This window comes from Lycium barbarum, chromosome 2, assembly GCF_019175385.1.
Source record: "Lycium barbarum isolate Lr01 chromosome 2, ASM1917538v2, whole genome shotgun sequence".
Classification (NCBI taxonomy): Eukaryota; Viridiplantae; Streptophyta; class Magnoliopsida; order Solanales; family Solanaceae; genus Lycium; species Lycium barbarum.
In genome coordinates, this window is record NC_083338.1 from 151,614,606 (window position 1) to 151,686,694 (window position 72,089).

At 35.4% G+C, this 72,089-nt stretch overlaps 5 protein-coding genes and 1 pseudogene across 5 annotated transcripts; 2 read left to right on the top strand and 4 right to left on the bottom strand.

Annotated features, from left to right (window-relative positions):
- The first annotated feature begins 10,069 nt into the window (after positions 1-10,069).
- On the top strand, positions 10,070-14,980 carry LOC132628162 (mechanosensitive ion channel protein 6-like). Its single transcript, XM_060343902.1, has 5 exons — positions 10,070-12,110; positions 12,455-12,578; positions 13,212-13,505; positions 13,593-13,795; positions 14,365-14,980. The coding sequence occupies exons 1-5, from the start codon at positions 10,435-10,437 to the stop codon at positions 14,648-14,650; spliced, it is 2,583 nt and encodes an 860-aa protein (XP_060199885.1). The 5' UTR covers positions 10,070-10,434; the 3' UTR covers positions 14,651-14,980.
- A 9,779-nt stretch (positions 14,981-24,759) lies between these two features.
- Positions 24,760-28,778, top strand: LOC132628163 (uncharacterized). Its single transcript, XM_060343903.1, has 3 exons — positions 24,760-25,060; positions 25,357-25,621; positions 28,329-28,778. The coding sequence occupies exons 1-3, from the start codon at positions 24,922-24,924 to the stop codon at positions 28,549-28,551; spliced, it is 627 nt and encodes a 208-aa protein (XP_060199886.1). The 5' UTR covers positions 24,760-24,921; the 3' UTR covers positions 28,552-28,778.
- A 1,005-nt stretch (positions 28,779-29,783) lies between these two features.
- Positions 29,784-35,821, bottom strand: LOC132628165 (F-box protein SKIP23-like). The gene is made up of 3 exons (XM_060343904.1): positions 35,173-35,821; positions 34,089-34,715; positions 29,784-30,081 (listed from the first exon to the last, which is right to left on the bottom strand). The coding sequence occupies exons 1-2, from the start codon at positions 35,741-35,743 to the stop codon at positions 34,093-34,095; spliced, it is 1,194 nt and encodes a 397-aa protein (XP_060199887.1). The 5' UTR covers positions 35,744-35,821; the 3' UTR covers positions 29,784-30,081; positions 34,089-34,092.
- A 2,934-nt stretch (positions 35,822-38,755) lies between these two features.
- On the bottom strand, positions 38,756-41,220 carry LOC132628166 (uncharacterized). Its single transcript, XM_060343905.1, has 2 exons — positions 39,929-41,220; positions 38,756-39,623 (listed from the first exon to the last, which is right to left on the bottom strand). Exons 1-2 carry the CDS (start codon positions 41,017-41,019, stop codon positions 39,047-39,049), a joined length of 1,668 nt encoding a protein of 555 aa, XP_060199888.1. The 5' UTR covers positions 41,020-41,220; the 3' UTR covers positions 38,756-39,046.
- A 4,544-nt stretch (positions 41,221-45,764) lies between these two features.
- On the bottom strand, positions 45,765-47,210 carry LOC132629165 (uncharacterized). The gene is made up of 2 exons (XM_060344893.1): positions 46,647-47,210; positions 45,765-46,496 (listed from the first exon to the last, which is right to left on the bottom strand). The coding sequence occupies exons 1-2, from the start codon at positions 47,208-47,210 to the stop codon at positions 45,765-45,767; spliced, it is 1,296 nt and encodes a 431-aa protein (XP_060200876.1).
- A 256-nt stretch (positions 47,211-47,466) lies between these two features.
- Positions 47,467-49,083, bottom strand: LOC132623970 (L10-interacting MYB domain-containing protein-like; annotated as a pseudogene).
- Positions 49,084-72,089: the final 23,006 nt, after the last annotated feature.

Sequence of the window (72,089 nt, forward strand, 5' to 3'; positions counted from 1 at the left end):
AATTACTTATGAATTACCACTAAAATAGGATCTTAATTAATAATTGACACCCCATCCCATTAAACTTGGCTTCCTTTCTACCATCACATATTTACTATTCAATTTTTTTTCTCTCGTCCATGAAATCGGAAAATTAACTCAATTAAATTTATATTTGTATATATTTAATATAATAAACAATATATTCCTAATATATACAATAATGTATGTGGTAATATATATATATATATATATATATATATATAAATACTTTTTGTTAATATACGTAAGAAATTATTTTATATATAGTATATACTAGTTAATATACATAAAGAATAATATTATATATAGTATATAATAGTGAAATATACGTATATATAAGTACAAGTATACTTGTTCAAGGAATTGTATAATATATATCATATAAACAGTAGTATACTATTTTATGGATTAATGCTAGCTGAGTATATTGGGATGTTTAGAAAAGTAATTAATGTGTTTTGATATGTATTTAATTTGGTTATCACTAACCTAGAAAACTCCTTATTATAGCCTTTTATTCATAGCAACATTTTTTTTATTTATGGTATAAAATTATACATATACCCTAAATATAGAGTATATATTGTAGATTATGTAATTTAGTTAATAGTTGTAGATTATGAAATATTTTACTTATTTACTTGTATTTATGTAACTTTCCCACTGAAATTTAGCTTGTCAAAGTCTAACTTCAGGCAATTTGGAGCAAGCAAAATGTTAGGCTTCAAACTTCCAGTATTTTTATATGAAGGTTGACCTGACAATTCAATTTTTTTGACATTTTGTAAATTCGCCGAGTAATTGACGTGGAGTTCAAAAAAGGGAGGAAAGAAGATGGGTGTCAAAAGCTTCGGTGCCAAAAATTATATTGCTATAACTAGTACGAAGAAAAATAAACATGATTGTAGTTAAAAAAATATATAGTTTTTTTGAGGAACAAAAACAAAACAAACCCTAAATTCTCTCAAACAAAATCCAAAAATATTTCTCTTCAAAACTGTATTTAACATTCATATCTAATACCTACTCTTTTACCACAAAGCAAGAACACCGCCAAACCCCTTAATTCCCCTAAAATAAAAGGTAAAACTAAAATAATACCAAATCACATTTAGTCCATACGCCTTCTAAAGATAGTTACACATCAATAATCCGATGCATCATTAATTTCTAAAAAGACAATATAGTGCACATGGCAGAAAATATCATGGCGCTCTGACGTCGTGTATTATTGCCTCACCAGAGATTTCCCAACTAAAATAGGTCATATTTATTATACGGAGGCGTATTTAGAATTTAAGATATACGGATTCAATTTTTAAAGTTTTTAGCATTGTATTTATTATATTTTTAAAGTTTTGAGCTCAAATATATTATTTCTTACTATACAATTTTAATGAATTTTTACACGTATAGAAAGTATTGAATTTAGATAAACTCGGTGCTTTAATCCTACATCCCCTTGTGATTTTATGCCATCTCTCCAATTAAAATAGTCCGAACAGGTAGGTTCTTGACAAATATTTGGAAGTACACGTAGGTCCCTTGTCCTTTTCCTAATTGGTGCACAATAATTCAACACTTTTGCCATGCTTTGTTAGTTAGTTAGTGTTCCTTGTACGAAATAGGTATCTTCACATTTTTTTTTTAATAATTAAATCCCAATTTGGATTAGTTTAAGCAGTGGCATGGTCCATAGTTATTCTGGTTATCATAATTTAGTCTAGGGCCGTTCAAAACCGAACCGTTACCGATAACTCAACCGTGAAATTGGCTTGTCTTTGTTATGTTTTGGTACTTCAGAAAGTTTGTGCTTAAACATATCAAATGGTTCTCCTGCTTTCAAGCCTGATTTGAAGTTATAATAATTTCCTTTCGATGAAGTTTTTGTTAATCACTGGAGAGTTTATACACTAAAATTTATATATATATATTTTCTTTTTTTTTGGTAAATAAAATTTATATTTTTTTTATGTGTAGCTAACTCCTCATAATGCTTTTGTATTACCAAGAACAAGAACTTTGATTTGGCCTGATCTGTCTTTGTTTTGAACCGACTTGATTAGCTTTAAGAGTCGTTGGAACTTATGAATTGTAAAATGATAGTTGTTACATAATTTAACCGATACACGCCCGATAACCATCAGATAATTGCTAGCCCAATACCGAACCAACCAATATCTTATCGGTTGGCTAGCAGATTTATATATTTAAAAACCGATAACCGATAAGTCAAACCGTTAAGTGTCATAATCCGCCCGATCCACCCGATAAGCAACCCTAATTTAGTCTATTAATCACTACTCTCATTTACTACGTTTCTTCCACCAAGTGTTGGAGTAACCTTTAAATTAAATCACTTAAAACGTACAACTTGTTAATCTAGTTAAACATGTTAGTATCATTTTCAAAATGGTTTAATGTGTATACAAAGACACTAAGAAACTCTTTGCAAAATTGTTTGATGATTTAAGTTAACTACACGTTCTCATTTATATAACTTATAGTAGTAAATTCTTCCATAAAATACACTAATTAGAAAAAGAAAAAAAAAACAGATGTAGTAATGCTCAACTATTTCGTGACGGATCTTAATCTCATCGAGTGATCAGTGATCACATAAACTGGATCTGGTTTGCCAATCAGGCAATTAGATGGAATCAGAGTTCACAAGAAAATTGTCATTTGCATTATTTTCAGGGTAATTTATTTGATAAGATTCGACACAATGTCGCCCTTATTTTCCATTAGAGGTGAATTATAAATCAATTTAAGTTCAAACAGAGGGAGTAATGTATTGCGAAGATGTGCTAATTAATACGCGCTGAATATCAAATGCAATATCAACTACTTGAATGATTGATAATCCAATAAGATCTCTAGTTTTAATTGCAAAGGACCCTCAGCCAAGTTAAGATTACGACATGCATAATATCTGTGCTTCTACCAATAACTGAAATAGAAGGTAAACACTAAAATTAAAATTACAAAAAGAATGTATATTTATCAAAATTTTAGGCTTCGAAAACCATGTTACTATAAATTATATTCTTATGTAGGATATCAATCTATTAGTTGATGAAAAATTAAACCATACGAAATACTTTACCAATGCTTGTAGACTGTAGTTAAGCTGTTTTTCCCTAAGAAATAAGTGTACATGGTTCCGATTGAGATGTAGGTGAGCCTATCAATTCTCAAATATTTAAGGAAAAAGAATCAAATTTGATATGTTACTATTTTAACCTGACAATTTATTCTCATTTAACCTTTTCATCTTGTAATACAATTCTTTTCGTCCCAAAGTAGTCTTGTTCCTTTGACCTATGACGGGACTCCAATATAGGAGTATTGTAAAGCTGTAGTTAATAGTTAAAGTGAATTTGATTATTTTTTCCTCGAAGAGTTTGGACACGTGTCCATCCTTTTTACGTTTGGAGTAGCGTTAATAACAAGCACAAACACTAGAGGTTTGCAAACAAAAAATATGAATGAACCAAAAATTTAACAAAATGATCAAGTTACTCAATTTCAAATTTAAAATCGATAAATTTAAACCTTTTCCGAGAAGCTACAAGGAAGAAAAAAAAAACAGCTATTAACACAGGCATTTCAAAAAATAATTAAATAGAAGAAATTGATATTCGATATGATCTATATTAGTCTTAAATATACCACCTACAGTGTAATGAAATACTTCGTAAAGGTCGTTCGCTTAAAATTTAGGACCTGCTTGGCCATGAATAACTTTCGCTTTTTTTTTTTTTTGGAAAATTGTTTGATCATAGAATTGTTATGATTTTCAGAATTCAAATTAAAAAAAAAAAAAGCAAAAGCTATTTTTAACAATTTTTACTTGAAATCATTCACAAAAATACTAAAACAACTCCAATTTATGTTAGGTCCAAACACAATTTAAATTTTCAAATATCATTTTTCAACTTGAAAATAAATTGTACTCCCTCCGTCTCAATATTGTCTTACTTTCTTTTGATCTGTCTAAAAAAAAATGTCTTTTATATTACAAGTTTAAAATCACAAGATTCAAATGATTTTTTAGTATATTACACGCATCTTTAATTTAAAATCATAAAATTTAAAAATTTCCTTTTACTTTTTAGACTTTGTATGTAGTTGACACTTAAATTGGGACGAAGTGAATACGGAGTACCGTTTATTTTTCTTTTCAAATTTCACAATTCTTATGACGGAACCAAACAAGGAATAATATTAAAAAAAGGTGTTATAGCTTTAATACAGCAGTAGCGAAGGAACACGGCCGAGTCTCCGAGTAAAAGGATTAGTGTCGCATTCGGTAACAACTAACAACTCATGGACCATCCACACGAATCCCAAATGCATGCAGATGTACGGTCCTGATTCCTCCATACTGCAACACATGTCCGCTTCGTTCAAATTTCAAACACCAACTTTTGCTCTCTTGTCTCTGCCAGAAAAAAAAAAAGAAAAAAAAAAACCTCACCTTTTTTTCACGCACACAAAAAAAAATTCAACATTCACTGCACTGCTATCCAGCAAGAACTCTTTCTCACCAAAAAAAAAAAAAGGAAAAAAAAAAGGAAAAAGGAATCCATTAAAATATTCATTTGTTTCTGACTTAAAAAAACCCATTTAAAAGATATATACAGTCAAATCTCTTTATAAGGGCGTATTTGTTTAGATGTTTTTTTACTATTATAATGAAATATTGTTATAGAAAACATATAATAAACATAAAATGAAAATCGATTTCAAAAGAAATTTGACCATTATATGAAATGTTGTTATGGAGGATCTCTCGTTACATAGAGGTCCGGTACAACTATTCATCTTCAGTTGATACAATTTAGCTGTTTCCTTTCCGGATCTCAAGTTATAGTGGTTGACTCTCTGTTTTATGATGCTTATAGTGGTTGACTCTCTGTTTTATGATGCTCAGCATCAGAATACACTTACACGAAAAAATTTACAATTGGTGAGGCACAATTAGGTGTGTTCATGAGTCGGTTTTGGATTAAAATCAAAACCCAACTAATCTAGTCGATTTTTAAAATTATCAAAATCAAACCAAACCAAATATAATACATATCCATCGGTTTGGCTGTAGTCGGATTGGTTCAGTTTTTCGATTTTTAAGAAAATTAACGATATTTCTCTCTTACATGTTTTTTTCCTACAGTTAGGAGAGAATTTTCTATCCCTTTTCAACCCATTTATTGTGGTAGCTATAGTGTGTTGCATTATGGAGAAAATATTTTAGGATTTATAATTTTAATTAAGTGAATAAAGTTAATTAAAAATACAAAAAATAAATCTAGGTAAATCTCATATAGTTGTATCTTTAAATAAATGAATTTGAACTAATGGATTTCTTTTTTAAAATCGGTTTTAGGTATAAAGTTCATTAGCCTATTAGAGATAAATAAAATTTTGCTTGAAAAGTATATAGATTATTAAAAAGTATTTGTAAAAATTATAGATAAATTTATCGGTTCGGTTCGGTTCGGTTCGGTTTGCTTTTAGTAAAACCAAAATCAAACTAAATATTATCGTTTTTTAAAATTTCAAAATCAAACCAAACCTAACTCAAATAAATATCGATTTATTTAATCGATTTAATATTAATTTTCAATTTAAATCAATTTTTAATCAAATCGTAAACACTCGCGTAACCAACAAAAGGTTGTGTGAGGCTGGACCCTTTTCTTGACAGGTGGAATAGCAGGTCCCACCAGTGAATTTCCAAGACATGGGAGAGAGATGGTCAAGGAGAGCTCTTTTAGTTGAGGAAATGGTAAAGATATTTAGAGAGATGGATATCGAATATCGTATGCTGCCTGTCGATGTCAACGTTCGTAATATGCCACCATTGTCGTGGAGCAGAGTCCCCTCTAACTGGTCCATTTGTGCTAATGGTGAGTTTGTTAATGAAGCATTGTATTGGCCTGTTTTCATCCTGATGGCCAATATTTAGAGAGTTTGTGGTCTCTTGAAAATTGGGTAATTTGATACTGACATTCCATATTTAGAGACAAAATTTAAATGGTAGCCTAAAAGAAATATAGTGCACATGGGCTGAAAAAAAAAAATTATGGAGCCGTGACGTTGTGTTATTGCCTTAGGAGATTTTCCCAACTAAAATTAGGTCATATTTTATTTGGGGTAGATTCAAGATTCAAACTCTATAGGTTTCATTTTAAGGTTTTCAACATTAGTAGGGATCTTAGTAGCTCAATTGGTTGACTACTTGAACTTCATCTTGTTGGTGAGGGTTCGAATTTCCACATTATAATTTCCTTCCTCATTTTCCTCCCTATTCCTTGTGTAATAAAAAAAGTTAATTTAAAAAAAAATGATTTTCAACATTGAATTCATTATATTTTTAAGATTATGAGTTCAAATATACTACTTTGTTACAGTTTTAACGAAATTTTATACAAAAAATTATACTCTACAATTCTACATCAATAATATTGAGTAGAGGTGAACTCGATACTGCACCGTTGCATCCGCCTCTGATTTTATGTCATTTCCCTCGAATTAAAATAGCCGAAGCAGGTAGGTTCTTGACAAATATTCGTAAGAACATGTAGGTCCTTTGTCCTTTTCTAATTGGTAACAATAATTCAACACTTCTCCCATACTTAATACTTTGTTAGTTAGTTAATGTTCCTTGTACGAAATAGGTATCATCACATTTTTTTTAATTAATAAAATCCCAATTTGGATTAGTTTAATGAAGCTATGCCATGAGCATAGGCTTATTCTGTTGTATTCATAATAAAACCCAGTCTATTAATCACTAATCTCATTTTACTACGTCTCTTCCACCAAGAATTATGAGTCCCCTTTAAATCACTTAAAACGTACAACTCGTCAATCTAGTTAATTGAACATGTTATCATTTTCACAAAGGTCTACTGTGTATACACGCACACAAAGAAACTTTTTTGCATTATTAGATAATTTAAGTTAATTCTACATAACTCATACTATATATAACACGGTTATGACTTAAAAAAGAAATAAGGTGTAACCTATTATAACAAGTTAAATTATATCTATAACTTAATTTTTTCCAACTATTTTTATATGTAAATTAGATATATTTTCCATAAAATACAGAATAAAAGTTTGTGGTAATGGTTAACTATCTTGTGATATCTTGATCTCATCGAGTGAGCACATAAACTTGATCTGATTTGAAAAACCAGCAATTAGATGGAATCAAAATTCACAAGAGAATTGCCATTTGCATTATTTGCTGGGTATTTTTTTGGTTTTTTTTTTGTTTGCTAAGATTCAACACAGTGTCGTGATTCTTTTCCATTAATAGGTGAATCATGATATTTTTTAATATATATAATTCAAAGTTGACAGTTGATTTGAATTGATTTATATTTCAAGTAGAAATTTAGGATACCGACCTTAATACGATATATTGTTTGGTTTGTGCATTATTTCCCTCCTATTAATTTTCACCTTTAGATTTGAATCTTTCCGAAAATAAGTAAATGCTAAAGGTGTGTTTGGTGTGCAGAAAAATATTTTTCATAAAATGTTTGTCAAATTTTTCATGTTTTGTTGGTTAAAATATTTTGAAAAATATGGTCTATGTGAAAACAAGTTTCTTACGATTGGAAAATTACTTTCCTGGTGATAGTTGGAATTAGGAAAAACATGTTCCACAAATGACATTCTACTCTGATTGTTTTCTCTCCACCCCCACTCTGGACCGACAACCCTCCACGGTTACATCCCCATAGTATTTAAATAGATTATATGTAAATGATCCGGAGATAATATTTTCTGCTTATTTATCAAATACTTAAAAATAAGTTCGTAAGATATAACTTATTTCTTGAAAAGTATCTTTCCTGAAAAACATTATTTTTTGGTACCAAAAACACCTCAATTAATGGTATTATCATTTGAGTGCATATATAGTAGATAGTAGATTGACAATCTTTGAAGTAAATGAACATAAATTATGAGAAGGTGCTAATACACGCTTGAGTTGTCAAGCGCAACATCAAAGATTGAATGATTGATCCAGTTTGATTCTAGTTTTAATTGCAAAGGGACCCTAAGCTAAGTTGAACTATTTAATAAGGAAACATAAGGTAAATGGCGTTTTTGCTGGTTTAAGGAAGGTAGCTGAGGAAAGATTTTAGAGCCCGTTTGGATGGACTTATGTCTATAAGCTGTTTACAGTTTATAAGCTAAAAAAAATAAGTTGGGGTAGTCTAACTTATTTTTTTTGGCTTATAAGTTGTTTTCAGCTTATAAGCTGCTTTAGATAAGTTAAGTCAAATGGACCCAATTATTTTTTTGAGCTTATTTTAAGCACAAAATGACTTTAAGCTGGCCAGTCAAACACTCAAAAAAGCTGAAAACAGCTTATAAGCAACTTATAAGTCAATCCAAACGGGCTCTTAGTATTTTTTTGGGGGTTTTTTTTTTTTCAAAAGAAAGAAAGAAGAAGGTAGAAGTAATCCAAAGTGAAAAAATTCTATAATTAAAAAAATAATTAGGCTTCGCGAACCATGTTGTAAACTATTATGTATGATATCAATGTATTAATTAGTTGGTCAAAAATAAACCACGGGAAAAGCTTTGCCTTTGCTTGCAACCCGTCGTTTAGCTGTTTTTCACCCTAAGAAAGAGTAGCCAAATGGGTAGATGATACCAGCTGTAATATAGAGCCTGTTTGGATGGGCTTATGCCTATAAGCTGCAAACAGCTTATAAGTTAAAAAAAATAAGATGGGGTAGTTTAATTTATTTTTTTTGGCTTATAAGCTGTTTTAGATAAGCTAAGTCAAATGGGCTCAATTATTTTTTTGAGCTTATTTTAAGCACAAAATGACTTTAAGCTGGCCAGCCAAACACTCAAAAAAGCTGAAAACAGCTTATAAGCAACTTATAAGCAACTTATAAGCCAATCCAAACGGGCTCATAGGCGAATCTATCAATTAACAAATGTTAACGGAAAAATAATAAAATTTGCTCCTTCATTATTTTAACTTGAGCAATTTTATTAGTAGGCGTTTGGCCATCAATTTTCAAACCAACATTTGGTCATCAATTTTCAGTCATAGTTTAAAACCTGACTTGAAATCATGATTTGAACTCAAATCATCCAAAAAGCATGGTTTGGGATTTGAAATCATGGTTTTAACTTTTTTAAATACAAAATTTAACCCATAAGTTAAAGTTTTATAAAAAAAGACCCATAAATTGGTAAATATTTTAACAATTACCTCATCAATCATTTACCAATCTCATTAACTTCCACCAACATTTATTTATGTCTACCAACCTTTAATTTATGTGGGAAAATTATATTAAATAGTAGTTACATTACTATTGATGTTAAATTTTCGATTTTATTGAAGTAAAGTTTGATTAATTGATGTTGCATTTTTTAGAAAAACCTTCTAGTAGTGTACTAATTTTGTTATAAACTATGATTTGCTCATTTGGTAAGATTGTATAGGAATTGAGAATGTTTTGATAGTTTTTATAATTTGTGAAGTTTTTATGTCTATAAGAGAAAATACAACTTAAAATATCCAAATTGTATGTCCAAACATGATTTGAAACCAAATTTCAAACCATAATTTCAAACCATGTCCAAACGGGACCTTATTTGTCATACTTTTTATCTAATATTATTCTTACGGTTAGAATACAGTCTTATTTAGAGCCAACAAATACGATTGTTTTCTAACAGTAAGAAAAAAATTCAAATAAAGTGAATGGCCAAATGCCTACAAAATGCATGAATTTTCTTTTTACAAACTTACAAAATCTTTGGTCAAAGTTATAAAGTTAAATCCTTATATTTCAAAAAGATTCATACAAATTAAAAAGAGAGAAGTATATCCTATTTTAGATCATAATTTTTCTTTCAATCTAATCAGATAAATTATGACTAAAAGAAATAGTAACAAAAGACGACGGATGAGTCTCCGAGTAAAAGAATTAGCGTCCAATCAGTCACAACTCAACATTGAACATCCACACATACCTTTTTCTCCACTCACGCAACTTGTAAGGTCTCGATTCACCTGTCTGATTCCTCCTTTACTGTAACCCATGTACAGCTCCGTTTCATTCGACTATAACACAGACCAACTTTTACTTGTCTCCACCAAAAAGAAAAAAAAAAACAAAAAGCCTCACCCTTATTTCACGCACATAAAAAATATTCAACATTCACTGCACTGCTATCCAGCAACAACTCTCTCTCTCTCTCTCTCTCTGCTAATATCACCACCACAAAAAAAAAAAAAAAAATTAAAAAAAAATTTAAAAAAACTTTCTCTACGTAGTAAAATATTAATTTGTTTCTGACTTTCTTACTGTAAAAATACTACTCTATTTTCTTTTCCTTTTTTTCAGTTCTTCAATGGAAAAGTTAAAGTCTTTTAAATCTCTATCTCCTGTTCATCATCTTCATCGTGCTAACTCACCTTCACACCCAGTTGAAGAACGTCAAAATCTCTTAAAAGAAAACCAAATGGATACAACTGATGCCAAAGAAGCAGTCATCAAAGAAACCTCAAAAACATCAAAAGAAACTGAACTCTCTTCTTCTGCTTCAACTTCAAAAAACAATGCCAGTACAGATAACAAAATATACAGAGATTCAAGTTACGATTTCTCTAACGATGCAGCTATGAAACGAATGAGAGACAACCATAACAACAAAGATTTCGATTTTGCAACGGAATCTCCATTTTCACAGCCATCACCGTTATCTAGGGTTGAAGAAAGTCCACCAAACAGCCATGGTGTTCTTACACCAAGAGATGTTCGTGTTTCTTTTAACGACAACCTTAACGGTAACGGACCAGTAAGACGCCGGTCTAATTTGAGTACTACTGGACAAGGTTTACAAGATGAGGTCTTGTTATGCAGTTCAAGTTCTTCATTTAGGAGAAAGTCAAATTTGTTGACTAAAACTTATACTAAGTCAAGATTAATGGACCCACCTGAACAAGATCAAAGGTCACAAAAAATTACAATGAAATCTGGGTTTTTAGGTAAAAGTGGTGAATTTGATGATGATGATCCTTTTTCAGATGAGGATTTACCTGAAGAGTATAAAAAAATGAAGTTTAATTTGTTTTCTTTTCTTCAAATGGTGAGTTTGATCTTGATTATTGCAGTTTTTGTTTGTACCCTTACTATTAAAATTTTTAAGGGAAGGAGGATTTTTGGGCTACAATTATGGAAATGGGAGTTAATGGTGTTGGTGTTAATTTGTGGGAGGTTAGTTTCTGGGTGGGGGATTAGGTTGGGGGTGTTTTTTATTGAGAGGAATTTTGTTTTGAGGAAAAGGGTGTTGTATTTTGTGTATGGATTGAGGAATTCAGTTCAGAATTGTATTTGGTTGAGTTTAGTTTTGATTGCTTGGCAATGTATCTTTGATAAGAAAGTTGAGAGTATTGCGAATACGAAGGTGTTAAGGTATGTGTCGAGAATTTGGGTGTGTTTATTGGTGGGAACGTTTATTTGGTTGCTGAAGACGTTGTTGGTGAAAGTTTTGGCTATGTCGTTTCACGTTACTGCGTTCTTTGATCGGATTCAAGAAGCTTTGTTTACTCAGTATGTGATCGAGACGTTGTCGGGCCCGCCATTGGTTGAGATTAGGATGGAGCAAGAAGAGGAGGAAAAGGTTATGGCTGAAGTGCAAAAACTTGAGGGTGCGGGGGCCACATTGCCTCCCGATCTCAAGGCGAGTATATTTCCAAAAAGACCGATTGGGACCCCACGTAAGTCTACGGCGGCCGCTACTCCTAGGAGTCCTGGATTTTCGAGAAGCACGTCTACTAGGAAGGAGAAACCAGAAGAGGGAGGGATAACTATAGATCATTTACATAGGCTGAATCAGAAGAATGTTTCTGCTTGGAATATGAAAAGGTTGATAAATATCGTTCGTAAAGGTGTACTGACAACTTTGGATGAGCAGCTTCAGCAGTCGGGTGATGATGATGAAGCTTCAGTGGAAATCACAAGTGAAAAACAGGCAAAAATTGCTGCCAAGAAGGTTTTTAACAATGTGGCAAAGCCTAACTCGAAGTAAGTATCCTGTTAAGATTTATGAGTAAAGTTCCTTGTTGCAAGTTATTTAGCAATTTGTTTGCTGATTTAATGAGGTAAATCATAGCTTATTTGCTTTGTTGTTAGTCTTCAAGTAGCCTAAAGTAGATGTGGAAGTGTTGAGTAGGTGTTGGCCAGATGCTTCTTTCTAATATTGTTGGGTGGTTGCATCAACTTGCTGCCCTTTAAGAGTTTACTTTTATAAGAGTTCATGCTTATTTCGTACAATTCCCTTGTACTTTTAGCTTTTATGTCCTTTCCGTGGCATCTAATTTTCAGAATCTCATTGATTTACTTATTTTGTTGTTTATGATTGCCATCAGGTTCATCTATCTGGAGGATATAATGCGTTTTATGAGAGAAGATGAAGCTTTGAAAACAATGCAGCTCTTTGAAGGTGGATCTGAAGCCAAAGGAATTAGCAAACGCACGTTGAAAAATTGGATGGTGGGTATATTGCGGATTTGCCTCAATATTCTCTTCCCCCATTTACCATAACCCCCCCTTTCTTTCTTTCTTTTTTTGGCTACTTCTGGTGCATAATATTTGCTCAGACATGCAAATTATCTATGAAGTTTTGAGAAGCTTATTTTCTTTTGTCTCCAAATTGCAACAATAAGAATGCAACTCCAAAATGTAGTCAAAAGATGGTTTTGGCATTCATTTAACTAATAGCCTATAGGTTGTTTGCTTTTACAGATTAGCGATTAGCCTGTTTGGCCTAGCTTCTACAGTCAACTTATTTGAGAAACGCTCTTCAAAAAAATACTTTTACTGAGAAGCAGTTTGTGTTTGACTAATCAATTTGAAAAATACCTTTTTAGCAGCAATTAGCATTTTACCGAGCTTATAAAAAGTGCATTTTCTCAAAAGTGCTTTTCAAAATGTACTTTTTGGGATAAACTACTTTTTTCAGCTTCTCAAAAATAACTTCTGCTTTTACTTGAAAACACTTTTTTCTAAAAGCTTGGCAAACGCCTCAACTTTGAAAAAAAAAAGTGATTGTGAAATGAGGATCTAAGCATGAAAATTTCTATTTCTAGGAGATTCCTGTCTTTGATCTTTATTTACTCCTTTCAGGTGAATGCATTTAGAGAGCGGAGAGCTCTTGCTTTGTCTTTGAATGACACAAAGACTGCTGTGAACAAACTGCATCACATGTTGAACGTCTTAGTGGGGGTTATCATAGTGGTAGTCTGGCTGCTTATACTCAAAGTTGCCACTACACATTTCTTGGTTTTTTTGAGTTCTCAGGTTCTTCTGGTCGTATTCATGTTTGGAAACACGGCCAAGACGACGTTCGAGGCAATCATCTTTTTATTTGTGATGCACCCATTTGATGTAGGTGATCGTGTTGAAATTGACGGAACTCATGTGAGAAATTCTTCCACTCTAAGTTAGATCTTCAGATAGTATTCTGATTTGTATATTAAAGCACCTCTTCTGATGTTTTGGTTTCAGATGGTAGTTGAAGAGATGAACATATTGACTACAGTTTTCCTGAGATATGATAACCTGAAGATTGCATATCCTAACAGTGTCTTATCTACAAAGCCCATTAGTAACTACTATCGCAGTCCAGATATGGGAGATGCAATTGAATTCTGCATTCATATCTCAACTCCTATGGAAAAAATTGCGTCAATGAAAGAGAAAATAACAAGGTATATACAGTCAGATCTCTTTATAACAGCGTATTTGTCTGGATGTTTTTTGGCTACTATAGTGAAATGTTGTTGTAGAGAACATATAATAAACATAAAATGAAAATCGGTTCCAAAAGAAATTTGGCCATTGTATGAAATGTTGTTATAGAGGATCTCTGTTATAGAGGGGTCAGATACAACTATTCATCTTCAGTTGATACATTTTAGCTGTTTCCTCTCCGGATCTCGAGTTATACTGGTTGACTCTCTCTTTTATGATGCTCAACATAAGAATACACTCATCTTATTAGTATACACACGAATCAGATATCCTTTCTCTTTCACGTAAATATTACTGTTGGTAAAATTGCTAGAACAGAACGCCTCGAAGACTTTTGAAACTTGTGGTCTAAAATAAGCCGTAGATACTTGCCTGACTATAAATCATCTCATTAAGGATAAAATGGGATGTGTAAAGTTAAATTATTTGGGACTGAGTAGAAAGAAAGAGTGTCCCATAAAGTGGGACGGAGGGAGTAATATTCTTCCCTTTATAATAATTTATGTTATGGATGCTGTACTGGCAGGTATATTGAGAACAAAAGTGATCATTGGTATCCAGCTCCAATGATTGTGATGAGGGATGTTGAAGACTTGAACAGGATAAAGTGGTCAGTTTGGATTTCACACACAATGAATTTCCAAGACATGGGAGAGAGATATTCAAGGAGAGCTGTTTTAGTTGAGGAAATGGTAAAGATATTCAGAGAGCTAGATATCGAATATCGTATGCTACCTGTCGATGTCAACGTTCGTAATATGCCACCATTGTCGTCGAGCAGAGTCCCCTCTAACTGGTCCATTTGTGCTTAATTGATTTTCACCAGAGACCATGAAACAAAGGTGAGTTTGTTAATGAAGCATTGTATTGGCCTGTTTTCATCCTAGTGGCCAATATTTAGAGAGTTTGTGTACATAATAAACTGGTCTCTTTTTTTGGTAGTTGAAAATTGGGTAATTTGATACTGACATTCCATAGAAACGCGACAGTAATATAGTAGTTATGAATATCTTAATGACTTTTTAGTATCTAATGTTATATTTTATATTTGTCCTGAGGGCTGAGAAGTGCGATCTTTCTATAGTTGGTGACAAAATGATAAAGCATTTGTCTACTGTTATCTCAAATAAGTTTGGCCTGAATGATTTCTTCTGTTTTTTTTTTTCTTTTGAGATGTCACAAAAGGAATACATATGATTCGTATAACCAGTTTTAACTAGCTTGGGATTGCAAGTGTAGCTGATTTCATTCGGGCAATTCGCAGGAATACCCTTATTTTGGGGTGATATTTAATTTTTGTCCCTCAAATTGGTGGTTTAATTTTTGTCCTTCGCCTAATACCATGAGGTTTGGGGTTTGAATCCCGGCTCAGTTAAAAATAAAATAAAAAATTGCAAGGCAGAATTTTATAGAATCCTTAAGCCTATTCGGGTCAAAGTTAGGCCTGCAGGCAGAATTTTGCTTGTTACAGGCAGAGTTTCAAACTCTTACCTTAAGGCAGAATTTTAATTTTGAATTCTGCCTTGCGAATTTAAGTTCTAGCCGGCGATCTTTTTTTTCAAAATTTTTGACTGAGCGGGGGTTCGAATCCGGAACCTAAGTTTTAGGTGAAGGACAAAAAATGAAAGATTTGAAGGGCACTCCGCACAAAAAAATGATTTCATTTGATTTTTAGTTGTCAAATGTGTCCAAAGAAACTTGGGATATGTGACTTATCAGAAGAAGATTGGAACGTCAAGGAGGCCCAATCTTTTGCAAATTAAGCCCACTTAGTTGTATCCCCTTGATGGGCCCATAAGCCCACCTAATGGATTTGGGCTAGCTGGAAAAAGTGTTCATGCATTAGGGGCCCCTAAAATGTTAACGTGAACGAGGAAGAAAAGTAGTTTTTCTTTACAGAACACTCTAAAATTTGTCAAATGTAGTAGTGCGTCACTTATCAAATGGCTATACTAAATAATTATTTTCATAGATAAACTATATTTTCTTGACCATGACGCTATCCTTTTACAATAAAATAGGTGTTGGAATTTTATTCGAGTCACTTTTCACTTTTGCTAGAAAATAAGAATGTATTAAACCCATATCTTTATTTTTAAGAACAAGATAAGATGAGATACAAGGTCGGTGGACCCACTTAGTCGATCAAACCAAAAGCCTTGTGCCTTGTTTTTTATCTATTTAATTCTCTTTACTTTCCCTTTTCTTGTGCTCCTTTTAGACACTTTCGTTCTTTTTTTTCTTCTTAAATTCAAATTACGTGAGTTTTAATTAGTTGTGTTAAAATGTAGCGTTTAACTTGACTCAAAATTTAGTCAACAGTCAACTCTGGATAATTGCCAAATAAGAAACAAATTTGGTATGAATAGGCATTTTCGACAATCGACCCTCTTCTTCCTAAATAAGATATTAATATGTTAGGTATTACTGAGGCTTCAAGGTTACATCATCCCTCACCCGTCTTCTGGATCAATTTAACTATTTTGTATTTCTGCAACAACAATAATACTAGTATACTATGGCCCACGTTTATCTTCAAAGATCATGATTCATGACATCCGGCCCATCCAACAATAAAGGTCTCAAATTTGAGTCCTGAAAATGGGGATTGAAAATGAAGCTGCTTTTAATAAGAAGCGCAAATGCCCAAATAGAACTTTTCGACAGAATCTGAATTAGTCAAATCCCAAAATGAATACCAGATATTGCTTAGAAGACCCCAAAAAAAAAAAAAAAAACCATTAAGTAAAGATACCACCATAGTATGGAGCAGTACTTTTAAGAAATGGTCTTAAGACCACCACAAGTCAAGTTGTGATAAGCCATACCCAATGAATATGAAATTCGAGTACAGTTAATCTTCCCCTAATAGTAAGAATTCCCCAAGATTACAAGACAAAACAGAAAAAAAGAAAAAGGAAAAAAGATAGTTACTTTAGTGATTAGTTCATGGTTTAAGAAAGAACTTATGAGTTATGTAGACTTAAAATATGAACACGTTCAATGTAGTTTGATTATTTATTTATTCTAGTAAAATACTACTACCTTTTTTGAGGTTACAATTTATACGTATACCTATGTTTCTCTCACTAGAAAAGTTTATATAAGTTATAATTATTGCTCGAGGGTCCTTAGTCTCAATAAAATAAAAATAAACTGGCCATGGCCGTTTCATTATCTTTTTCCCCCTCTTTCTAGTTTCTATCATCATTTAGTGATATGAAAATAACTAAGGATAATCGATAAGCATTATGTCTCTCTCAAACTTATTATCAAAGGGCCCAGACAATCAAACCCCGTGGGCCTTTCTTTGCTTTTCTCTTCATTTTTAATCTGACGCCTTGGATTTGAGTATCGGAATGGAGAAATTTCTTGTGGAAACAGGCGTTACACGACGAAAAATTTGAATTAGTCAAGCTATTACGTATTGAATATCTGAATATAAGATAGTTATAAAAAAGGGGATAGTAATCATAGTATCACTACTTTGAATTTTAATGTCGACCAACAGTCGTTAGGTATCAAAGACTGGCCGGTGCCAAAACACAGGTAATTCAAACTTTTACGTACATGCACAAGGTCCAGGAGCTTGGCTCCACATGTCAATTCTGACGTTACCTATTAATAACATTCATTAAGATGAGTCCACATAGAACACAATCGAGTGCCCCTAGTGCCAGTGTCAATACCCTTAATATATGTCCAGAGGCGGATCTGGAATTTGAATGTTCGGAATGTCACATTTTTTTGAATCCAAATAAAGAAAATTCTTGATCGGTTTAATCGACGTTGAGCTTCGAATCAGATTATTCACCTTTCAATTTATATTAGACAAATCGATTGAACGGAAAAATATATAACTATGACAATTCGGCATAAGAGAGATTTTGTTCCGATGGGAGAGAGAAGATTTTTGAACACTTATGATAATTTAACTTTATATATTTTACCGAATATTAATTAAAAGCATTTTTATCAAGCGTGTGTATTTAGTTAGGCGCAGCAAGCTAAAAAGTAACAAAAGTGCCTTGAATGAGGCTTGAACCCTCACCTCCTGGGAGGCAACTCCCGCTCCTTGCCACCGGCACTTTCTCATCACTTATTATTCAGGGTGTCAATATAATTATTGATATAATTTCATATGGATATATACATATACACATAGCGGTTTCACCGAAGCTTGCGGGTGGCGTGGCACTCTCCTGGCCCCCTTAGTAGATCCGCTCGTGTATATGTCGATTTATTATCATAATTCGACTTGTGAGTGTCACGACCCTAATTATCGATCGTGCGGGCACCTACCTTATTATCACTAGTAGGCGAATCCTTACCCGTTAACCCATTAATCATTAGCCAATTTCAACTTCTTTAATCATTTATACTTTAACAATCAATGATCATGTGAATGAATAAATAAATAAACAATTCATAATTAATAGTTAATATAAGTGCGGAAGTCTTAACTATTACACCCCCAAGATCTGAAAGTCATCGTACAAGGACCCTAACCAACAATGTCTAAAGAATGAAGTATATCTCAAATATAATAACAATAATGTCTGGAATAAAAGTAGACATCTAGAAAGAGAGATCTTCAGGTGGCATAGATTGGATAGGAGCTTACCCTCGGATCTGTTCAAGCTAACTAGCTTCAAGCTAGAGATGTGGTCTGGATGAAATCTCTTAAACACAAACTGCACTTAAAAAGGGTGCAGCAAGGTAGTATCAGTACAAACACCATGTACCGGTAAACATCATAGACCGACTAAGATTAGTTCATGCGTATAAGTATAAAATCAACAAGATAAACAGATAGGCACTTAATACTCAAATCCAAGTCACAGAATATCCCATAACGGTGTCACAGCCTAAGATGAAGCTTCTAAAACCACAAGTCTGTCAAGTCTCAATAATCTCACTTGATAATCACAAGTCCAAGTTCCGTCCCTAGGTTTAGTCACTAATCCACCATTTAACTCAGCCATTGGTCATATTGATATCACAATAGACATTCAACATCCGTATCAAAATCAGAACCAAACGAGCATATAATAATGCAGAATAAAATGTAATGATGTGCAATGCAAAATATGATAATGTGCAATGCAATGCAGTGGCCAATCACTCGAACTGTACACACATGTTAACTGATGTCATTTCTCAGTAGTCATGACCTGCAGGGGACCCATGGTGTCCATGTACCACTCGTTCCGGATTCACTACTCGGACCCGAGCATAAACCTCCGCTCTGAAAAGAACCTCGGACGCGGGCCACATCAATGTATCCCTCTGTAACACCCGTATCTTAGAACTCATGTTAGACTCATATCGTTAGAGTTTTAGCAAAAAATTTGAAAGTTTGTACGTATTATGAAAGTGGTTGCCCAGCCTACTTCGGGCACTCGTAACTCCTTGATTAGTTAATAATTTGAGAAAGCTTAAAACATGAAAGTTGTAGCCCTTTGGAATAGATTTCTAATGGTATCTTGTGGAGCTCAAACAGAGCTTTGTGCTAAGAGTTATTCCTATTTTACTAACGCTGGTTAGAGCAGAGTTTTTAGATTTTGGGTTACGTTTTTTAGTTTTTTCCTACTTGAATCGGGACTCCTTATTTTATTATTTTATGAAGCAAAAACTTCCATAACAATATTATGAACCCTATGAGACTATTCTTTTTCTCTCTACCTCCATCCCTAAAGAACCTAGACACTTCAATCTTTTAAGAAACTCATTCTTGCAATAAAAAAACCTTCAAGAATTTGGTTTGACAATCTAGTTTTCTAAGGTTTTCTCCAAGGTAAATATTTTAATCAAGAACCTTTGTATTCTACAAGATTTATCATTTATAAAGACCATAATAAATCCATCCACCCCGTTACCCTATAAAAATCAAGAGTTGTAAAAAGTTGGAGAAAACTCTAGTATTTTTCTGTTGAGTTTCATTCTGACCATCCATATTAATTTGGTGTTTTCCGATAATCTAACCGTTGGATCGAACCCAAATTATAACTGAGTGTTCATAACACATAATTCTAAAATATGAACGGTGAAGATTGGATTTGGAGGTCGGGAGAAGTATCCGTTGAGCCACGAACAGTAGCTACGGAAATCAGTGAAAACTCTTCTCAAGGTTTCAAATTCAAAGCTTTTGGAATTCTTCTTCAAAGATTCAGACTTTTCTTCAAGTTTTGGAGCGATTAAGGTATGTAGAGTTATTATCTACATGTGGGAACATCATTGTTCTTCCCCATGCCTCATAATCCATAAATTATGATTCTCTACGAAAACTAGGGTTTCTATACCATGCTCATGATAACCTTAGGTCTATATTCATGATTATATTATGTATGAATTGTTATAGTTCCATCATTGAGTTCTTAATATTTCTTTATGATTATTAAGAATCCGTCCGTAATCTATGAAAAACCCATATATCTCATTCCATGGGTTCATGCATGCTAGTTTATGATATATTATGCTATTTTCAAGAAAATACTATACATGTTTTACAAGTTCATGCAAGCAAGATATAATTCATGATATCCATGTTCAAGAAAGTTATATTCATGAAAACCATGGGCAGCAAGTGCCACTTATTTTACATGTACATGTTTTTTTGGGATTTGCTTAGTTAACCGAGAAAGCTCAGATAGCCTGAAACTACGTAGCCATCGTAGGATAAGGGTTGTCAGCAAGGAGGCAACACCTTCATTATGCAGTTTGGATCCTTACATGCTTATTATTACTTAAATCTCATATTCCTGGCAAGATATGAGTGTTCTGCTGGTAGGACGCAAGTACCAGATCATGTTGTCGGTTATACTATAGCACTCCCCATGTTACAATCAGTTATATATACATGTATTTCCATTGATTTATTGTTTTCAGACTTTACTTATATGTATTCATGCTCATGTTCATGTTCAGGTTTTCAGCTTCACATCTTATCATGTTATTTCATGTCCCGTGTTATTTCTTTCAGTTGGTTTACATACCAGTACATTCAATGTGCTGACGTCCCCTTTCTATTGCCCGGGGGCTGCATTTCACGATGCAGGTATTGATTGACAGGACAACAGATTTGCTCGTTAGGACATTGCTCGTATCAGATTTTGGTGGGCCCCATCTCATTTGGGGTTGTGTCTTTACTTCTATTTATGTCAGTTATGCATTTAAGGTATGCCGAAGGCCTTGTCCCGGTGAACAGTTTAGTAGACAGATTCGTGTCAGAGGTTTCATAGACTAGTCAGTGTCATGTTCAGTTGAGTTGGCCTTAATGGCTACATTACCATAATTCCGCACTCATGATATAATAATAATAATATTTTCAGACTTATGATTATTGAACTCCATATTTTCACAATTCATGCATGTTTACTTTATATTCCGCATCAGTTCATGTCCCATGTAGACTCAGCAAGTCATGTGGTTCGCTCGGTCACATGCAGCAGGGCACCGAATGCCGTGTTACACCCAGGCCATGGTTCGGGGCGTGACACCCTCTTTTTCGGAACGAACCTCGGACCACGAGCCATAATCTAGGTCACATATGTGCCTTTCCATATATCTATACATAATGGTATTTCCTGTCCTCTTATTATCCATGCTCAAATCATCAAGTACCATGTATCAAATAGTATCACAAGTTCAACAAGAAGATTATATTGACTTCTTCACCAATTTTACATCACAATGTATGTCTCAACGTATTCCAATTCATTAGTATGTATGGACTATGAACAAATAGCAATATTAATGTCAAACACAAGGCATCATGCCACAAGTCTTCCAAAACATTTCCATCATACATTAGTGTATGAATGCATAAATGAATGTAAACATGGTAAATCAATGCAAACCAATAAAGCAACAGTGAAGGTACAAGTGACAAAGCCACAAGTCATATCAAGACTTAGATCAACTCAACCATGAAATGAATCATACAAACCATCTCCACCAACATAAGAGTCTATGTCCCTCTGTACTTCATTAATCAATCTTAGTCTAAATTAGAGATTCAAGCTTATGATTTACTACTTCATGAAATCCCATCTTACTATAGGAAGGACTCACCAATTAAACTAATATTCAAAGCCTATTATTCAATTCTCAATGCTAAGGTAGAAACTCATCTTCTCCAACTAGTCCCCATACATTTTCACCATTAATTCAAGCCTAAGATAATAGATAATCATAAGATAAGGCAAGGGAATTCACCCCCAGAAGAAACAAATTCAAATTAAAAACACGGCCTACTTTTTCCCGTCGAACCCTGCGGCGGTCAATTTATCACTGCAGTGGTCTCGCTATAGCGGTCAAGTGCCCGCTATAGCGGACCAAAGGATTCTCGACCATCGCTATAGCGACCCATGTTCCGCTATAGCGATACTGCCATAGCGGGACATAGCTCGCCACGACGAACACATGGACCATGATTGATTGCTGGCGGCAAGGGACTCACCCCTATAGCGGTACCGCCGCAGCGGTACACCCTCCGCCACAACGGTACTACTGAGGTAGTAGCTCGCAATTTTTCACAGTTTTTCACTCTACCACCCATCACTTCATCCGAGGCCTCACACATACAAACAAAACATGCTTACTAATGTAAAAACACCATACAGACTCACCCGTAGCCTCGGAATCCCCAACGGAGGTCTAATTTCCTACGTCACCCCCCAAATGGACTCAATACTACCAAACTTCAAGTCACAACTGATAACTGTTACTTGGCTTGAATGGTTGATAGGTAAAAGGTTGACATAGTAGTATTAAACAAAGTATGTTGAGATATGAAATCTTAGTTACTGATCTAAGAAAGATTTGTTGTTTGAGTTCGTGATCATAAAGGTCTAGAGAAGTTGTAAGCATTAGAGGTATAAATTGGGATTAGTATGATCAACTTCGGTATATTAGATGATGCATATGTGTTATAGCAATTCCTGTGTTAGGTTCGAGTACAGGAATATGGAAATTGGGTCTTTGAGCTAAACTTAGAAATAAGCTTTGATTGATAAGATGAATGGATAGTGGTTAGGGCGCACTTAGTGCCGTGGAGGCTTCCGTGTGGTTATGATGCATGTCCTTGGGTTATCGTCAACCTTCGTACTCCCTTTCTTCGTTCGAGGATGAAGGATGGGTAAATTGGCATCTAATATAACGACCCGTTTAGTCGTTATAGTGTCTTGACCCATTTAACCTTGTTGACCCTTCCCCAAGTCCCGTTAGTATGATCTATGACTTAATGAAGTCATTGGGTTGGTTTCCGCAAGGTTCGAGTGTAAATCGAGTCATTGATGGAGAAATTAGTTAAGTTAGCGAGTTAGAGTTGACCACGGTCAACGTCGGGTTAGGATGACCCTGTGTTGATGTTTTGAAAGTTCCAACATGTTAATATGATGATTTTTAACTTGTCCACAACTTTTGGTGAGGTTCCAAAGAGTTTTAGATGGGTTTGGGTTTTGTGGCGCTCGTATTCCATGTTTTCGCCGGAGGTCTGTGGATAGAAACAACTCCAGATTGATCATCCGACCTTTGTTTTGGGTGAGGTTTGAACCATTAGAGTCCTTGTACGATGACTTTCAGATTTTGAGGGTGTAATAGTTAAGACTTCCGCACTTGTAGTATTTATTATTTATGATTTGGTAGACTTTGTCTTCATTCACGTATTCATTGATTGTTTAAGTATAAATGATTTAAGAAGTTAAAATTAGCTAGTGATTAAAGGGTTAACGGATAAGGGTTCGCCTACTAGTGATAATAAAGTAGGTGCCCGTACGATCGGTAACTTGGATCGTGACAGTGAGTGAGTTACTTTAAAACTAAGAATATGTGCATAACAATATGCTGTTACACCAAATCACTAAATACAAGATACATATCACTTAATATCATTTTTACTTATTTAACTATAGTTAAATTATTTATACTCACTTTAATTTGTAACTCTCTTACAAAGCTGTGGAGGAATAGGCAAAGGAGACAGGATACAGATGCAGAGGATCTTTTCAGCTTTGTATGATTTCCAGATTAAACTTAAAAGGAAAGATCCCAAGTGATCTCTTCATACATCATCCAAAATCTAGAGAGAAACGTGGCAGATATAGTAAGCCATTTCAGGGAGAGTCATCTGCATCACTCCCAAAAAAAAGAAGATGCCTTAGAATATACCCTTTAAGCTATCTTATCATCAATCGGTTTGGCTCTAACCCAAAACAGATAAGGCCCCACGCACTCATTCAAATTATTAGACCAACCACGCCCCTAATTCCTTGTCCCCGTTTCTAGCACGGGCGAAGCTAGAAAACGGACTTGCGAGTTCAACCGAATATCGTAAGTTTCTTGTATTTATATCATAAAATTTACTAAATACGTAAATATTTTAAATTTTGAACCCAGATTTAAAGTCATCATTAGTAAAATTCAAAACTCATAAAATTCAAGAGAAATGCAGGCTAAAGCTGCGTACAATAGACTCTTGTGCTCTGATCCTTTCCTGAACCCCGCGGATGCTTAGTGCATCGAACTGTCCTTTTTTATTTTAGCAATTCGTCTAATTCATTTAAATTTAATAGGTTGAATTATGACTTGTTTATCGACTTGAACACATAGGTTAAAACTCAAAATGACTCGTTAAGCTATTGGGTCAAAACGAATCAAATAGTGTAACCCGACCGTCAAAATGCAACCCAACTCTAAACGTACAAAAGTCAAGTTTGGAGATCGAGAAATATGTAAATTTGGAAGAACTTAAACTAACACTTTTAAAAAATACAAATTCTCAAACAAAATAAAAAAGAAGGGAGACTAAGTCATGTTAGACGGATTAGATTATGACCCGTTATTATCACTTCTACAGTTCTACCTGCATATTTATCACTTCTACCTGTTCCTATATGGACTTGCAAGTTGCAAGAAACAAACCAACCCAGAATGGTATCTATTCTCAACTATAGAAAGTATTTATTCTTTAATAAACCACAATATACCCCATGGCCCCACTCTCTTTATAAACGGGAATCTGTAGTACAAAAACAACTACTCTCTTGCTCAAGTCAAGTCAGTGGTCTGCAAAAAGAATACCATGAATTCTCCAACTTCTTTGATGACCATCTCCTTGCCAGAACAAGAAAAACTCATACACAAACTCCAAATCTTCAAGATTCAAGGTAAAGATAAACGTGGCTCCACCATCCTTCGTATCATCGGCAAACTTTTCCCTGGTTAGTTAATTCTTTCTTCAATCTTAATCTTGCTTTAGAGTAGAATCACTGAATCAGATAGCTGTAATCTTGAACAACACATTAATTTTGACAGTTTCAAAGTTTAGGACTTTTTCTATATCAGCCTAACCATCCTCTTAACATGGTGTGATACTGTCCGCTGTCGGCAAACCCGTATGGTTTTCACCAAAACAGCTCACACCATTAAAGATTTAAGAGTATCCTTACTTTGTTTGCAATCCATCAATCTTTTTTATCCTAATTCTGATTTTTTATTGTATTGGTTGATTTATCAGCGAGGGTTGTAAGTGTGGAGGCAGTGAACAAGTATCTACAGGAGAAGATATATCCAAGTTTAGAGCAGAGACAATTCTCAATAGTGTACCTGCATACAGGGGTTAACAAAGCTGAAAACTTCCCCGGCATAGCTGCTCTCCGATCGATCTGTGATGCTATGCCGGAAAACGTGAAAGATCATCTGAATGCTGTTTATTTTCTTCATCCAAGCCTACAGTCTCGACTCTTCCTTGCACTTTTTGGCCGTCTCATCTTCACCGGAGGGTAATTAACCTTTCCTTATTCACTATTCATTTCACTCTTACATGCAACACCACCAAGTATAGATCATAAATTTACCATCAATGGTTATGATGGAATGAATAGATCTTTCCGCCCTTAACCAGAGAACTCAATTCGAATATTGAGAATGAAGAAAATCAAATTAGGAGCATTTTCCTATTTAATGAGCTTTACGGTATGAATTCAAATTAATCAGAACTAGGGGTGTACAAAGTAAACCGACTAACTGCACCAAATCGATAAATCGAGTCAAATTGAGAAAAAAACCGATTAGTGGTTTGGTTTGACTTGATTTAATGTTGGAAAAAAAAAACCCGACCATAGTTGGTTTGGTTTAGTTTTAGCTAAAAAAAATCAAATCGAACCAAACCAACCCGACATTATATTTATTCAATTTTTAAAATATTTTATACATAAAATTTTTTATTTGTAATGTAATTTATAAATATTTCTTAAAAATTTTCGTAGTTTTTTTTTGTCTATTATCATATTATTTCAACCTTGAACTTAGAATTTTGAATGTCAATAAGTTTTATATCGCAGGGATGTTAACGTTAGTAACTCAAAGAAAGTCCAAACCAAAATCAACTCAACACTAATGCTAACAAAGAAATTCAATTCTACGACGAGGATTGACAATAATGTTGGATATCTATTTCTTAGTTTTGCATAATTGGTTTAGAGAGTGAAAATACATAACTTAATTTTTTCTTTGTCTTGTAATTAAAACTTATTAGTCATACTTATTTTAGCACGACTTAGCATTTTTAGATTATAGTCATTTTCTTTATGGCTTATTAATTAACAATATTTATTTTAACCGATTTTATTATCTTTTTGTTGAATATTTTAATACAATGTCATCACTCATCTCACATTTTGTCTTATTTTCTTAAGAAACACCTTAATTATATAGTTGTATCTTACTAAGAATAAAGAAATATTTGAAGTAAGAGTTATATGTTTTATATGAAGACTTTTCCGGAAAAAAAACCCGAATAGCCCGAGCAAATCGAATAACTTGAGAAAATCCAAGGTTGAAAAATCCGAATTTTATTAGTTTGGTTTGGTGTATAAATTTAAAAACCCGACGCAATTGATTTGATTTGGTATTTTAAAAATCCGAATCAATCCGATCGTACATCCCTAATTTCAGAACCTCAATACAAATACTGATCTTTGAGTGGGAAACCAAAAAAATCATAAATTCAATAGAGAGAGCTTGGTTTAAAGTATAAGAAAATTTAATTTTTATATAATATTTTGATCCGCCCATTTGCCGGCACCAGTCACGCCTACCATCTACAAAAGATATAGAGTGAATCCCACTTTACCCCCTAACATTTAAGGGTTGGGAAACGGTATCCCCTCACATGTTGAATGGAAACGATAACCCCCTATCCAATATTTTCCGGTGAGAATAAATAATTAATTTGAAAAAAAAAATCACTAAACTAGCCATTGAACGAGATTTAATTTTTGTTAAATCTGACCTATATTTTTCTCTATATGTCCAAGTTTTGAATCTTTCATCTATATATATATTAACAATTAAAATTAAAACACAAAATTTGGTGGACCGGAAACCAAAGAGAAGATAATTCAATTGCTTATGTAAAATAGTGCTAAGTAGTAATTATTAAGTTTATCAATATATCTTACGACAAGTAATAAGAGAAAGTTTCTATTTATATTTTTGACGAATTCAAAATCACGACTAAAATCATATATGATATTATTTTGATTAAACGTAAGATACTAAATGAAAAAAGAAAATAATTAAAATATCATAGTAAGAAAAACAGAATGAGAAAGCGCGCACACACACATATTCATTATGAATTAAATCTAAAGATTAAATCAAATAATATTTAAAAACATTTAATTTGTTTCCTTTAATTTCACAGAAATATCATTAATTTGAGTATATTATATTGAAAATTAGATGATACTTGACATTTTGTTATGATACAATGCACTCAAACAAGCGACATCACAATGTAACATAGATTAGTGTCTTTTAATATCATCCACTCGCGCGGGTACTAATACTAGGCTGTATTTAGATTGTTGAATAATTAAGATTTTAGCCTTCTAGTCCCCCAAACCAAAAAAAAAAAATTAAAAAAAAAAAATAATAATGAAGGAAATATAGCTTGAAATTTATTAATAGAATTTTTCAAGCAGTTGTTATACATTATTTTCAGAAGAATAGGTGAATGGGACAATAACGAGAGTTATATATTATATTTAATTCTAGAAAGAAAAAGAAAAAAAGATCTTTATTAAAAACAAAAGATTCTCACCAGAAAATATTAGATAGGGGGTTATCATTCCCATTCAATATGTGAGGGAGATATCTTTTCCCAACCTTTAAATGTTAGGGGGTAAAGTGAGATTCACTGAAAGACATACTTCAATAATTGAGCAAACTTTATAATAATGTCACCTGCTGCCATAAAGTAGAATTATAATATACCCAATGGTCTTTCATCTTTGCACCTGCCAACTTAACATACTGAATCCCCATTCTTGATGAAATACCATAAATACACAGAACTCAGAAACTTCTGAAACTAGCAGATTATATAAATCGGACCAATTAGTAATTTAGTATTACTGTAATATATTTGATATAGCTAACTTTAAGAGAAAGTAACTTATTAAATATGGTGGAATTTAATTGCAGGCTGTATTGGAAGCTGAATTACGTGACCAGGTTAGAGTTCTTGTGGGAACATATAAAGAGAAAGGAGATAGAAATGCCTGAGTTTGTGTATGATCACGAAGAGGAGCTTGATGACTACCGTCCGATAATGGACTATGGAATGGAGGGAGATCATCCAAGAGTTTATACTGATTCTACAGTTGAACCTGCTGTGTCAGTGTACTCAATGAGGTGTATTGCTTAGTTAAAAAGAGGAAAACTGTTTTAGGTGGCCTTAGATGGGCTGAACTGATAATGTTTGCCGGCCTCTTAGGCTACTACTACTATGTTTTATCTTCTAAGTATGGAGCATATTACTTTTAGAAAGCCTGCAAAATGCTTATTGATTATCTGCAGCATTCCAGATTTTAATTTTTTTTCAGACTGTAAACTAAAGACCAAATGAGCAGCAATAGATGTTTTCTCTAAAAACAGCACTAGATTAGTTTCCTGTGGACAAAGCTTTGTTTCCTCATTTCTTCTTTAAATACAGCAATAGATTTTAAGATACGGGAGTTAGGATAAGTAACTGCAGCTGATGATTTCTCATTTCTTCACATAAAGTCGGAATTTTTTCCTATTACAGGGTGAGTTATCAAGAATTCCTTCTCAATGCTTCTGATCTGATCTTTTAATGCATCGACTAATAGAAGTGATCACAGCATATAGTAAATCTTGGAGGCTTAGCTAGTTAGCTTAGAGAGCTATCGCGAAAAGGCATCGTTTTAAGACACTTGGATGCCAGGATACATAAGAATAGAGTTGGAGGGCGAGGCAGTCAGAGGCGGATGTCTGCGACGGGTTCTACCAAAAAGCCAACATTTTTGACATAAGAGTATATATATCTATGGGAAAAAAATCTAAAATTTCAATAAATATTGAGTTCGTGCAATAGGTTCAATTGCAAGATCTCAACAAGATTCTTCATCTGGAAACACGCAAACACGAGCCTTCTATAATGTTTTTGGTGATTCCATATGCTTAAGACCATTTGGCATCTAATAGGAATCCGCTCCCAAACAAACACGGCGAAGTTCTAGGTGGTCTCCAATTCCATCTGTTCTCTCCAACAACTGTCTTAAGATGCAAATAGAGTGCTAAACAGTTGCAGAATTTTCCGTGGTCCCTAGGATATTTGGTTTTCCTATAACTTGCAGATAAATAATCTTTTCGATAACTATGATGCAGTAACATTTTTTAATCTAAAAGTCTCCCATACAATCGTTTCTGATTTTCCAAATTCCAAGCATTTCGCAAGCTTGGTTAAAATAAGTCACCTATAAAGGCTAGCTGGTACTACAAGAGTAGACCTCCAGACCTTGAATTTTAGCTAATATTTCATTTCAGCTAATTAGTTGTTCACAATAGAAGTAACGGTATTTACAGAAACATAAAGCAGACGCAGAAAGATCACAATTACATGGCAATATGCAAGCATAAATAAATATGTAGGTACAACTTTATTTACAGCACACAAATATTTGATTACTGGGAATTTTGCAGGCATAAATAAATATGTTGGTACAGGTTTATTTACAGCACACGAATATTTGATTACTGGGAATTTTGCGGTCACACAGACTGCATCAAGAAAATATAGGTACAGGTTTACTTACAGCACACCACTATTTGATTATTTGCAATTCATATACAAAGTAATTCCATCCATCGATTTGAACTCTGGCCAGAGAAACATATTCACAAACAACCTCAATGGAGGAATTCACCAAATTCACTGCAACAAGACAACATAACGATTCAAAAGGTAGTATACACTGTAAGGATAGATCAAACTATATAATCGATGAACAGGTCTATCAAAAGTTTAATCTTTTGTGTATTTGCTTAAATCAACTTTTTCCCATCCAAACCATAAAAGAACCTTCCTCACAACAAATAATTCAAGAAACATATGCATTTATGCAAATCTCAAAATTACATGGTCATGGTAGAGCTAGACACCATAATTTCCCATTTAAGTTAGCCAGTACTTGGTGGGAAAAACTTTAGGAAATCACATGAATTGTGAAGAAATAAAGTTGATTTTTTGGAGGTACAAAAAATCCTGGATTTTAGTAAGGAATCTAGAATAGTCTAGTGTAGGATCTTGGATAGTTATCCTAAAGAAAAATCTAGATATTCTAGAGTAGTGGTAGAAGATAAAGTTTACTAGATTTTTTCTTGTAGATGTATCTAGAATAATTTCTAGAACCATCCCTACACAAGTATAAATAGGGATGACCTTAGTCATTTGTAATGAACTCACTTCAAAGTAATACAAGCAAATTCAAAAAAGTCTTTCTTCCATAACCAAGTTCTCCTATCTAAAATTTTCCTTTTCCTTTCCAAAGTTTCCTCTTCTTTAGTTGAATGTTCCGATCTTAGTAACGATCTTGGGCTAGCAGAAGGTTTCTCCAATTTACTTTTCTGCTGCTATATTTCTCTACATGGTATCAGAGCCATAGCCGCAGTTGGCTTCTGGATTTTATTTCAAGATCGGGTTAGTGGTAGATTCAATCGGTTTCTCTAAATGGATTTGAGCAGCCGTGTTAATGGACTGGGGATGGAGTTATTGAATCAGTCCAATTACAAGGTATGGAAGACATATATGGAGTCATACCTTGTTGGTGAGGATTTCTGGGATGTTGTTAATGGGAGTAACACAAGTCCTTCTACTGACGGACCGGAAAATAGCAGTGCATACAAGAAGTGGAAGCAGATTAATGCGAAGGCGGAGTTCATCCTGAAGAGGTCCATCTCTCACAACTTGTTTGATCATATTATAAGGTGCAAATCAGCTAATGAAATTTGGAGGACCCTTAATCGTTTGTTCAATAAGAAGGAAGAAGCGCGGCTACAGATCTTGGAGAATGAATTGGCTAACACCATTCAAGGTAATCTTTCTATTGCCAAATATTTTTTGAAGATTACGAACTTATGTTCAGAGATCTCATTATTAAATCCGGATGAGGCTATCTCTGAAGCACGAATGAGAATAATTATCATTCGTGGTTTGAAGAAAGAATATATTCCTTTTGTTACATCAATTCAAGGATGGGCTCAACAACTATCCTTGGAGGAGTTTGAGAATTTGTTGTCATCAAAGGAGCTACTAGCCAAACAGATGGCTAGTGTGTCTGTCAAAGAAGGGGAAGGAAATGCTCTTGTAGCCGACAAGAGGAACTTCAAAGGAAAAACATTCACAGATACGTCACACTCTCGATTTCAAAGTGTTTGCAGCTCGCCAGAAAAGGAGGGAGAGTCTACTAATAACTATAAGAGGACACTCAAATGGAATAGGACACATAAAAAGATATTGCTGAATAAAAGAGAGCAACATGGCTCTAGTTGTTGAGAAAACTGCTGAAGAAGAAGAGGACTGGGGAAGGTGCTTCGTAGCTAAGGCTCGAGTAGTAGATACCCTGGTTTCCTTCAATTTCGAAAGAGACTGGATCATGGATTCAAGAGATAATACAGTCCATCACGTGGAGAAGGAAGGTGTTGGTGTCATCAACAAAAGACAAGAAGATTCCAAAGACATTCAGACTAGTGACGTGGTAGCTGCTGTCGAGGAAATCAACGAAGCAGATCCTGAAACTGGTAATAAAAGTATGGACGTAGAGGGTATTGAAGTAAAACCTAAGAATGAAGTGTCTGAAACTATATATGGCAACGGTAACCATTCCGGAGAAAGCATTGAGGGAGTTGTAGTGGAAGTTGAAGTCTCTGGTCAATCATCTGCCATATCAAAGTCAATCACTAGCTCAGATCAAATACTGGAAGCAGATGGAGAAGCTGACGGTCAAATAAATGAAGAGGTTGACCTTGAAGGCTCAATTTCATATGGAGATACAAGCAGTATGATTTTTTGAAGCTCTGAAGCTGCCAAACAATTTATTGAGGAGCTGGAAAGGGAATGTATTGGTGGATCCTATATTGGTGTTCAGTCTTCGAAAGGTATCCATGATCAGATCGTCATCGACTCAGATGGTTCTCCAGATAACATAATTGTCAAGGAGCTAAGAGAAAGAGGGAGTCTGGAAACTCAAGAACGTAATACTCAGCATGGAGATGATTCACGTGGTTCGCAAAGGCCAAAAAGAAATATTGTTAAGCCAGCTCGCTATAAAGATGAAAAATTTGCCGGTATATATTCATGCTTCTTTGCAGGCCCAATTAATGGCGGAAAACCTTCGTCATTTGAAGAAGCAAGAGGAGATAGGAAAGTATGTTTGAGATCTTCACCAAGGCACACTAAAAAGCTTCGTCTGAGTTCTTCTACAACAAGCTCGGGGTAGTTTCCAAAAAATCACTTTAAGGGGGAGTGTGAAGAAATAAAGTTGATTTTTTTGGAGGTACAAAAACTCCTAGATATTTAGTAAGGGGATCTACAATAGTCTAGTGTAGGACGTTGGATAATTATCCTAAAGAAAAATCTAGATATTCTAGAGTAGTGGTAGAAGATAAAGTTTACTAGATTTTTCTTGTAAATGTATCTAGAATAATTTCTAGAACCATCCCTACACAACTATAAATAGGGATGGCCTTAGTCATTTGTAATGAACCCACTTCAAAGCAATTCAAGCCAATTCAAGAAATCTTGTTCCATAACAAAGTTTTCCTTTTCATAGCTTCCTCTTCTTCAGTTGAATCTTCCGATCTTAGTTAACGATCTTGGGCTAGCAGAAAGTCTCCCTGATTTACTTTTCTTCTGCCATATTTCTCTACATAAATTGCCTATTCAAAGAACAATAGACATAGGAAACATCAGATAACGGTTTCCCAAGAAGTTGGAGTAACTCAATGTCTCTCAGCCAATTGATTAACTTCATTCAGATAGATGACTGAATATAGGGCTCACAGATAATATTCCCTCCGGATAAAAAAAAGAGTCCGCTTAGCCATTTGCACACACCCCTTAAGAAACTACTCACTCTAAGAAAAAAATATGTAAATTGCCTAAACTACTTCTAATTAAATAGGCATTGGAATTTTGATCAGATAACACTTAATAGGGGCAAATCTGAAAAGATAAGGTTAATTGTTTCTTGATTTAATAAGTGAACACTTTTTTCGACCCAAGAAAAAAGGATAAGTGGACACTTTTTTTGATCCGGAGGGAGTACTGAATAAAATGGCAACTGCTCAGTTCTTTATGCATTATGTAGCAAAGCTTATATTTTTCTCATAGGACTAATGCATCTGGTATTAATTCATCTTAACGGAAGACTCCCTATATGTAGCATATCCACAACATCAAAACAAGCTTATATTCTAGGCCAAAGGAAGCAATTTATTTGCCTCAAATAGTCCGAATGTGGCGTCTCATAGGGAAATAATTAATTCTCATCAACATCTTGTCCCTAAAGTCTCTCCTACCTGCAGTATTATTGTTGGCACTAGAGGATCGAACTTCAGTCGTAGTGCAGGTACAAATATCTCAAATAAGTTTAAGAGTCAGCAGCACGCAATCTCTATTACCTAAAAAGTGGTTGAGTCGTGCTTCATCTATAACTTTAATTATCTTAGCATCAGACTAGATTTTGGGGAAATTCAAGTTGACTGTTAACTTTCTCTACAGTGCTGGCCCATACATTACAACAGCGACCAGACTAGAAATGCAGTAATTGCAATGTGAAACAATAAACTTATATACCTATCATCACTCAGATTTCACAGGGGAAAAAAAAAAGAACTAAGCTCAATTTTACACGAGTAAATAGAGAAGAGAGGCAGACTTACATTATCAACATGGATTTGGAGTGAACCAAATTGGAGGAGGCCAACGAAGCATAGAATGTGAATTGCGAGGATAGCAGGACAATGCTTCAATACTACCATCCTCTAAATTGTAATACCCTAAGTCATGATTCCCATTGACACCATCATAATTAGCCTCACAATAATCATCAGTGAAATAAATCCTATTTCCTTCACATCCAGGAAAATCAGAAGCCAACAATGCCAATGAAGAATTTTCTCCTAAAAACAACATATTATCACCCAAACTGTTCATAATCTCCCACTTTGGGCCATCTAAATCCAATCTAAATACACGAAATTCAACTGTCTTATACACAACATCAAGCTGATGATACGCGGCATCAATATCAAGCTCCAAAAATCTAGTCACAAGTAAAAGTTCATCATTTGTTTTAACCAAATACTGCATATCACTGCCAATTTGCCTAGGGGTTTCAATAAATGAAACACTAGGCGAACCGCCACTAAGATCACAAACAGCAATTTCTCCAGATTTATGAACAGCATAAAACAATCCATCAAAATAGATAACATCCTCAGCATAAAATCGTGCATCATCAATAAATCTCCATGAATTTTCCCCGTTTTTGCAGTAAGCAAGCTCACCTATTGTTGGAAAAAATAATTCAAAGTTGTAAGAAACCAAAATTGGTTAGGATTAGATATTTTATTTCATGTCTACTTAGAATTTATAGTCAAATTTATATAGGAATAGCTTTTCAGTTTCTAATCAAAATAGGTATACTGCTAGCTGCTCTCGTAACTAGAGATATTGTGGAGACTATAGATAACATTACGATATTTTTGAGTTCAAATTTTCAAAATATATAGCTTTTGAAAATATTTACGCCTGTGTGGCTGTATAAAGTTACAATAGTATATAAAAGGTGTTTATACACAAAAATGAGTCAAAGTATAGGCTACGTGGCGTAAATATTTTCAAAAATAGACATAGAGCCTAATTTTGCCTTCATACTATCGTTGCTAGCTATTTTCGTAAGCAGATATATTGTGGAGAGCATTCGGAGATTTATGATTTTAGGAATAACATATTTTCCTTCACCTGTTTCATTAAGGATCACCATCGCAATAAAATTCGGATCACGTGAAGGACTATTCGAAATCACAACCTTTCTAATAAACGAATCCCTCATTTCTTTCAAACTCCGTGTATAAACCTCGCCCCCAAGTGACCTCACGGTGTATTCCCTACCTACGCAGTAAAAATCGAAATTCACCACATTGGGAAATTCAGTAACAGGAGGTAAATTGAAAGTTACTTTCGTGATGGGATTAATCATGAAAATTAACGGCGATTCGTCAACGATAATTAGCCATCCGTTAGAAGAACCGCAACGTCGACGACGATGATTAGAAGCTTCTGGAAGACTGAGGAAGTGAAGCTTGTTGTTTACGAGATTGAAAAAACCGGTACCGCGTAAGTTGGACCGGTTTTTTGGGAGCATCAACCATGGGAGTTGAATTGGTAAGTTTTTGGGAGTTGTTGGTGTTGAGGATCGCCACGTGGAACAAACTGCACGGAAATGGAGGTAGTCGTTAAGGTTGGTTAGGTTGTTTACGATTGTGTAGAGAAGTTCTGGTGGAAGTTCCGACCAATCATGGTCAACCGACATGGTTTTGGAAGATATGTTGAAATACAAAATGCAGGATATTATTATTCATAGACTCTTTCCCGCTACCACACAAATTTCCTATCCTATACTTAATAGAGCTTGTTTGGATAGGCTTAAAAAAACGAAAAATTGGGGCTGTTTTTTTTTTTTTTTTTTTTTAATTTCACAGTCAAATTAATTCTACATTTAATCACTGTTTGGGCCTAATTTCACTAGGTGTCCGTTCGGCCCAAAATAATTTTTTAGCCGGTTGGCCCAAAATAATGCCAAGGCTGGCCGGCCCAATAGCCCAGGCGCTTAAAAAAAAAAAGACGTTTTGTGAGTCGCCACTAAAGGGCTGCTACAGCATATATACATATGTTGGAATTATATATACACTTTATATACAAGAATTATACATTTTATATACATATGCTGGAATTAATCATACATTTATTATAAATAAATTATACGTTAATTATACATTTATTATATGCATATTATACAATAATGTTATGATATTTATTTTTAACATATACAATAGTGATACATATTATATACCACAATGATACGGTTTCTATGATACATTTTTTATACGTATGACACACTTTCTATACAAGACTGATATAGTTTATATACACATGCTGAAATTATATATACACTTTCTATACAAAAATGATACAATGTTCTATTCTATAATACACATTATATACACAAATGATACATATTATATACAAAAATGATACATACCTTAGTGATTCATATTTTATACAGTTTTTATACATTACAGATAGGTACTGATACATATTTTTATACACAAATGATACATATTATATACAAAAATCGCCTCAGAGTTTTTTTGGGATATTTCTTACTAAATATACACATATTATACATGTTTTGGGATATTTAACCTTTAGTGGCGACCTTTTTAATTGCAACTAAAAAGTCTAATTTTTTTTTTAAGCGATGGGGCTGTTGGACCACCCAGCCTTTAATGGCGACATTTTATGTCTTTTGTAGCGACTTGTAGTCGCCACAAAAGGCTTACTATAGATTTTGGCTACCGGATGGGAATAGTTTATAGGCTAATTTTTGGGTTTGGGAATAGATGGGCCAGTGCATGGGATTATTTATGGCTCAGCGACCATTTGTGTCCTTACCCCTTTTCTAAGCTAAACAGGCCAATTTATTTTTTTGGACTTATTTTAAGCATAAAATGACTTATAAGCTAGTCAGCCAAACACTCAAAAAAGCTGAAAATAAGCTGTTTTCAGCAACTTATAAGCTAAACCAAACGGGCTCATAGACAGTACTAAGAGAAAAGGAAAAACAGATTTTTCTTAATAGGCGTTTGGTCATGAAAATCAAATATTTTTTACTTTATTTGAGATTTTGAAGTTGGAGTTGAAGTTCGAGTTGTTTTTTGTTATAATTTTTGCAAAAAATATTTGATTGTTTGAATGTGGGTGAAAAAAGTGAAAACTGAGTAGGCGTTTGGCCATTACCAAATAGTTTTCACTTTATTTGGAATTTTTGAAGTTGGAGTTGTGTTTGGTTATGGTTTTTGCAAAAACATATTTGGTCGTTTAAATGTATTGAAAGTGAAAAAAATGAAAAATAAGATTTTAGTTGTTTTTCAAATTCCAAATTTAGAATTTTCATGGCCGAATGTTGATTTTCAAATGAAATAGTTTTTCGAAAAAAAGTGAATAATTCTCATGGCCAAATGGGTCCCGAGTTTTATGTGTTTTTCAAATTTCAAATAAAACTTCAAGTTGTTTGGAATTTTCATGGCCAAACACTGATTATGAAATAAAGTGATTTTTTTTTGGAAAAAAATGAAAAATCCTCATGGCCAAACGGGTTAAACAAATTTATACCATTCACAACATATCTAGCGACCTTTTTTTATTAATACTAAGAATAAATCGACCTTGCACGTATAATATGAAAAAAAAATTACTGTGAACTTGCAAATTAATAAAATTTAGTACTATATCAATTTAGGATTTATAGTGTACTCTAAATTAATGTGTTACAGTATAAAGAAAAAGAAAGAAGACTTGATTGTAAGTTTTTTTTTTTTGGGCGGGGGGGGGGGGGGGGGGGGGATACTTGAAAGTAAGCCAATTTTGATTTAAAAGATTAATTCTGGTCACGAAAATGCCGGCAGTCCGTGTCAACTTAATTAGACAATTAGTATTATCTATAGTATTTTATAATAATGAAAAGGAGAGAAATGATATACATACTAGCAGGTTTTCTCATTTGGTAAGCGAAAAGAGTTTATTTTATCCATTATAAAAAAGTTGCACCACACAATCTAATCACTAGTCAAACAAGCGATTGGCTAAAGAAAAATTAAGCTAATTTCCAATAAGTGTTCAAACTATATTGGTCAATTGGAAAAAAAATTAACAGCGAGTAATATCAAATCCTGGCTATGTAAACATTTTAAAAAGATTTGCTCCAAAGTTCATGCGGTTTCCGCTTATAGAATGTTACACATAATTTGATTGACCATTAGTTTTAATTCCTTTTGAGCTAAAGTTGCTATATGAACTAGAGACTGAAAATGGCAGACAATTCATCCTATTCTAGAATCGGCAGCTTACAAAATGTTGACTTGAAAGTAGAAACCTGGATATTATCATATGAACTACAAGAGCGGCATTTTGCCAAGACCAAATCAAGTGTATGTCATCAACCACAAATCTAAGCTCTTGTTGTGTGACAGATACAAGAGTTTAGCACTAGAGTCCCTTCGAGTTGGCAGCCAAAGAACCTTTATTCCTGATCATCTTTGAGGCTTCAATAAATTTCGATAACCAGGAAGACTTTAGTCTTTAAATACTAGCTGATACAGCACAGAAAGTAGGTCAAAGCCTCCAATAACACTAAACTGGTAAGAATTAAACATGGAAAGAGAATAAAGTTTTATCTTAACCAAATTGATAGTTTAAACAGCCATTGCTAATAGCTACTTCAAAGGTCCAGCTTGCCATGTCAAATTACAATAACAACATGCCATGTCAAATTGTCAATGTTAAATAAAAGCATGTAATTTATCAAATTACAGTTTGTCCACTTCAACAAAAACTAAACCATCGGGTCCATTTCAACATTACATTTAAAGCACTTCAACAAATTAACAAAGTTTCAAGACTGAATTTGACATGTCCTAGAAATAGGATCAAGATCTTTCTCGGTCTTCTCTACATGGAGTTCCCTTGAAAGAATAGAACAACATAATAAATGATAGAACACGGAAAAAGTTTAAATGATATTGGTGCCAAGAGATGTCGTTTGATAGAGCATAGCCTATGAGTTAACTAAATCAGCATCACCCCCTGCCTCGACAGTTTTCGCGTCGGTGCTCCCACCATTGTTGACAACATCTAAACCAGCCTCAATAACTTCTGAACCGTCACCAGCACCAGCAGAATTAACATTATCGGAGCTCTCGCCAATGTTGACTGCACCTAAACCAGCCTCAATAGCAGTTTCAACAACTTCTGAACCAACACCAGCAGAATTAACATTATCGGTCTTCTCACCATTATTGACAGCACCTAAAGCAGCCTCAACAACAGTTTCAACAACTTTTGAACCATCACCATCCCCAGCAACCGCAGAATTAACATTATCCCCGCACAAATCAGGGTAATTACGATAGTTCAGGGAATGCAGAAACAAAGCTATTGTCCCTTCCTTCTGCTCCGTCGATGCAATATGACTATAGATATACTTCATTTTAAATTCTTCCGCCACCTCATAATAATCTTTCAGAGACACTTCTTCATGAGTGTCCTTCCACTTACTGTTATATGAGGTGAAAAAGCACTCGTCCAAATACAATCCAACCTCGGGCGCCATGGGAACATTGATGTTGACATCCCTGATTTTATCAAATTGTATCAGATTAAACCACGGTTACCTACTCAAAACTTAAAAACGTACTCACTTAGCTTCAATTTGTTTGTCTTACTTTTCTTTTTACTTTTCTATATTTAGCAACTCTTTACACCCAACATCCACATGGCATATTACAAGATTCAAAAAGGGCATTTTGGTAGATTGCACACAACATATCGACCACAAGATTCAAAAAACTTCTTTATTTTCTTAAACTTCGTGCTAAGTCAAACTAAGACAAACAGATTGAAACGGAAGGAGTAACATCTAACAAAGAGTAACACATACCTTCGGAAGGCAGTTACAATTAAGGATTCAGGAGCAACATTTCTCATGATCGCTACAGCAAGACCAATCATTTTACGGATTTGATGAAGCATGAAGCTCTGACCAATCACCTCACACTTCACAAAGTCCATACCATCAACATTAACTACAGTATTCGCAGTAAACGAAATGATATATCTCTTGGCAGCAGGGTCCTCAGCTTTAGTCCTCGTCGTAAAATTATGAAAATTATGAGTCCCTTCATAGTACTTCAAAATCCTATTAAATCTCTCTTTTTCTTTCTCCCCATAGCAAAACACACTCTCTTCCATCGGTTCTTGCACTATTTTCACATTTTCCTCCACGTTCTCACTTAAAGAAGCCCCATTTTCAATTACCATATCATTTGCATTAACATCACTCACTTGTGGTGCATCAACAACAATTACTGACTTAGTTACCGGATCGTAAACGCGTCTACCCATTACTCCCGATACTTTTCTACCCCTTTCTGAACAATCCCCACACTTAACAAGCTCGTTACCCGATCCTAAACTAGCTAAAACACTCTCTCTATCACGATGTTTAAACGGGTCAAGAGCAAAAACAGGAATCATATAAACATACCTACGTTTATCACAAAACTTCTTAGCATTAAACGCATTAGTAACCCGTTTAAACCCGAAAATCCTGATTTGGGGATTAAGAACCGAGTTAAGCCTATCAATAAAACCAGGCGGGTCAACATAAAACCGACCCGAAACAACTTGACCCACAGCACTAACACCTTTGTCAGTACGGGCACTACGAGCCCAATCGTATCTTCTAGGTTGACACTTGTCATGATCAGGCACACCACCTGCTTGATATAATGCTTCTTCTAAATCACCTTCGATTGTTTTAGCACCTGGGTTTTTTTGCATACCTTGATAACCTACGCCGCAGTATGCGAAGAATATTGCTATTTTGCGCCGCTTGTACCTCGGTTTTCGTGCCGCTGTGGGACCCTTGGTTTCTTCGTCGTCGTCGGAGGTTGTGGTTGTGGACATTTTTTGTTTTTTGGGTTGTGGTTCTAAGCTAGTTGTTGATAAAGGGACGCTTTCTTTCTCCATTGTTCGATGTTAATGAAAGCAAATTGTTGATTGAAAATTGCAATTTTTATCAAACCCTAGGATCAACTCGGATGCGGAAATGCTGTGCTGTTTCTAATTGTACCAACTGAATGAGCCATAGTACCTTGCAGGATTTTGGAAACCAAAAAAGAGAGAGAGAGAGAGAAAGGGGTAATGCTTCATTTAATAGGCGTTTGGACAATTAAAAATAATAATATGATATTTGAAAAAAAGTACAATAAAACCTCTTTATAATTGTGCCGTTTATATGAAAATATTATGATTATGTATATATACTGACATTTGATGTTTTGATCTCGTTTAGATATTATAAATAAAAGTAAGCAAATAATTATTTTTTATAGTTTTTTATGTTATAAACGAAAAAAAATATACTTATTAATTTTAAAATCTCAAGTGATTTTGATATCTCATTAAATAAAATTTGAAAAAAATAAGAAATTCATAACTAGTGTACCATTCCGGCAAAGAATAAAAATCTAAGTAACATATGCAATTAAAATTAAGTTTGACATAAGAATTCTGCAATTGTAGGTTGTTTTGTAAATTTCAGTCTCTTAGTGATAATATAACGCTTGAATTGACGAAGAATTTTGTCCAAACTTTCGGCAAAAAAGAATTCAATAACTTTCTCTTGAAGGTTATCTAAGGGTTTAGCAATTACTCTTCTACTAAGTTCATGGCATTAATGATGATTATCATAATATTTTAATATTTTATTTTTATTCATAATATATTTCTTACAAAATAAAATTACACAATATTTGTGTATGACTGTTATAATGAGATAATTTTACCGAGTGTGCCGCTATAATGAATGTCACTGTTGTTATAGGTAAAATGTTGTTATAGAGAAGTAAAATATAACATAAAAAATCGATTCCGAAGAAAATCATGTAGTTATAGTGAAATGGTGTTACATCGAATGACAATTATAGAGAGGTTTGACTGTATTTGAACATTTAAGTAATGTTTGGACATGCATTTAACTTGAAAAACACGTAAAAGTTTTGTAAATGGAAAAATATCACTTAAGAAACCGATTAAAATCACTTTTTTCAAACTTGAAATTCATCTAAAAAGCTTCCGTATATTGCATGAATAAACGCTATTTCAAAATAATGTTGGATTTTCCCCCATGAATTTCTCTTTCTAGAGTCAAAGAAGTCACTCTTTGATCAAGTAGTATCATGAGTTTGAATTTTAGTGACCTCCTTATTGTTTTTCAATCAATTAGTTATTTTATCTCCCTCTAATTCTGTACTTGCTCCAATTTTTAAAAAAAATTAGTATATTTTTTAGTTTTAATATATCCTTTCAAAAATTAATTAGCATTAATCATATAATTCTTTTATTGGCTTTCTATCTGCTTTGGGGCTAACTAGGATTTGCGCCGGAAAGTCTAGCTCACTTTGGGTGGTAAATCGCTCCCTATCAAAAGCAATTTCATACCCAAGACTCAAAAGCAATTTCATACCCAAAGCTCGAATCTGAAATCTCTAATTAAGGATGGATTAATAATTACCGCTCTATTTGACTAGATTACTTAGTATCTCTCAAATTAACCTTTTATGCATTCTTTGTTTCTTGGCATTATTTTGACCTAATTGACTTGACTAATACAAGACTTATTTTCGACCGAATTGATCCTTTGGTCATTTATCAAGCAAAGTTCTTCAATATAGAATATATGTTATCATTCTTCAAAAGTCAAACCAAAACCAAGATTCTCATCCAATAGAAACGCCAAAGATAACAAGTAACAACAGAAAGGGGCAAAGGGTCAATAAAATTAAAGAGTAACAAATATGATGTAGTTTGTCTGAAACTATACGAGTCCATTGCATCAATGCCAAAAGACAATGCAAAACTATTAACTATTCAACTTACTTAAAAAAAAAATTATTCTATATATTAAAACGTCTAAGAAGTAATCGTAAGTTTTGGGGTAGGAATGATCCACAACGCTGGTGGCGCAAAGTAATCAGCAACAATTGACATATTGAAAGAAAAATCAGTGTGGAAGCTGCCATCTTGAATATGAATAATGTCCATACTACTGAAGCTGTGAATGCTTTGAATGATGGTCCATATAATATATGGAATTTGATTTACATCCCGAAAATTTGGAAGCCAAAATAGACACGGATCCATAGTTACACAAGAACAAGGCTTCATCTCCAATGTTGTCCAAAGTCTCTGGAAACATGTATTCTTGGAGTGTCGGATTTGGAACCAACTTGGATATCTCAACACTTGATGATTTATTTTGATCATTTTTTGTATGACAAATTTCAACCCTTAGCAGCTCATTAGGTGTGATCTTTAGTACGAGATAATATTCATAATGAGAATGAAAATAATGCATTGATGGTTGTGCAATCACCTTTGGTTCCAAAGTAGTGTTATCCATAGATAGAACCCTGCCTGCACCACTTACAACGGAGTATCCCTCATCATAATATACCCTGAGCCCGTTTGGATGGGCTTAAAAAAAGTGACTTTTATGTAAGAAGTGTTTTTAGAACTTTTAAGTGCTGAAAGTTATTTTTATAAATAAGCAGTTGAGTGTTTGGATAAAAGTGCTTATGCTGAAAATAAGTTGTTGATGTGTTTGGCAAATAAGTGCTTTTAAGCACTTATTTTCTGTCAAAATGACTGAAATACCCTTAAAGTTGTTAACACTATAATAAGTTGATTTAAAAGAATTTTAAACTCTAAAGTTGATTCAAATCAAAAGTAATTTATATTGTAAAATCACTTCCACTATAAAATGTTTATTTAAGTTAATTTTTTATAAATACATGTTACTTAAGGGGGGTGCATGAGCTAAAAGAGACACTTATTTTGGAATGAAGAGTTGTGTATTAATTATGAGAATATTAATTAAACCATTCTTCTTCTTCCAACAGATATATCCTATGTTAACGGTGAAGAGTGGATTTTACAAGATTTAATGATACGTTTTGGCACTAATAATAAATGTTGAGTTCTTCTCTGTAGAGCGTGTTTTTGGCTACTGTATTGTTCCTGGAAAGTCCTTCTCGTGTATAGTCTTTAAAAAATGTTCATTTTTTTTATAAATTCTTGTGAAGGCAAATTTTTACCTCTATGTTATTCACTATCACCACACAACTACCAATTACCCCCACTACTTGGCATTTCCACCACTGCCACCACCGTAAGTTGGCCTCTACCAACACTTATTCACCTCCACTGCCAATCATATCCACAACTAATCACCATACATCGATCACCAACCTTCATCGTACAACATCTTAATAATCATTATTAGATTTTAAATAGAGACGCGACTTTTTGGAGAGATACACAATAAATACTTTACACTTTAACTAACCTATTTTACGTGTTCTCTTTTTCTGAGTCACATGTCACAACCTCTTTTACCAATTCTGTAGAACTAATTATTTCATACTCAATTGAACCTCTTTATCACATTCATTGTTGAGTTTTCTTTTTCAAATAGTCCCTTGAATATGGAATTTACTCTAGTGGTGGAATACACCGAAATGTTAATACTTTGCACTTTATATTAGTCAATTTTAAAACGGAAAAGGCTCATAAATACCCCTAACCTATTGAAAAAGACTCATAAATATCCTCCTTCCACCTTTTGGTCTAAAAATATCCTTCCATCCATCTTTTAGGTCTAAAAATACCCTTAAGGTTTGTTTTTGGCTCAAATATACCCCTCAAACTAACAAGTTAAAATTAACTCTTTTAAAAAGCCAAATGGCATTTTGTAATTGGTCAATAATAAAATTCTGTAATTTAAAAAAAATGCCAATAATAAATTGCCAGTAATTTAAAATTCCATATTTAAAAAAAAATTGCCAATAATAAAATTCTGTAATTTACATATTTTTTTTAAAAATAATTGTGTGGAACTTTAGGTTTAAGTGTTTTATTTTTTAAGGTTTTGATTCAAGCGTGTTATTTTTTTAATCAAGACATAACTTTATTTTTAAACATAAATCTAATTCAATTATTCTACTATTTTTTGAAAAGAAATGAGTGGGTTTGCGTCTTAAAAATGTAATAGGTCATACATTTTAATTTTAGAATAAGTAAAACCCACCCATTTCTTTTCAAAAAATAGTAGAATAATTGAATTAGATTTATGTTCAAAATAAAGTTATGTCTTGATTAAAAAAATAACACGCTTGAATCAAAACCTTAAAAAATAAAACACTTAAACCTAAAGTTTCCACACAATTTTTTTTAAAAAAAAATATATGTAAATTACGGAATTTTATGATTGGCAATTTTTTTTTTAAATCTGGAATTTTAAATTACTGGCAATTTTTTTTTAAATCTGGATTTTTTTTTAAATTACGGAATTTTATTATTGACCAATTACAAAATGCCATTTGGCTTTTTAAAAGAGTTAATTTTAACTTGTTAGTTTGAGGGGTATATTTGAGTCAAAAACAAACCTTAAGGGTATTTTTAGACCTAAAAGGTGGATGGAAGGATATTTTTAGACCAAAAGGTGGAAGGAGGGTATTTATGAGCCTTTTTCAATAGGTTAGGGGTATTTATGAGCCTTTTCCGATTTTAAAAACAAATAGAGCCTTAGTTTTCCTTGTTTCAAGCAGTGTTTTAAAAAAGCACGGGTGTCAAAGATGGAGAATTTGACACAAAATAAAAAGTGCTAATACAACCGAAAGCACTTCACTATAAATACAAGAAGTGAAAAATATTCATATAATACAAGCATTAGAAATGTCACTAGCAATCATATCACGAAACCCCATCCAATAGACATCATTTTGTTCTCTTACATCTTCGACATCTACATTGTTAGCTCTTGAAGTTGTGCCAATATCATTAGAATCAACCGATGGAATATAGCTCTCATTCTCGGCTGTTTGGAATGCATCATCCACATTGCATTTCTTTCTAATATAATTGTGAATGGCCATAGTAGCAAGTACGATGTCCCTTTGTGTGTCAATGTGATAGTATGGCATGTCTCTCAAAATAGACCATCTTGCTTTCCAAACGCCAAATGTGCGCTCCACTACATTTCTACAAGAAGAATGTAAATAGTTAAATTTGTCAATGCGTCCTCTTGGCTCTCGCAATTGTCGAGTTGCACCGCGGCGAAATTCAGCTAGGTGATATCTTACATTATTTCCTTTGTATGGAGCCATGTATCCTTTCATGTGTGAATATCCTGCATCAACTAGATAATATTTGTTTCCGCGTGGATGTGGAAAGTTGAGCTCTTCTCTACTAAGGGCCTCAGCAAATATACGACTATCGTGAGCTGCTCCTTCCCACCCAGCCCATGCAAATGTAAAACACATATTAAAATCAACAACGGCGAGAATATTCTGAGTCTGATAACCTTTACGTCCAATATGTGGTATCTCTTGACCTTGCGGTAATCTAGCTTTAGCATGTGTGCCATCAATTGCTCCAATACAGTCCTCCAAGAAGTGAATGTAACATAAGAAACTTGGGATCCATTTTTTTCTCGTTGAATTCTAAGGGGCAAGAAACTACCATAAAGCTTTTGTTATATAAGGGTAGTAAAGATACAATGCAGAATAACAAATTATCATAAACGGGTTACTTACTTTAAAGAAAGGGAGATATCTTTGTTTACATGGCTTATGAGCATCACAACCATCATTATAATTTGGATGTGGTTGAATGATATCTGTTGCAAGCTTGCAAACGGCCTTTAAAACAATATGAAAGTGTCTATGAATTGTCTCTCCAGAATGTTGAAAGATATCTTGTATCATTCGATTTTCAACTCCATGTGCACAAGTCATCAAGAATATGCCTAACATTTCATGTATAGACATTCCACGAGTGGGTTTAAGCCCATATTTATCAGTTAGGTCATTGGATAGATCAATGAACACTGCCTTCTTCAGTCGGAAATTTTCATAACAACGAGTCTCATTTCCGCGTAATATCTCTTGGATAAACTCATTTCCAGAGCGCATTGATGTACGACAAGGTTCTTTGCATAGGTATTTTTCACAATACATCAAAATGTATTTACCTGTTATATGACATAAAGCCATCCACTCCTTCTGCTCTCTCGGAATCTCTTCTAGTTCTTGATCTTCGTCATCTAACAAATCACTTAAATGAGGAGATACCACATTGCTGATATCCCAACTCTCCATTTAACTGAAATGGAAATGACTCAAATTAGTAAAGAATGAAAGTTTTTCCAATAACCCAATTTCAAGATTTTTTAGAAACTCCATCGTTTCAATGCACTCACATCTATCTTCGGAAAATCACATTGTAAATCTCAAATTACTATTCCATCAAAGAAAAACAACCACAGCAATACATAAAGTTCCCACATTCATTAAAGCCAACACAACAACAATAACCATAAGGTCTAAGGATACAACCACAACGTCAACACAACATTAACAATACATAAAGTTTACACGTACAACTAAGATTTAGGGATACAACCGCAATGTCTAAATAAGAAGCAATAAGTAAAGTTTACACGCACAACCATAATGTTCGAACATTAAACAATAAAAACATTTAACCATAGCAACGCAATCAGCCCATTTTCTCAAGGTGTAACTGATAGTTATACTCCAACCAAGATTTCCGAGCTTCATCAGTTTCCATCTTAAGAAACAGTTGACGTACATCATTCTTAAGAAACATGTTGCAAACATAGTTGTACTTTCCACTCCCAGCAGGAATATCAGAAAAATTTTCCAACATATTCATACACTTATCGATGACGGGATCATCTACCGAAGGTCATTTAGCAGTGTTTTTACTAGACATAAACTCCACTAGAGAGTGTATATCCTCTCTCATTGATGCCGCACCAGATTTTGCCTTATTTTTTTTACTTGAGTGCTAGTGCCAATATCATCAATTGAACCTCGTCTTTTAAGTGACGGCTTAGGAAACATAATGGAATCCACATTCTGTATATCATCACTTTCATCGTTCCCTTCATCACTAGGATTGATAAAGTGTTCTTTGTCATAGCCACCAATATTATTTGTTCCTTCTTCATCAAGATCTACTCCGATGCCAGACATTTGTTCTTGATTCGCTGCACGTGCTCTTTCTCCAGTAGCAACAATATCAGAAAACAACGCATCATAGCGATACCATATAAGTGAAAGATCTATTTTCCTGAACTTATTGTATCGATCATCCTCCTGTAACAAAAATATCAAAACTACTTTAAACTAACCAAGCAATTTAACAATGAAAGAAAAAAGAAAGACATATAGAAAAATATGAGAGATGTACCTTAATTTTTCGCTCCCACCAATCATCATTTGCCATAATTGTATTTTTCGTGGCATCCCATCCTAAACCTGTCTCCCCTCTCATCAACTTCTTAAAAAGAATCCAATCTTTTTTCATGTTATCCCAATGATTTTTCATTTGTTTTTTATCATAGTTTCTTCCCGTGGCTCTATTGAATTCTTCAACAACATTATTCCATCCATCTCTATTTAAATGAGTGTGTGGTCTACGTCCTTGTCTAATCTCATTTTCACACAAATCTATAAATTTAATGTTGGCATCATCATCCCACTTAGCATTACTTCGTGCTTTACTAGTTTCCGGCATGATTGAATGTAAACAATATGAAGAAAGGAGAAATAAATTGAAGCCAGAGCATACAGAGGTATTTACACATGTTATCTTTTATCATCAGAGGTATTTAATTGAATGTTAACAACAATTTTCACATGTTATCTTTTATCATCAGAGGTATTTAATTGAAGCCAGAGCATACAAAAATGGAGAACTTTCAAAATGATTTATCTTTACCAGCAAAAAGCCGGAGACTAGCCAAACACTGCCAATTAATACAGCGACATTTAACAGCCTGATTATAGACCACACATCACCTTCAGAAATCCTGCTCTCAAGGTTCACAAAGACAAACTTATGAGTTATGACAACTTTCTAGGATTGTTTATTTGCACATGTAAACTAAGTTATCGTGCTCCCTCCCAATCTTCTGCTCCACCCCAAAAGTAACTATAATTTACACCCAACTAGTGTCACTGCACAAGTGCCATGAGCAATCAACAACACAACAACAACAATCATGGATACCAAAAGAAACCGCAACTCTGTGCACCTAGCCAGAGATTTCATACACTCGGGTACGTTGAGTACACAGATCAAGCAAAAGTGTGGCTAAAGTGACTGAAGTTAGGGAGTGTGGAAGCAGCAGCCGCAGCAGCAGCAGGTATAAACTGTGTTTTTTTTTTTTTCTTTTTTCTAGCAAGAATACAAAGAAAGAAAAGATTCGTAAGAAAAATTGATCAGTTTGGGTATATCTTAAACAAATTTTATAACATGATTTTTATCAATGTACATTAAGTATACGTATATAAGTATATCTAAGCCGTAGCCGCAGCAGTCATATCCATACTCCAAACTTTGGGCCATTCTTGATTTAAGCCTTTCATCTTTATTATATTAAAATTTAATTGTTTTTTGTAATTTTATATTCTTTGGTCATGTGCCTACTCCACTTGTTAGTTGTTAGTTTCACTAGAACCAAGATACTGTGTAGAATAGTACTGAATAAATGTATTAGTTATACATAGGTTGAAAACACTACCAAACAAGGGATTAAAAAATACCAAGCTAATACCAGTATTGTTTTCTCTATTACCTCCTACCAAACAACCCCTTATTGTAAGTAATCTCTACTGGATGAGGCATGGTCAGCAGGAGGGGAGGAGAAGGAAGATATTTGTTATCAGTGTTTCTTAACAACTTTTTATGTGATAGGTTCTGTTTGGTCTATCAGGATCAATTGACCTTAGTGCGCTCGAACAAGATCTCCTGAAGCTATTGTCTGCACATGGAACTGGTGTTGCCTTCCCAGCAGTTGCTTCCGCGGAATATAAGTTGAGAGCAACGGTAGGAAGTGCATTTTGGGAACTCCCTTCATCTATTACTACTAGTTATTAAATGAACAGAAGAAGAATATTTGCATTGTTGAATTGGTCTCAGGTTCCAATTTAGGTGAAAGTCTAATCTTATGAGCAAACAGAAACAAGAATTCTATAATCTCTGCAAGTAGTCATGTTAAGTATATATAATAAATAATAATGTTAAGAGGAAGTATATGGCTTAACGTTGGTAATCAACTGACTTCAATCACTTGATTATCTGTGGGATGGTGGAGTGATATGTTAGATTTTTCTTTCAATAAGTAAGTAAAACATATTACTGAATAGTATTAAGAAGATTCTGAAATATGTACAGAGTTTGAAAAGCAAAATCTCAGTTTGCTTTCTAACCTTTACATAGAACTATAGCAAGATAGGGAAGTAATACACAGGATTATAAGCCTTAGCAGTATATTATAGGATAGAAGGAGCTTCGACTGCACTTACGATTACTAGTAAGAGGCTAGGGTTCAGGCGTGTGTCTGCCATACCAAAATGACAGAGAAACAACTCTTATGAATTTTCATATTACTCATTGCCTTGACAAATTCCAACTAGTGAAACTTCAATCTAGTTAGAGTATTAAACCTGCACAAGATTATATGAAGCTGCATCTTATTTTAATAATTTCACAACCCCCTTGTTTCATAATGCTTTTAATAAAAAGTCTCTACTCAAAAACTGCTTGGATTTCCCGAATTGAAATCCCCTTTGTACATTCTAGTTCTACTACTGAAATTGCAAGGACATTAATTCAGCAAAGTATCATGTAACATTTATATCAATGATGAAAATTTACATGTAACAAAATGCAATTGCTTATTCGGCTAATATCTTCTTTTTCTCTAAGTTATGCAGCCCCTTTGAATTTATATAGATAAACAAAACAAAAATAATCGCTTTAAAGAAAAAGAATGAGGGATCAAAGGTCCTGTTGAGTAATGTAATGTACTTTCGTCTTGCTTTATTCTATAGAATTTTCATCTTTTCTTGTTGACTCCAAGATTTGTTTTTGTTCCCTTTGCTGCTTGAATCTCTTCAAAACTTCATCAATAGCAATATCAAAAGCATCATTACTACTCCCTAATCCCTGATTAGCTCTTGCATACAAATACTTAGGCATAGCATCAATCAAAATTTCCCTCATCTTTCTCACATCCTCTTTACTAAACTTATCAAGAACCTTTCTAGTAGCTCCAAGTTTTACTAATAGCCAAGATTATAAGTTTTATTGACGAGTCTATCTCCCCAAAATGCACAAGCAGATTCAACTCCTTCAATCATAATAATCCAAAAGGGAGTAATCTTGATTTCAAAACCAAAAAAAAAAAAATCAGAAGCAGATTCAGCTCCACCATTCATAATAATCCAAAAAGGAGCAATCTTTATCCAAAAAAAAATAAAAAAATCAGCCTCCTATCTCTCTCTCCCTAAAACTGCTCAAAAACTCAGCAACATTAGGAAAAGTTAATTAGAGTATCAAATAATAGAAGTTCCATACAGATTTGGCTAGACCCATCAATCAAGAACTAACAAAGACGAAAAAGGGTGCTAAAAAAACTTACTCAAACAGTCACCAAGATTGAAAGTCTGTTTAGCAGCCCAAGCAGTGTAATCAGATGAAGCTTTTTTAGCGGCAATGTTGTAGATTTATGTTAGAGAGAGAAAGAGAGTGAGTGGGGGAGTGAAGAAAGAGCCTGTTTTGGAGGCTGGTTGTTGTAGAAGATATGAACAGCGATGGTGGAGGCTGCGTTGTAGAAGAAATGAGGAACAAATGTGAATTTTAGGGCTTTAGCTGAGAGGGTACTTTAGGAATTAAAATAAAATATAAGGGATATAAAAGTAATTTTCATGGCCAACGAAATGGCTTTAAGCCATCCAAAAAAAAAGTTAGGATTCCTAACTTTTCATTTTTGGGTGACTTTAAGCACTTTTTGGCTTAAATTTGGCATTTTAAGTTGGTAGCCAAACACTACAATAAGCTAAAAAGGGCTTATAAGTTGGCACGGGGAGCTAACGACCACGAGTCAGCTCGCCCACAAAACGGATCAACAATTCTGGCAAAAATAGTAATGAATATTCAAGCAAGGAAACCGGAAAGATGGATCTCTAATTCATATAAATTTATACAAAGGTGTTTTACATCAAAACCAAAGGCAAAAAGTAAAAACCCAAGTACAGGCCCTATGCTATTCGGCTTGACTAGAGGCAGAGTGGTCGGACTTGGTCCGCTCAGAGTCGTTTGATTCAGACCCAAGAGCGCGGTTGGCCTCCTCCTAGATCCCTTTGGCTTCGAGTATCAGGGCCGAAAGATTCTCAAAACCATGCTCAACTTGCTCGAGGGTAATCCTCCGAGACTTCCACTTCTCATATTCGGCAACAATGGCAGTATGAGCCTCAGTGGCCTCCACATTCTTCAAAGCCTCCTCCAAATCGGTCTCGGACTTGGCCAACTTTGCAGTCAAAACACCCCGGTCCTCTTCGAGGGCATCTTGCCTTCGAGTGGCCGCTTCGAGCTCGGCCTTGAGAGCATCATTGGCGTTTACCGCCTCCGCAAATTCGGTCTTTAGGTCCTCATACATCTGAGCCCTTTTCTCAGCTTTCTCCTCGAACGTCCTCATGCGCTCTTTGTACAGGGTAGTCTAAGTTTCGAGCAGCCGGTTCTTCTCGGCCAAGCCCGTTGCATCGGACTTCGCCAAATCCAGCTCCCCCCGGAGTTGAGAAACTGTGACCTCGAGCTCATCCAGCCTCGAGGAAAATCGAGCATTCTCCCGGCTAAGACCGATCTTGTGAGCTTCAAGACTCCGATTGTACTCGGTCATCGCAGACAGCTCACTCTTCAACTGACGGTTCTCGGCCTTTGCCGCATCAAGCTCGGGTCGGAGGTGGGAAAGAGTGACCGCCCGGTTTAACTCCTCCTCTTTCTCTCGGAGGAGGTGCAGATACTTCTCCGTTTCCCAGCCCTGGCCGTCCAGTTGGCCCCTAAGATCGTCCATCTCTTGCTGGGCACAGACGAAGGCTTCGTTGACAAGCACCACACTCTGCGAACAAAACAAATTAAAAACTTGGATGAAACGAAATGGAAATTCTCGATGAAGCTGTGCAAAAACAGCTATATATCTTACCCGGTTGCCAGCATGCATGCCCTCGTTCATAAGACATTGCCAGGAGACCCCGGTCATCTTGCGCTTGTCTGAATCCGAGACCAGAGGCCTCAGATAGTTCGCCACGCCCACCAGGCGAGAAAGGAAGCTACAATCTTCAGGGACGGTGACCGTAACCGATCTTGTTCTCCTCGGCTCCACACTTGGGGCTGGAAAAATACGCACCAAGCTGTCCCTAGCCCCAGAGTCTGAGGTCCGGCTAGCCAACCTCGTGGCCCGAGGGATCGGAAGATGCCCGAATCCAGCAGCTTCGCCGGTCGCAGGAGGGTTACCCGCGAACATGTCCTCAAAATCATCGACCCTCGAAGCGGGACTGGAGGAACTTGGAGCGGCCTCAGTATCTTCGGCAAAGGCTGGGGGCTCCGCAATTGCAGTAGGCTCAAACTCGGGAGTCGGATGAGCGTTTACGGGGGCTTCTGTCTCCGGTTCCGGCCCGGTCCCTTGGTCGGCTTCAGCAGTGGCCGCCTCCCGGGGCCTCTTTGTCCTTTGCAGGGGAGCATCTTCCGAAGAAGTTTCACCTGATATGTTGACAAAGTCAATCGACCGAAGAGGAGCCGGAGAAACAATTTCTTCCGCACCTGGGTGTGGAACAGGAACCAGGAGACCTTCGCCAGCAGAAGGCAGGGGTGGAACAGAAACAGCCTCCTCCGGTATTGGAGCCACAGAAGGGGTTGAGCCGACTCTCCGAATGACGATATCGGGCTCTGTTTCGTCCCTTGGGGACCGAGCGACACCCCTCGCCTTATTTTTTGGCTTCTGCCCCCTTTCGGAGGGCCTCTTCCTTTTTGCAGCATCGGCAAGAATACGAGAAGAGCCCGCTGTGTCAAACTCGGGCGCCGATGTTGTGGGCGCACTCGCTGATTCCGGTCTGGGGACCACCGAGCCCTTTAGCAGACTTGAAAATTAAAGATGTTAGCGAAGGTTGGAGGGTGTGACGGCTACGGATAATAAGAGATACGATAAACTCGGGTAAAAACAAAATACTACCGTGGTTTTGGGCGACCCATCGGCCACGTGACAAGTGGGCCCATGTCCGATTGTCGTGGTCGTACTGACTGAAGAGTGTCGTGACCCATTCATTGAGGTCACGGACGACCGGAGGGATGTATCCGTTGGCTAATAAAGATAAGAAAAGCAGTGGGAAAATAAGACCGAAGAATGACAAAACATATAAAGGCGATAACTCGAAGTACAGGCTTACGCTTGTTGCTCCACTCCTCCGGGAAGGGCATGAAATCATTCGGAATGATGTCCGAGGTCCGCACCCGGATGAACTGCTCCAACCAGCCTCGGTCTCTGTCTTCATCCATCTTCGAAAAGAAGGGATTCCGGCTGTGTTTTGTCAGTTTTATTACGCCGCCCCGGAAAAGCCTCGGGGAATATAGACGTATCAAGTGGACCAACGTGAGCTCTTTTTCGGCGTTATTGGCCAGTAGCCGGAGACACGCCACGACCCTCCAAACAATTGGGCCGATTTGGGCCAAGGTCACGCCGTAAGTCCGGCACATGTCAAGGATGACCGGGTCAATCGGAGGGTCGAGTTTGAGAGTAAAGGGGTAGGTGTAAATGTACAAAAAGCCCCTCCGGTGGTCGGTGACTGATCCGTCCGGCTTGGGAGCGAAAACTTGAACCGAATGTGTATTCCACCCGCAGTCAGCCCGGACCAGGTCAAGCTTATCTTCGGTAATGGAGGAAGGGTATTGTCTCACATCGAACCCCCTGTCGGACATCGACGAAGGTTTTTCAACCTCGAGGTCTTTGTTGAAGTTGAATTTGGCCGGTATGATATCTGGGGCTGTAGGCTCGAAGGAGCTCTTTGCTTTAGCCGGAGATACGACCTCGGTTCCTGGGGATGAGACCGAGGGAATGTCATGAAAAGTGAGACGTGACGCAACCGTTCCCGCCAAAATGAGAAGATAATGACGAGCCAGTAGAGTCACCGGTTTCATGATTTATCCACTTTGTTATACCCCATTTTAACCGGGTTGAAGCGGAGTACCACATTTTGGAGATTCCTAAATCGTTTTGTTTTAAGGGGTCGCCACCTAATTGATTTTACGGTGAATTAGGACACCTAATTATTAACTAAGGTAAAACTAATTAAACCTCCGTTAATAGCCTGCTTAATCAGTGTGATTCTAGGTAAGGGTTCTATATTATCCTAAAGGGAAGGGGTTAGGCATCCTTTAGAATCCGTTAACTTACGGTTATGCGACCAAACTTAGGTTAATTAATCCAGATTGAATATTGTGTTTGAATTTTAAGAAAAATAGCTTGCATATATTACTAAGGTTTCAAAGGAAAATATAATAATGCTATTTGACCTAACTTGAAGAAAAATGTAGTAATTTGCATAAAGGAGATGCTTTTAAAATGAGACTTATAAATGTTGTTAAAGCTTTGAATGAGCATAGTAATGTTACCTTAAAATAAAGACTTATAGGAAATATAATATTTTGCGTAAAAGAGGATTTGAAATACTACTTATAATAAGACATCTAAAAATACTTCAAATAATGATGCTATTTGAAACGAGACTAATAATTTGCATAAAAGGAGATCTCAAAGTGCTATTTGAAAAAAAAAAAAAGTTATAAATTCTGCTGATGCTTTAAATAGAAGTAGAATAATGCTGTTCAAAATAAGATTCTCAAAATATGATAATTTGCATATAAGTAGTAGAAAAATGTTTTGATAAATATTTGAAACAAACTAAACGATGATGCGTTAATTGACTTCGCATTTACAAGTATAAACAAGATTATGTTTTATGAACTACATCTGCATAATTTGAATAAATCTTAAAAGATGTCTACAAAATATTCTTTAGTTCCTATTTGCGTGTTAGTGATGATTTTGAAATTAAGATAATGAAATATAATTCCTTTAACTCAAAATATGAATTTATGCCGTAAATTATTCTAGAAGCCAATATTATAGATTCTATAAATAATTTTAATGTGGAAAGAAGAAAATGAAGCTCATGCGATTAATTATTAGTTCTCTTTAAACTAACTACCCATTACTAAACTAAATCTATTAACTCATTAAGGTTTATATAAACTAAATAAAAATAAACAAACAGTTAGTATACAAATTAAATGCACAAAATAAATAAGGGAGAGATAATTAAAAATGGGCTCAGCCCATATTTTAAGAAGGGCTGCTGTTAAATGGATCTGGCCCATTTGGGCCACTGCTACAAACACTGTTTCTGCTATATGGGCCTCAGCCCAGCAATTTTTTTTTTTTGCTGCGGAATAAGGACTAATCGGGGATGGCTCGAGATGATTATGTTGGACTTTTAGCCCAACACCGAATGCGGGGAGAAATGAGTCCCTTGGACTCGTATGCGAGTTTCATGCAAAAAAAAAAACGAAAGGAAAGGATTAATAGAGTGAATACGAGACTTATTCTTCAAATAAAAGAGAAAGCAAATAGCCGAAACCAATATAAAATATCACGTTACTAGCAAAACAAGAACTGAACCTTGACATGCTAAATAGAATAATTTCAATATTCAAAACAAACAAAATGATTTATGTATACATGGTATATTTCAAGCTTAATCCATAATGACCAATCTAATCTCCTCAATAACGTGCTTAAACGAAAGTATACCAGCAATATACGCGCATAATACATAATTCACACTTGCAACATACAAGCAAGGCAGCCTTTAGACATAGGCAGAATCAAACAGTGTAATATTTATTGTACTTAGGCGTGTATAGAGTTCGGACAAACAGAAAGCACCGAAAGAGTAGTCATGGTATCAAATAAAAACAGAAACAGAGCCTGGTCCAGCAGGTTAGGCGAAATGCAATAATCAAATGACATGGAGAGATCCATATAAGAGCAAAAGCAAGTTCGAACTCGAGGGCTTAGATTGGAGACAAGGTTTTGATATGGAAGAAAGAAGCAAGGCCACAAACGATGTTCTTATCCTCTTAACAGACCCTGCTTTCTTAAGGATGGATGATATATCAAATGTATACTTGATATACAAGCCTATGACATACCAAAAGCATGTGAAGACAGTATACTTTGTATACCCTGATATATCCCTATGTGTATAACATCTTAATCGAGCAGAAAAGATTAAAATTCCAATTCGGATCAATATTTACTAAAGATGATACACCTTATTACAAATCAGATCTCATCCTGTTCATTTCAGATTTTAGAGAAACTCAACTATCACAGCGAAAACTTCCATTTTTGACAGCATATGCGAAACAAGTGTTAAATTAGAAAAGATGCGTTCTATCTTACCTTTTATTCTTTCATTATTTCAGTGACAATATGAGGTATTTCAAAGAAAGAATGAGGTGGCCATAGACAGGCATGGCAATTCAGAATACTAAAAAAAATCAGTTATTTAAAAATATGCTAATTGAGCTAAACTTCCAGCATTATCGGATTCATTAAATGAAACTCATTCAAGCCTCTTCCAAAGATCATGAAATGGTTACAACAAGATCCCATGGTTTTCAAATACTCAACAAGATTAAAGAAGAATATAAATGAAATACTATATAAATGTTCAATTATACAAAGGCATGAGCATTCAGTATACTCACATGAAGTACATACGGATAGATAGACGAGGCAAGATTTTAGATCCTTTTGACAGATAGTCACACAAACTACATGACTCACTCTAAAGATTAACTGGGGTTGAATTTAGATTCCTGTTGATCCTATTTAGACTCATTAACACCATTTGACTCTCACTTTATTCATGCTGAATAACTAACTGAAACAAGTAGACTCATACCAATACCAAAAAAAAGGAAATTTTCAGAAACAGTTTGTGAATTAGCATAGAAACACTAACAACACCATATTAGGCCAAATTGGACATCCTTCATCATTTAGAGTTATTAACCACCTAAACCATGCTAAATGTAAGTTAATGTTTAGATAGATTCAAACAGTATAACTACAGGTTGTTATTTCCATTGAAAACAAGGTGAAGCACACATATGGACTCTTTAGTTTACCAAAATCCACCTAATTCTCAATCATGACTGATAAACCAATTAGTTTAGATATCTAATGGCCAAACAGGTACTCATATTGAAACTGGACAAGAAACAAATATCATTATGCTTCACCAACTCCATTTTTACAGCGACAAATTGTTCAAATCTATTCTCGATAATCATAATAAGTTCTGAAGCTTAAACTCCAACAATATTCTTCTAAACTCAGATTTATTTCTCCTGTCCTTTAATCCATTTTAACTCAGATAAGCAACAAGATAAAGGATGGCTGATTGCACTATCATGCTCAAACCAAGCAGAATCAAATCATGCCTGAACTTTACTACGTAATAATCAACTAACTAGGCTTACTGTGGTAGTATATTAACACAGGACCCATGTTTAACCTGGACAAATCATACTCAAACAATGCTTAAAGACGTGCTTAAATTAAAACAAGATAGAATAACAACCAATCGTGCTTAACATAATAGGCTATAACATATAAGATATACCATACTGAACTAACCTAACATACTAAAACAAATTAAGACGGAAGCATTTTATCTAATCATACCAGCACATAAACATGCTTTAATCACAAAAACAAAACCACAAATTGAACTAACACAACCACATGCCAAATCACACAAATGATAGCACATAACAACCAGGAAACTAAAAATGCGAAAAAATATAAGAGAGAAGGGGAATTAACGGACCTTCTTCGAGTGCAGCGAAGTGAGTACGGGCTTTCGATCTATGCTCGAACACTACGAATCTACTTCGACCCAAACCCGAATCAAACTTGTATATTCTCGGATCCGACACAATAAAAAAGGGAAAAAACTAAAACAGAAGATCGATTTGGTATGTTAAATCGATATAAAATGTTACGACTGTTGCGAACTTGATGTTTTCTGGGGGATTTCTGGTGATAGAATGAAAGCTTTTCGATTTCTATTCAATTTTCCGGCTAAAGGGATCAATTTTTTAGGGTTTTGTATGGTTCAGAACTTGGTTCTTGGGAAATTTTCTTAATACCAAAATCCCCGATCTCTTTTTTTCTTTCTTTCTTTCATGGATGATGAAACCCAACTTATAAATTGGTTTCCGCTTGAGTTTCAGAGGAGAGGGAGCAAAGGAGAGTGGAGCGTAGAGGCCACGTGGGGACAGGGTGTGGTGGAACAAGAAGAAGTGGAGAAGACAGAGGGGAGTGGGGGTGTCAGAGGTGTGGGGCGACAGGGTGAAGTGGGGGGTGGCAGAGGGAGGTGGTGGCGATGTAGGAGGAAAATGAGAAGGGACCATAGTGGTTCCCTTATTTCGGACGGGAATTGGGCCTCCGGGTCAGGTTAAAAATGGGCCAGTTTTGGCTAAAATATGGGCTGGGCAAAATTAAAAGAATGGGCTGGTCCGAAAATGTTGGTTAATTATTTGGGTTGGTAAATTAAAATGATGTCAGGTAAATTAAAATGTGGACTGGTTCTTTGTGAATCGGTCCGAAAATAGTATGAGTTGATTGGGCTACTACATTTAAATGAAAGACCAATTTAAATTACTTAATATAAAATGTGCAATTATTAATACTCGGATAATAAATTATATGCCGTCTTAATAGCAGTGCAATAATATTTGAAATTCAACAGTAAGTAAATGCTGTTATTTAATTATGCGAAGATAAATGCGATGCGTGTGCATAAGACGGTAAAAAATGTTGAAATGATAATTATGATAATACTAGTAATAATAAAAAATAGTAACAAAATAATAATAATAATAATAATAATAATAATAATAATAATAATAATAATAATAATAATAATAATAATGGTAGTAATGACGGTAGTAAAAGATAATGACAGGATAATGAAATGCTGGTATTAATAAAAGCTAATTATAGTAAAAAATGCAAATAATTATTTTTTAAAGTTGCCAAAAAATTAGAAGCGAAAAAATAGGTATTTTGGAGGAAAGGTGGGACAAAATTGGGTGTCAACAACTTGTCCCTCTTTGCCTGGTAATGATGAAAGAATTTTCGGGCAAAGACGTTGACTTAGTAGCCTATTTTGTCCCGGCTAAGGATTGTGGAGGACTAAGGATAAAGAAAATTACAGCCGAACTCTGGTCTCTGAATCGCCTACATATCTCGGGTTGCACGAGAATCAGGCCGTGTGTAGTTCTGGGAAGACTACGACACCTATGACTGGCAACTCACGATTTGATGCGAATCTTCGCAAAATATTGTCCCAGTGTCGAATTATGATGACACTGGGTATTGTGATAGAACTCTGAAAATTGAGTGTGCTGGAACGCGAACAGAAAATTTGAAATTGGAGCCGAGTGTTCGAGGTAGATCTTTGACCCTCGTCGGGAAGCCTGCTTATCCTTCCCGACGTATTGTCCCAGTTCGCTGCCGAAGAAATAGTTCCACGTTGCGCTAAAGCTCCTGCGAAACTTAAACAAGATAAAAATAGTCAGTAAAATAAATATTGAAGTAAAGCGATGCAAGTACGGTGCAATGCGGCTGCGATCGCACGCAGGGGCATTAAAAAAAAAATAAAGCAAATCAAGTGCGGTGCGATGTCTTATGCAGAAATTTCAAAAGGCGGTGCGCAGCCTTATGCAGAATTTACAAAGGGCGGTGCACATCCCCTGCAACATATGAAAGCGATGCAAAGGGTGGTGCGCAGCCCATGCATCATATGAAAGGCGGTGCTCAGCCTTATGCAGAAATTTTCAAAAGGGCGGTGCATGGCCCATGCAACATGAAAGGCGGTGCGCGGCCTTATGTGGAGATTTCCAAGGGCGGTGCGCAGCCCATGAAATATATGAAAGCGATGCAAAGGGCGGTGCGCAACCCATGTATCATATGAAAGGCGGTGCGCAGCCTTATGCAGAAATTTTCAAAAGGGCGGTGCATGGCCCATGCAACATGAAAGGCGGTGCGCGGCCTTATGCAGAGATTTCCAAGGGCGGTGCGCAGCCCATGAAATATATGGAAGCGATGCAAAGGGCGGTGCGCAGCCCATGCGTCATATGAAAGACGGTGCGCAGCCTTGTGCAGAAATTTTCAAAAGGGCGGTGCATGGCCCATGCAACATGAAAGGCGGTGCGTGGCCTTATGCAGAGATTTCCAAGGGCGGTGCGCAGCCCATGAAATATATGGAAGCGATGTAAAGGGCGGTGCGCAGCCCATGCGTCATATGAAAGGCGGTGCGCAGCCTTGTGCAGAAATTTTCAAAAGGGCGGTGCATGGCCCATGCAACATGAAAGGCGGTGCGTGGCCTTATGCAGAGATTTACAAGGGCGGTGCGCAGCCCATGAAATATATGAAAGCGATGCAAAGGGCGGTGTGCAGCCCATGCATCATATGAAAGGCGGTGCACAGCCTTATGCAGAAATTTTCAAAAGGGCGGTGCATGGCCCATGCAACATGAAAGGCGGTGCGCAGCCTTATGCAGAGATTTTCAAGGGCGGTGCGCAGCCCATGAAATATATGAAAGCGATGCAAAGGGCGGTGCGCAGCCCATGCGTCATATGAAAGGCGGTGCGCAGCCTTGTGCAGAAATTTTCAAAAGGGCGGTGCATGGCCCATGCAACATGAAAGGCGGTGCGTGGCCTTATGCAGAGATTTCCAAGGGCGGTGCGCAGCCCATGAAATATATGAAAGCGATGCAAAGGGCGGTGCGCAGCCCATGCATCATATGAAAGGCGGTGCGCAGCCTTATGCAGAAATTTTCAAAAGGGCGGTGCATGGCCCATGCAACATGAAAGGCGGTGCGCAGCCTTATGCAGAGATTTTCAAGGGCGGTGCGCAGCCCATGAAATATATGAAAGCGATGCAAAGGGCGGTGCGCAGCCCATGTGTCATATGAAAGGCGGTGCGCAGCCTTGTGCAGAAATTTTCAAAAGGGCGGTGCATGACCCATGCAACATGAAAGGCGGTGCGTGGCCTTATGTAGAAATTTTAAAGGGGCGGTGCACAGCCCATGCAACATATAAAAGGCGGTGCTCAGCCTTATGCAGAAATTTCAAAGGGCGGTGCACAGCCCGTGCAATATATAAAAGGCGGTTGAGCCCGAAATGTCCTATTTTAGGGTGGAAAGACCCGTGTATCCTGTTTTAGGGTGGACGAACCCAAGTATCCTATTTTAGGGTGGGAGAACCCAATATATCCTATTTTAGGGTGGACGAACCCGATATATCCTATTTTAGGGTGGAAGAACCCAATATGTCCTATTTTAGGGTGGACGAACCCGATATATCATATTTTTGGGTGGAAGAACCCAATATGTCCTATTTTAGGGTGGACGAACCCAATATATCATATTTTAGGGTGGAAGAACCCAATATGTCCTATTTTAGGGTGGACGAACCCAAGCATCCTATTTTAGGGTGGAGGAACCCAATATGTCCTATTTTAGGGTGGACTAACTCAAGCATCCTATTTTAGGGCGGAAGAACCCGAGTATCCTATTTTAGGGTGGAAGAGCCCAATGTGTCCTATTTTAGGGTGGAAGAACCCAAGTATCCTATTTTAGGGTGGACGAAGCCAAATGTTGTGCGTTTGCGAACAATGATGCTGTGCCTTTGCAGGGCATTTGAAAGTAATAATGCAATGCAGGTGCGGTGCTTTTGCAGTGCGGGACATTTGAAAGTAGTAGTGCATATGCAGTGCGGGACATTTGAACGTAATAGTACATATGTAGTGCGGGGCATTTAAAACAATAGCGCATGTACAGGGCGGGGAATTTAAAGCAATAGTGCATATGGAGTGCGGGGCATTTACAACACTAGTGCATATACAGTGCGTGGTATTTAAAATAGTAGTGCATGCAGTGCGGGGAATTTAAAGCAATAGTGCATATGCAGTGCGTGGTATTTAAAATAGTAGTGCATGCGCAGAGCATTTGAAAGCAATAATATTTGTGCGTGTTATAGGAAGATTCAAATCGCTCGATGCGCAGTCCCTGCAAAGCTGTAAGCATATTTCAGCTTCCACAACTGGAAACCTTAGGGATATTTCACCTTGCTAAAATGTTTCAATGAATAAAATTCCTGCGCTCAAAGAAAATTGTGAGTTTCGAAATTTGTGTTGATTTTGAACCATCCTTGAATCATCCTTTGCTTCATGACTTTCACGATGTTCTTCTTGATGCTAAGATTCGTATGCCGGGCATTATCGTTGAGGAGTAGCTAAAAATCGGTTCTGCGTTACTCAAAGAAAATTTGTTAGTATAAAAGGAAGTGGTTGCCTTGCGTTGAACATTGAAGCTTTGGCTTTGAATCTGCGCTTCTCGTTGCTATGCCATTGCGGAAATCTAATTATGTGAATATGGCTTGCGATAAGCCGTCTGCAAAATTTCTCCAGTTCGGCTATGGGGGGAAATTGGAATTTTTATTTATTGAGACCGGACCCAACATGGGCGCCTACGTATCCTGCTACTAACAGGAATCAGGTCGACCGTAGTTCATTAAAAGTCTAGAAAATATTACAAAATAGCAGCTACTCCTAGAGATGGGCATGTGGAGAATGATATTCTCGAGTGGCGAGATGATGTCCCTGTCAGACTGCTTGACTTGTTGCACGCTTTCTTTTCAAATGCCTTGGTGCCAGTTTCGATGGATCACCCTTAACGACAATTGTCTTTGTGTTTGCAATGTTACCGGTTGAAGGCTCTAGCTGTAGCTTTATTTTGCCACTTTCAATCATGCTTTGAATCTTAAATCTTAGTGCTGGACATTCTTCAATGTCATATCCTTGAATGTTTGAGTGATAAGCACAACTCTTAGATAAATCAAAGTTTGGCGGTGGATGCTTAGGTATAAATCCCTCCTTTGGTTGCAGAATACCCTTAGCACTCAACCTCTCAAATATATTTGCCAATGGTTCATTTAGAGTAGTGAAGCAAAAGGATTTCCTCTTCTTTTGATGTTGAGAGCTTGATTGTGCTTGGTGAAACCGTTGTTGGTAGCCTTGCTGGGAGTTTTGCTGACGAGGACATTGCATAGTGGCATAAGATTGAAAAATTTGGTGACTTTTATGGCATTGCGCTTGATGCATAGTTGTGGTAGCAAATTGGTTTTCCTTCATTTCACTTTGCATATTTCCTAGTATCTCCGCTTGGAAGGTTTGGTGAACGGCTTGTGTTGCTGAGCTATCTGTAATTCTCCCTTCTTGAATGGCATTTTCTAGTTCTCTACCAATCCTAATCAAATCAGAGAAGTTGTGTGCACAAGCTCCGAGCAACTTATCATAATATAAATCTTCCTGAATTTGGATGAAGGTTGAGATCAATTCCTTCTCGGATAATGGAGGATGCATTTTTGAAGCTTCTAACCTCCATCGTATGGCATATTCTTGGAAAGACTCATGCGGCGTTTTCTTTACTCTGAGCAAATCGGCTATGTGCGGATCGCCTCCATTGTTAAACTCGAATTGCTTTATAAATCCGCGGGCCATATCTTCCCACGTAAGCCATTTGCTAAAATCTTGTTTAGTGTACCAAGAGAGTGCTGATCCTGATAAACTTTGAATGAACAATCTCATTCGCACGGCTTCATCATGTCCAATACCAATTAATCTGCTGCAATAGTCCTTTAAATGAGCGACGGGATCTCCCTTCCCATTGAAAGTGTTAAACTTAGGTATTTTGTACCCTGACGGAAGCTCAACGTTTGGATGCACACACAAATCTTCATACTTCAAAATCTGGAAATTCCTTGAACATAACTCTTCATTAATGACTTCCCTCAAATTGTGGAGTTCTTTTCCCAAATCTTCATGGTAAAGCGACTTGATTTCCTTTCCAGGCCTCCTATATGGAGATATTGCCAGTTCGTTTTTCTTACTTTTCTCGAATTCAGTGGTGGTTATGGAAAATTGAGGATTAGGAATTATCGCTACTTGATTGGGAGTGTAGGTTGATGGCATTTGTGGAATGGTATAGGTAGGATCTAAGTGAGGCGAAATGGTTAAGGAAACGTTGCAAATTGAGCTGGAAGTTGAGGTTGTGTTAGGAAGAAGGCTTAAGGTATTTCCCAGATTGACTACAATATTTTTTCGAACCACCTTTCCCTTGCTATCGTTTTGTCCTTGCACCAAACCCATACCGGTGTTGAAAGCTTCAAATCTCTCTGCCATTATAGTCTCGTCCTTAATGCAGATTCGCAGCCAAAACAATGTTCAATGCCAGACAACCTTTTAAAGAGAAAAGTAAAACTTCATAAACAAAATAAAATGTTAGTGCATGAAGTAAATTCCCAGAATAATATATATATATATATATATATATATATATATATATATATATATATATATATTTAAAGTTAGATTAGTTCGTGATCTAATTAAGCAGGCTCTAGATTAGAGACGATTTGAGTCATATAAAGGAAACGAATGGACGAAAATGAATCATCAGCTATTTAGCTCTGACGGTTGAGAGTGAATCAGAAGAAAAGAAAACTACATTGGAGTAGAACATGCAATTTGAAGAAAGGTTGACTCATATCGAACGCCAAAACTTGGTTCTGAGTTAATTCTTACCAATTCCAGCATATTTTTTAAAAATCTGCCCCAGTTTTAGGACGTTTTGAAAAAATGTCTTGGTTGCATCCCAAAATTGTCCCAGTTTCCTGCTCCTTCGTTTGAGGAATATTAAAATTTGTAGTAAATAAGACCGGGCCTTATATAGGCTGCCTACGTATTCTGTATAGGAAATCAGGTCAAACGTAGTTCGGGTAGTGTGAAAAAGTTTTTTTTTTTTTAATAATGCAAAAGATTAGCTTAGAGAAGATCATGATTGATCGAGCGCAAGGCAGTTGAATTTAATATACCCGAGAGTTACAAAGCACTGGCGGGTTGCAAAATGCCAAGCACAGGAGACCTATGAGATTGTCCTTCGACTTGTATGCCAAAAATTGAAATTAATGGGAGCGCGAAGATAAATTTCAGCGACCCAGAATGACGCGATTGACTGAGCGAAGACTCCGCAGAAGCAAGGTACTTGAACAGTCATTCTTGAACAACTTGATGGCAAAAATCGAACAAATATCTAGAAGTGCCATTTGATAGATTGGACCAATAAATTTGGACATCTACCAATTTAAGAAATGATAAATGCTGAAAATGATAGAATTTGAAAGTAAACGTTCCATGACGTAAACCGAGTGCAAAATGGATTCTACGAGGCCTGGAGCTAACGGGTCAAATGTTTCGTCGTTTGAGACAGAAGATCATACCCATAAAAGAAGGACACAAAAAAGCTCTAGAATTTGCAGTTTGATGCGAGACAAATTGTTCGACACTAATAGATTTGAGTAACTAAGCAAATAACGATAAGAGAATGCCTATTAAAACAAAGTTGGAATGATAAGAGTTAACTTTAAGGATTTTCAAGGCTAGTTCATGTATGCGAAAATTAGGAAATTTCCTCCGACGATTAGAAATTTGTCGGGAGTCATGCTAAGAATGCGAACGATCTCAAAGGTGCTCTAGAGTGGCTAAAGTGCGCAAACCGCGGAATAATTTTTTTTTTTTTTTTGAAGCGAAGATGATGCAAAAATAATTAATGAACAATATGAAATAGTGCGGCAAAGCAAATATGAATTTTACTTTTCTTCTGAAACAAAGATGATGTTAGTAAATATCAAGTAATAACTTTTCACAAATAAATTCAAATAAGAGCCTTCAAATAAATTTAAGTAATGAGCTTGGCATCAGGTGATAATCGCAAATAAGTTCAAAAGCAAGCATATTGCAAATAAATTCAAGTAAACCACTTAGCAAGCAAGCACGCAACTTAAAAGCTTATAACACAAGTATATAAAATAACAGCCACGCGTGTTAATACGTAGGGGACCTCCTTATGCCCGAGGTAGGCCTAACGTGTATTTGAAAGATGAAGGTGCCATTATATGTCATTCCATTTGCTCTTTAATTAATTAAACGAGTCTATGCCCAAAATGAAGTACATAAATATTTTTAAGCTTTATTACATGCCAAATAAGAAAAGAAAAAATATTCCTACAATAAGCTAAGTTCAATTGCGTCCAAGCTTCTTTCAAAACTTGCGATCTTCATGGCTATCTGCATCACACAAGGTTAGTCAAACCCCACCCTCCTAAAGTTTAATTAATTAGAGCAATGGTCGATATTTGGCCCAATCAACTTCAAATAATGCACACATAACATGATAAGCGTCGCTTGGGGTCATGAACCCACTTGAACATTTTGGTAACGTTTACTAATGGACTTAATACACCTTGGGTATTAAGCCTCCTAAGCTCGTGCATGTCCTTAAAAGGGGTTTGGCTTAGCTCTATCTTAGGCTGACTAGGAGTTGTTTTCCTATGACACAAGGCTCCCGCAAGCAGACAACTTGGGAGTGGAAAGTCCGTGGCCGTCGACTGCACCGCCGTTCGACTAAATCCACCAGATCAATCCAACTAAAGGGGTAATTTAGTAGTGCACGGGCGCGAACCGCGAAGCCGCTTTAAGTGTGTGAATATGTGTGAGTTTTCCAGGAGTGGAAGAAATATGAACGGAATGCCAATTTAATAAGAGCAAAAACATATATATTACATAGCAAGGCAAATAAGGCATAAAACAATAATAAAGCCATTTAGAAGCATATAAAGCAAAAAATAAAGAAAACAAACGAACAAAACACCCAACAAAATATTAATTAACCTAAGTCTGTTATGGTTAAGAACCTATGATCCCCAGCAGAGTCGCCAAGCTGTTATACCCTATTTTAACCGGGTTGAAGCGGAGTACAACATTTTGGAGATTCCTAAATCGTTTTGTTTTAAGGAGTCGCCACCTAATTGATTTTACGGTGAATTAGGACACCTAATTATTAACTAAGGTAAAACTAATTAAACCTCCGTTAATAGCCTGCTTAATCAGTGTGATTCTAGGTAAGGGTTTTATATTATGCTAAAGGGAAGGGGTTAGGCATCCTTTAGAATCCGTTAACTTACGGTTATGCGACCAAACTTAGGTTAATTAATCCAGATTGAATATTGTGTTTGAATTTTAAGAAAAATAGCTTGCATATATTACTAAGGTTTCAAAGGAAAATATAATAATGCTATTTGACCTAACTTGAAGAAAAATGTAGTAATTTGCATAAAGGAGATGCTTTTAAAATGAGACTTATAAATGTTGTTAAAGCTTTGAATGAGCATAGTAATGTTACCTTAAAATAAAGACTTATAGGAAATATAATATTTTGCGTAAAAGAGGATTTGAAATACTACTTATAATAAGACTTCTAAAAATACTTCAAATAATGATGCTATTTGAAACGAGACTAATAATTTGCATAAAAGGAGATCTCAAAGTGCTATTTGAAAAAAAAAAAAAAGTTATAAATTCTGCTGATGCTTTAAATAGAAGTAGAATAATGCTGTTCAAAATAAGATTCTCAAAATATGATAATTTGCATATAAGTAGTAGAAAAATGTTTTGACAAATATTTGAAACAAACTAAACGATGATGCGTTAATTGACTTCGCATTTACAAGTATAAACAAGATTATGTTTTATGAACTACATCTGCATAATTTGAATAAATCTTAAAAGATGTCTACAAAATATTCTTTAGTTCCTATTTGCGTGTTAGTGATGTTTTTGAAATTAAGATAATGAAATATAATTCCTTTAACTCAAAATATGAATTTATGCCGTAAATTATTCTAGAAGCCAATATTATAGATTCTATAAATAATTTTAATGTGGAAAGAAGAAAATGAAGCTCATGGGATTAATTATTAGTTCTCTTTAAACTAACTACCTATTACTAAACTAAATCTATTAACTCATTAAGGTTTATATAAACTAAATAAAAACAAACAAACAGTTAGTATACAAATTAAATGCACAAAATAAATAAGGGAGAGATAATTAAAAATGGGCTCAGCCCATATTTTAAGAAGGGCTGCTGTTAAATGGATCTGGCCCATTTGGGCCACTGCTGCAAACACTGTTTCTGCTATATGGGCCTCAGCCCAACAATTTAATTTTTTTTTGCTGCGGAATAAGGACTAATCGGGGATGGCTCGAGATGATTATGTTGGACTTTTAGCCCAACACCGAATGCGGGGAGAAATGAGTCCCTTGGACTCGTATGCGAGTTTCATGCAAAAACAAAAAACGAAAGGAAAGGATTAATAGAGTGAATACGAGACTTATTCTTCAAATAAAAGAGAAAGCAAATAGCCGAAACCAATATAAAATATCACGTTAATAGCAAAACAAGAACTGAACCTTGACATGCTAAATAGAATAATTTCAATATTCAAAACAAACAAAATGATTTATGTATACATGGTATATTTCAAGCTTAATCCATAATGACCAATCTAATCTCCTCAATAACGTGCTTAAACGAAAGTATACCAGCAATATACGCACATAATACATAATTCACACTTGCAACATACAAGCAAGGCAGCCTTTAGACATAGGCAGAATCAAACAGTGTAATATTTATTGTACTTAGGCGTGTATAGAGTTCGGACAAACAGAAAGCACCGAAAGAGTAGTGATGGTATCAAATAAAAACAGAAACAGAGCCTGGTCCAGCAGGTTAGGCGAAACGCAATAATCAAATGACATGGAGAGATCCATGTAAGAGCAAAAGCAAGTTCGAACTCGAGGGCTTAGATTGGAGACAAGGTTTTGATATGGAAGAAAGAAGCAAGGCCACAAACGATGTTCTTATCCTCTTAACAGACCCTGCTTTCTTAAGGATGGATGATATATCAAATGTATACTTGATATACAAGCCTATGACATACCAAAAGCATGTGAAGACAGTATACTTTGTATACCCTGATATATCCCTATGTGTATAACATCTTAATCGAGCAGAAAAGATTAAAATTCCAATTCGGATCAATATTTACTAAAGATGATACACCTTATTACAAATCAGATCTCATCCTGTTCATTTCAGATTTGAGAGAAACTCAACTATCACAGCGAAAACTTCCATTTTTGACAGCATATGCGAAACAAGTGTTAAATTAGAAAAGATGTGTTCTATCTTACCTTTTATTCTTTCATTATTTCAGTGACAATATGAGGTATTTCAAAGAAAGAATGAGGTGGCCATAGACAGGCATGACAATTCAGAATACTAAAAAAATCAGTTATTTAAAAATATGCTAATTGAGCTAAACTTCCAGCATTATCGGATTCATTAAATGAAACTCATTCAAACCTCTTCCAAAGATCATGAAATGGTTACAACAAGATCCCATGGTTTTCAAATACTCAACAAGATTAAAGAAGAACATAAATGAAATACTATATAAATGTTCAATTATACGAAGGCATGAGCATTCAGTATACTCACATGAAGTACATACGGATAGATAGACGAGGCAAGATTTTAGATCCTTTTGACAGATAGTCACACAAACTACATGACTCACTCTAAAGATTAACTGGGGTTGAATTTAGATTCCTGTTGATCCTATTTAGACTCATTAACACCATTTGACTCTCACTTTATTCATGCTGAATAACTGAAACAAGTAGACTCATACCAATACCAAAAAAAAGGAAATTTTCAGGAACAGTTTGTGAATTAGCATAGAAACACTAACAACACCATATTAGGCCAAATTGGACATCCTTCATCATTTAGAGTTATTAACCACCTAAACCATGCTAAATGTAAGTTAATGTTTAGATAGATTCAAACAGTATAACTACAGGTTGTTATTTCCATTGAAAACAAGGTGAAGCACACATATGGACTCTTTAGTTTACCAAAATCCACCTAATTCTCAATCATGACTGATAAACCGATTAGTTTAGATATCTAATGGCCAAACAGGTACTCATATTGAAACTGGACAAGAAACAAATATCATTATGCTTCACCAACTCCATTTTTACAGCGACAAATTGTTCAAATCTATTCTCGATAATCATAATAAGTTCTGAAGCTTAAACTCCAACAATATTCTTCTAAACTCAGATTTATTTCTCCTGTCCTTTAATCCATTTTAACTCAGATAAGCAACAAGATAAAGGATGGCTGATTGCACTATCATGCTCAAACCAAGCAGAATCAAATCATGCCTGAACTTTACTACGTAATAATCAACTAACTAGGCTTACTGTGGTAGTATATTAACACAGGACCCATGTTTAACCTGGACAAATCATACTCAAACAATGCTTAAAGACGTGCTTAAATTAAAACAAGATAGAATAACAACCAATCGTGCTTAACATAATAGGCTATAACATATAAGATATACCATACTGAACTAACCTAACATACCAAAACAAATTAAGACGGAAGCATTTTATCTAATCATACCAGCACATAAACATGCTTTAATCACAAAAACAAAACCACAAATTGAACTAACACAACCACATGCCAAATCACACAAATGATAGCACATAACAACCAGGAAACTAAAAATGCGAAAAATATATAAGAGAGAAGGGGAATTAACGGACCTTCTTCGAGTGCAGCGAAGTGAGTACGGGCTTTCGATCTATGCTCGAACACTACGAATCTACTTCGACCCAAACCCGAATCAAACTTGTATATTCTCGGATCCGACGCAATAAAAAAGGGAAAAAACTAAAACAGAAGATCGATTTGGTATGTTAAATCGATATAAAATGTTACGACTGTTGCGAACTTGATGTTTTCTGGGGGATTTCTGGTGATAGAATGAAAGCTTTTCGATTTCTATCCAATTTTCCGGCTAAAGGGATCAATTTTTTAGGGTTTTGTATGGTTCAGAACTTGGTTCTTGGGAAATTTTCTTAATACCAAAATCCCCGATCTCTTTTTTTCTTTCTTTCTTTCATGGATGATGAAACCCAACTTATAAATTGGTTTCCGCTTGAGTTTCAGAGGAGAGGGAGCAAAGGAGAGTGGAGCGCAGAGGCCACGTGG

Bases quoted from the DNA above. Each gene is read 5' to 3' on its own strand.
- LOC132628163 (XM_060343903.1), top strand. From the start codon at position 24,922: ATGAATTCTCCAACTTCTTTGATGACCATCTCCTTGCCAGAACAAGAA. The intron at 25,061-25,356 runs GTTAGTTAATTC...TTGATTTATCAG, and splicing joins CATCGGCAAACTTTTCCCTG to CGAGGGTTGTAAGTGTGGAG. The intron at 25,622-28,328 runs GTAATTAACCTT...ATTTAATTGCAG, and splicing joins CGTCTCATCTTCACCGGAGG to GCTGTATTGGAAGCTGAATT.
- LOC132628166 (XM_060343905.1), bottom strand. From the start codon at position 41,019: ATGGAGAAAGAAAGCGTCCCTTTATCAACAACTAGCTTAGAACCACAA. The intron at 39,624-39,928 runs GTATGTGTTACT...TGATAAAATCAG, and splicing joins ATTGTAACTGCCTTCCGAAG to GGATGTCAACATCAATGTTC.
- LOC132628162 (XM_060343902.1), top strand. From the start codon at position 10,435: ATGGAAAAGTTAAAGTCTTTTAAATCTCTATCTCCTGTTCATCATCTT. The intron at 12,579-13,211 runs GTGGGTATATTG...TACTCCTTTCAG, and splicing joins GCACGTTGAAAAATTGGATG to GTGAATGCATTTAGAGAGCG. The intron at 13,506-13,592 runs GTGAGAAATTCT...TTTTGGTTTCAG, and splicing joins TTGAAATTGACGGAACTCAT to ATGGTAGTTGAAGAGATGAA.
- LOC132629165 (XM_060344893.1), bottom strand. From the start codon at position 47,210: ATGGAGAGTTGGGATATCAGCAATGTGGTATCTCCTCATTTAAGTGAT. The intron at 46,497-46,646 runs GTAAGTAACCCG...CACTTCTTGGAG, and splicing joins GATATCTCCCTTTCTTTAAA to GACTGTATTGGAGCAATTGA.
- LOC132628165 (XM_060343904.1), bottom strand. From the start codon at position 35,743: ATGTCGGTTGACCATGATTGGTCGGAACTTCCACCAGAACTTCTCTAC. The intron at 34,716-35,172 runs GTGAAGGAAAAT...TTCCAACAATAG, and splicing joins GGTGATCCTTAATGAAACAG to GTGAGCTTGCTTACTGCAAA.